This window comes from Oryzias latipes, chromosome 4, assembly GCF_002234675.1.
Source record: "Oryzias latipes chromosome 4, ASM223467v1".
Classification (NCBI taxonomy): Eukaryota; Metazoa; Chordata; class Actinopteri; order Beloniformes; family Adrianichthyidae; genus Oryzias; species Oryzias latipes.
The window spans coordinates 19,383,927-19,456,015 of record NC_019862.2 but is presented as its reverse complement, the minus strand read 5'-3'; the positions used below and the strand labels follow the sequence as shown (position 1 = coordinate 19,456,015).

Sequence of the window (72,089 nt, the reverse complement as noted above, 5' to 3'; positions counted from 1 at the left end):
ACTATGCCTGTATAAGTAATAGAAGTTAGTCAAAGCCTATTTTTAATTAAGGTACCCATTAGAGAGAGTATGGTTTTTCAATAGATTTACTGCCAATTTGCATTAATAGTTTATGCAAAATAAAATGTGTCTAATTAGTGCAATCTCTTAAGGAAATGTGGCTGGAGCAAACCTTGATGTATATCACCTTGCGAGATTTTTGTCTTTGTTCCCCCAAGGTTAACTGCTACGTTGTGCTTGAGGATCAAATGCTTCAAGAGTAAAGAAATAAAAATTAAAAAGAATAAAAAGACAGAAAATGCCATTAAGGATTCACCAAAAACAAAGGCTGTTTTGACTCACTTTTTTTTCAATGAAAAAAGGCAATCTATTAACTTGAATTTTCAAGCACAGAGGTTTTTTTTTTGCATGGTTACAGTAGTCATGACTACATTTAATGTAAGTGCTCTGAACTGCTAAAGCACTCGGTTTAGGTGATGTTTTTGTGTTGATGAACATATGAATGTAATTCTTATCAAGGGGGCACTATTTGATCAATCCATATATTTGACCTAAAATGACATTTTCCAACATTTTCATTTATTACTAAAAACATTTAGAGTTTTTTTGCTGCTTGAGATTTAAAAATTAATGTTAAGTTAAATTTCTACCATCATTGTGGGTTAAAAACCAGTGGGTGCTCAGTGACAGAGGTGTGCTAAAATGTTTAATTACCAGCTGGATATTTAGAGCTTATTTTCTGTTTATACCTTATTTCTGAGGTGAGTAAAAAATATATGCTATGTTACGTGTAGAACCATTATTGTCCTAAAATAATTAGCAGCTTTATATACCTAAGTCTACATGAGTTTTAAAATAGCAACCATGTGGCATCACAGAGGCAATCAGGAATTGAATTCTAAAAACCGCCTGTAATAGCTGATTATGGTTTGTAGTAAATAGTTAAAATGAGATGAGCAACGTTTATTTATTTATTTATTTTATTATTATTATTTTTTTGTTTTTATTTTTTTAATGTTGGGTAACTGTAGGAAGTCTTGCATGAATTATTCCCAGATCCTAGAGAGAAAAGAGAAAAAGAAGAGTCTAATCACAACGGAAAAATCTAAGGGTGTTTTTGCTCAGACATTTTCAGCATGGTGAAAAAAAGCTAAACTGAGCTACAAACTACAAAGTAGCTTGCATCAGAGCAGGCATGCTACATCAGTTCCAGCTGCTGCAAAGGAACAAAGCTTCCATTTGAGCCCAGTTACATCCACACCAAATATGTAATCATCATCAGATTGAGTAAAAGGATTTTGAAGCGGACATGTGGGCAGCATAATCCAGTATATATGTTATTTTATGACAACTGTCATCCACTAATGCATTCTTGGATTAACACTTGGATTTCTCCCTGACTTGTATCCACTTGTTTATTAACTTTACATCTGCACTTGTGTAAGCAAAACACAAGCAAACTAAAGCATTAGATAGAAATCTTTGGTCAAAGACTAAAGAAAAAGCCAGTAACACCAAAACAAAGTGGAAACAACAACAGCCTTCGTCACATGCACTTGTACATGAAGTTGACCTGTACGGGATGGATGCTGCAGGTTTTTGGATTGTCCGGGCCGGTGGAGAGTTGTGGAGGAGCAGCCGCATCTTACGGGGGAAGTTGTGTCTTGGAGTTCCCTTAAAGTCCCCCAGTTTTCATATGAAGTCATTTCATTTTTGCATTTTTGAGTATTTCTCCTTTTGAATTGCTGTCTGTCAAACTGTTGCAAAGAAACTCTGTTTGAATGAATGAGTCATTGTGATGTCACAACGGCCAAGAGCACACGCGCAAGCTTTGTTGCACCTAGGTGCATGAAATGTGTTCTCGCACCTAGGTGGCTCCCCATCCTGCAGCGGGTCTTTGTCAGCTTGCCTCCCGGGAGCTACATGGGCCCTGTGACAAATGGAAGTTCAGGAGGAGAACCGTTTTGGATGTCCATTCTACCTGGTGTCACTGAAAACGTCACCTGCCTGAAGTTGAGTCCCTGATTGGCTGACACAATGCATAGACATCGCATGAGTTCCAATTCTTTAACTCTGGCCCACTGTGGCATGCCACCCAAATCACGCTGTAGGACCTCAAATTGCGTCATTGACTTAACATCGAAACTGGCCGCCTCGCATTTTGTGTTAACCGTAATCCTAAACTTAACCCTTCCTCTGGTTCCATGAAGCCAAGAAAAGTTCAGCACCGGCCGCACGTATTTAGAAAATTATGTGCAATAGTCACTCCTTTGTGGCATTTCATTTTATTTGCTGTGCAACTTAGTTCAACAATCTGAATGTGCTAGCATCAAATCAGTTATGGACCACAGCCAGTGCTGCTTGATGGTGCAATGTAGCCTAAATTATAATGTAATTCAAAGCATTTTTCATGGGCTTATCAAAGTTCTGGTACACACATTTGTTTTGTCATTCTACACATTGTTCAAAAAGTCTCGATTTGGAAATAATGTTTCTTTATCACTAAAGATCTTTAACCTATTAACTACAGCATGTCCATAGAGAAAAATGTGTTTTATAAATTTTGCTTTTCGGGCCAAAGGCCTAACAATCTTACTATTTCATGTGATCCACCTATTTTGTAAAAGGAAAAATTAATGAAACCATCTCACAATTCCGCTCTGCCTCTTATGTGACTGATGTGTCTGTTTAGAGTGGAGCTGGGGATACAGAACTGGGTCAGCACTTTTCGGCAGCTCTATCTTCTCGCTCTTGTTGTTGACCTGTAACTCTGATCCACACATAATAGAGCACATTGCTGTCGGGAGAATTCTGGTTGTTTATTTGAAAAATATTTCATGCTATCAGGGCAGTTCAGACATGTGACACTATCAGTGTCTACTACTATGATTTATCAAAGTTGAACGCCTATCTTGTTCAGTTGTACAAATGCCTTCTGTATTCATCACGTATCGTTCCTTAATATAAAAAAGAAAAAGTGGCGCACTGGACAAATAAAACTATAAGCTATGTAGAAGGTCAAAAAAATGGACAAGGTTAAAGTTAAATGTAAGGACAGCAAAAACTTGCAGTGGAGTAGATGATGATTACAGCTTATATCTAATGGCCTTTTGTGAGGAACTCAACACTCAACACCATCTGTGGTTAGGCTGAGACAAATGCAAATCCCATTCACTGCAGTGTTTTATGAAACCTGTTCTTGTTTTCCATCACGGCTGCAGAAAGCGTTCTGTCCAGGACCTGCAAATCAAGTCAGAAACGAGAAATGGGAGGACAGGTAAGCCCGCTCTGCTGTCAGGGTTGTCCCTCTTCCCCTTCCTTCCCCCTCCTCCGTTTTCCTGCTGATCACTGCTTGGCTATTTGTTGGCCATCTGTCATTTTCATAGTCCCATTTATTTTCACGTCACTCTCCTTCTATGTTAGAGGAGGGCATTGAACTCCACCTTTGTCTCACACTCGAGCATCTTTCTATTGATTGTTTTCTCTATGGTTTAATGGTTCTATTTTGCTTTCAAATGTTCCTATGCATTGAAAGGAAAATTGGCGAATTTATTGGTTACATATGTAATTGTCCTATTCTCAAGTTTCTTATTTTTCCACTGAAAACTAAAAAATAACAATAAAAGCAAAATTCAGACTCAAACATATTGTTTTTCTTAAAACGGTAATATAATCTAGGACAGGAGTCTGCAACCTTTACCACTAAAAGAGCCATTTGGGCCAGTTTCTCACAGACAAAACCCAGCGAGAGTCACTAAGTGCCACTTTACCGTTTGGAAAAAAACACTTAGAAAAATAGAATAATAATAGCCAAGTCAAACATGCAAATTTATATCATTACCATACGCATAACTGTATAATGTAAAAATTAGAATATTGAGGTGTAATCCAATTTCTTTAAAAAATCTGCAGGTTACATGTAATTGCAATTAACTTTGCCTCTGAAAAGAATAAAAAAATAAATGCTTTAAGCTTTTTCTAATAACCAACCACCCTGACAGCAGACTAAACTTTTTACCATCATTTTGCTCAGTTATATGACAGATTAACAATCTAAACATAAATGATAAACGTATTTAAATGAAACAAATGACCCAAAACTACAACCCCATTATTTATCATTTGTATTTTTTTATAAAGCCAAAGAGCCAAAATGGAGGGATAAGGAAGCCGCACGAGGCTCCAGAGCCTCAAGTGGCCCCAAATAAGAAATAATACAATAATAATAATACAAGAAATAATACATAACATATTAAAACATATGTTATATGTATTATTTCTTATTTAAATCTAAAATAAATTGCACATTTTTACTAACATTATTTGTTCTGGTGTGAGTCAGATGTCAATTTCAATCCAATAATCAGGAAAAAAGTTCTAGAAATTTCTGATTTTTTTTGTATTGTTTTCTTTGCACCAGTGAAGAAAAGGTATAATACCCACAATTCAGATGCAAAAACACTGGAATCATGCATTTCCATGTTTACCTTCATTTTCTTATTTGTGTTTTCCCTCTCAGTTTCAAACCTCTGTTTTTCCTTGTACCTATACATTGACCATGAAGGTGAACGCAGGCGTAAACTCTCATTTGTTTTTGTGTGGGCTGTGATGAACCGGTGACCTGTTTCGGATGTACCATGCCTCCTAACCAATAAGTTGCAATACGCTCCAGCCCACCTGCTAGCCTGGCAAAAGATTACATGCCTCCATTTCAGGCTTTCGTGTGATTAATTGGTTGTGCTGGATCAAGATGGGCAGAGGGAGGTGCTTATTCTAGTGGTAAGTGTTTTCACCTCCCTGCAAGAAATCACTGGTTCAAATCCCAGCTGGGACCCTACTCTGCAGAGTATTTTACTCATACATGTTTGGGTTTTCTCTCTCCGGCAGTCCATAAACATGTGTCATAGGTTAATTGGTGTCTCGAAATGCCCCTAGGTATGCATGTGAGTGTGTGGTTCTGCAACAGACTGAAGATGGATGGAATTAATCTAATTAATTATCTAACTGTGTCCAATTATACATCATAAATGTTCAATTTAAAAACAGATATACGCTCAACCCAAGTCTTCTTTTTCAGCTGATGCTAATACTTTCCAAAATGTTTTACCAAGCTTGAAATTGAGAGGTGCAAACTTATGTCTTTGTAAACACAGCACACATATTTAATGCTGCTGAGTCTGTGTAGGCTTGTACCTGAAGGTTAGGTCAGGGGGAAAAAATACAGTAAAATGCAGGCAATTTCACAGCAACAAAACATGCTCATGGGTACTTCTGACAAAAGGTAATATGCAAGTATGACATCCTTGTTGCATTTAGTTTTTGTTGTTGCACAGCTTTCAGAAATGTGCTCCAAAAACGTACTTTCCCTGTAGACTGCTGTCTTCATCCCAAATGACTGACTTTTTTTTCTGATTGTTTACAGCCAGAAATCTCATAGAAATCTCATAGACAGATGTTTGATGTTTTTTAATGGGGCTCGTAATCTGTGCAGTTTTTACTGGAATCTCCTTTTCTGTCTTTAAGTATGCACGTGGCTGCTTTTCTATTCCGATACTATAAAAACACAAAAAAAGAAAACAAGCTGCACTTCTGTGAGCTGAAAAGAAGCTGCATTCCTTAGATGATGTAAAAAAAAACATACTAAAAAAGCAGGGGTCTATATTACACTAGCCTGCCTTTGATCATCAGCACTTTTGTGAGAGGTTCCTAACATATCACTCAAAAGCAGGGCCGGCCCTGGTCTTCCGGGGGCCCTAAGCGAAATTTAATTTGTGGGCCCTCTAACTGATCAGCAGCACCAACAAACTGTAATGAGTTTTTTTTCTTGGTAATATTAGAGAGCAGATTGTCTTGATATTTAATGCCCCAGCCGTAGAACGGCGTTGTGACGGTGCTGAGTGGGGGGTGAATTGTTACAAAGCAATGCACGGAACCCGACGGTGGTTCATTTCCATCAGCCACCTGCTTAGAACGCTGCCCTGCTGGTAGAAACGTGTGTCGCAGGCTATGAATGTTGAAATTTAATATTTATTCTACACATTCTTACAGCATTGGAAAACGTTAAGAATGTTTGTGTCTTGTTTTTCCTCCTATATAAACCATATTAAAACAAAAAATATATTACTCTGCCCCATCTTTTTACCTCCTGGCAGCCACTAGGGCAGCGCTAAAGAGCCGCATACGGCTCCTGAGCCTCAGGTTGTCGACCCCCGCACTAACCCATTAGGGGACAGCACATCATGTGTACCAGGGACGGCCATTTTCTCTTAACACAATTTTTAGAGAACATTCTAAAAATCGTTTTTGTCTTCCGGTTATTTATGACACAAGTCTCCAATTTGAACTAAAATTTAAGAGCTTCAGGGAGGGGCTGCTAGGTTGTTGTTGTTATTCTTCTGTTTTTATTTTTACTTATTGTTCAGCAAACTTTGCATATTATGTACATACATCTCAAATAAAATTGGAAAAAAAAGGAGTTGTTTGGAATGTCATTTAATGCAAATACCAGCAAGTAAAAAAACAAACTTTGAACGGAAGTAAAATTTAAATGTTTTATTTGAGAACAACTGGATACTAAAATGTTTTTAAACTGCTTTCAGTATGAAATATATACAGTTAACCTCCAAAAACTGTTTTGGAGTGTTTCATTATGATATTTGTGAGTAGAATAGTGAAAACAATTTACATTTTGACATGTAAAGCTGATGTTGCTGCCTTAAATCCGTGCATACCCTCAGAACGTTTCCAAGATTGCATATCCGTTTCCTTGGAAAGCTGCTTGTGCATCCCAAATATACCATGACAGAAGGTAAATAAATAAGTATATATCCTGAATAATAGACAAAAACAATGCATTCATCCCTTAATGTCTATAAATATGCATCAAAAATAAATGTGCATTCTTTGGCTCCAAAATTACCCACATTTAGCATCAACATGAAAGCAAAAACATAAAAGGGAGTTTTTTTTCGTGGCGTATCCTGCCTTTGCCCAAAAGCAGCTGAGATAGGCTCCAGCAACTATGTGGCCCTGAAAAGGATTCAGTTGGTTCTGAAGATGGATAGACACTAAATTGATAAAAGCTTTCGACATTTTGTCATGCCTTAAATGTTTTGAAATTTTTACAAAGTAAGTTTATAAGGGCATTTTTTACAGCTAAAGCAGAAATAAAGCATTAGAAGAATGTTCTGTGTAATAATGAAATCTCTTTGACTTTGTTTTATTTTAAGTGTGACGTTACAAACGGATAAAAGGATGTACCAGTAAGTTAAACAACTGTCATGTAGTAATAAATCCAAATTAGTTTAAAAACTGAAAAAGAACATTTTTTTTTGGACCTGTGTGGTGCTTTAAATAGTGCAGTGGGAGTGATTGGTTCAATTCCCAACTCGTTAACCCTCCTGTTAAGTTGCGGGTCAAATTGATCCGTTTTAAAGTTTGAACATCTAGGAAAAATAGTTAAAAGTATTTTTTCAGCATGAAACTTCTTCTGCTTGCCTTAATTAGCGTAATCAAAATATATTATGAAAATGGTTCATCTCACATATTTGCAACCCCCCCTGCATGTTTATATTACATAGATACTGTTCGGGTCAATTTGACCCGGCAGTCAAACTGGATGTACAAGGATGTCTTATTATTATTAGTTTTCCTTTATTTGCAGCTGTGAGACATATTTCAACCTAATCACACACATAGACACACACACACCCCCACGCACACACACGCACACACACACACCCACACAGGTGCATAGGTGTTATGACTTTTGACAGGAACCATTTATGTTCTCGCTGGAAAACTTAACCCACATTCAGTGGACACTCAACAGGGGAGGGGCAAAACATTTAAAAGATTCTCTGCATGGGCGTCCTTCCAACATTACACTCTGTCGGGCAGACCTTTACAAAATAAGCAGCAAAAGCAGAAAGATGACAGCCCAGGAGACTCTGGAAGTCATCACTGATCATGATCAGAAGAAGACTATCTTGAGCTAAATTCTGATTCTAATGATTCTGATTTTGAACCAGATGAGGGAATTGCTATTCCTGTTCCTCCAAGCAAGACATTCATGTCAAAGAATGGTGAAATACATTGGTCTTCATCCCCAAATATGCGTCAGACAAACCTGTCTGCAGAAAACATAATAAAGACAGTGCCAGGGCCCACTAGGATGGCAGTGACTCATGTGACCATGTCAATTCAATTCAATTTTATTTGTATAGCCCAAATTCACAACAACTGTTGTCTCGATGGGCTTTGTATCGGTAATTGAGAAAGTAAAACATAAAATCAAATGGATCATGAATACATAAAATTCTATAGGAAAAAACTATATTGAACTAACTAAACGGTCTTCCCTTAGACCCTCCTTCGCGGTGAGGAAAATCTCCTAATAATAAAAACGGATTCCGGAAAAAACAAAGAAACCTCAGGGGTGCCCACATGAAGGCTGGATCCTCCCCCAGGACGGACAGGCGATGTACCAAAACTCATAAAGAGGAATTAGTTTATCTATCTCTACAACTACTTATCTAAAGTCCAGCAGACGAGCTTCATCCAGATGGAGTTAGGGGGACGGCGGGGGGTGCGAGTCGAGCAGGAGATACAGGTCAAGACAGGCATGACCTGTGCGAAATGTGCAAAATTAATTTGCACAAAGCACAGTGTGATACCTGGTCACTCTTGTGCTTTGTATATGTACAGACACACACACAACTTCATATTGCAATTGCTTTTCTTTTGTATTGTGATTTTGTTTTTTCTAGTTCACAGTGCATGTATGTAAAACAAAATTTCAAGATTATGCTTCAATGTTATGTAAAACTATTGTATTTTATATGTTAGTCTTTCAAAAGTAAAACAGTAGTGAAAAATTAAAAAAAAGTTTGAACATGTATATTCTTAAGAAAAACGAGTGAATTATCTAATAATTGAACCACTTCCTGTTAGAGGTAAGGAACACCATGTCACTAAGTTTTTGAAAGAATGATTGGTAATGGAGTTAGTAATGATATATTCACACTGCTTGTTAGGATTTTCTGGGTTTCAGACATTTTTTAATTGATAAAATATGCACCGGGTCAAATTGACCCAGGAACATCATCTCTGTTCCTCACAAATGAACATAACAGGAGGGTTAACAAACCGTCGCTATAAAAGCTGACTCTGCGTGAAGATCCTTCATGGACCAGAATCCCTGTTCTGATGCAGATAGAGTAGTGTGGTGGCAGTGTCTCTGTGCTTCCAGTGAGAATGTGCTGGTTCAATTCCCAGTTAGAATAAGGGTCCTTAGGAAGTAGATGTCATAGTCTGTGTCTTTAAACCTGTTTGTTGATTTTTGAAACATGTGGAGCATGTTCAGCTCAAAGGAACAAAGCAACACAGTTCTGCTGTAGACAGATTAGCACAGTGGGAGTGTCGCTGTCCTTGAAGCAGAAGAGTCCAGGTTCAAGTCCTGGCTAGTTGCATCACAACTCATGCTTGGGGTGAGGAAGAGTCAGGGATGCTGAGAAGGGGGGTGGCTTCATCTTTAGTCTGGTAGGAGATCAACAACTTCTGTGCTATACAGATAGGTGATGAAGGTTGATATTAGAGCTACAGCTAACTGGTAGTGAGACAGGTACCTAGAAGACTAGAACCGACAGGAGGGCAAAACCAACTAGACTATTAACAGGGAGGGGGTGGATGTAGATTTTTCTAATGCATAGAAGCTGCAACTAGATCATGATAGTATCACTATATATATATTTCACTATAAATCTTGTCTTTCTAACTCTAAAAGTTGGTGCTTGTAGCATGATTAATTATTTGTAGAAATATAAAAGCTAAAAATGTTAATTAAATTAATAGTCTATAAATAAAAGCTTTACTTACCACCACCCCTCACCTGCCTGCCGCCATGTGTTGCTCTACCTGTATTGCATCTACAGTATGCAGACCCACCACACATCCAAGCTGCATTCTGCATGGATCTATCTAAATGCACATCTTCTTCTGGGATCCTCTTCTCCTGGTCCTCCTTCAGGGAGGGGGGGGGGGCAAAGATATAGCCCCCTTTTCCTGGCGTCCTGACTCCTCCTAGCCGCAGCTTGAATTGTGACACGACTGAACACCTTGATGTCTCTGACTGGGACTTGAACCTGCGCTCTCCTGCTTCAAGGACAGAAACACTCCCACTGTGCTAATCTGTCTACAGCAGAACTGTGTTGCTTTGTTCCTTTGAACTGATGACTGTCAAGGAGTGACAAAAACAACAAAACTGAGACGGGGAATTGAACCAGCGCTTCTCTGCTTTGGAGATCAAGTCAGTTCCATCGCACTATTCTGTACATCAGTCAGCACTTTGTCGATCACCATTTTTCCTCCATCTGGTGCTTTCTGGGATTTGAACCTGCACCTTCTTGCTCTACTGTCTCCTTTCATCTCCAACAGTGGAACCTCGAAGCTGAAGTTTGATTGACAGTTGACGACCTCACATCACCAGTTGCTGCTGCTTCACCGGAAGTGTTTTGTTTGTTTTTTTCCTTAAAAGAGCGTTCGTTCACATCCTGAAAGTGGATCACGGGTGGATGGAGGCTTTGGTGAAGCGTGTGATAGAAACTTGTGTGTTTACTTTGTTCTTTTTCTCCAAGCAGGAACTCTTTCTTTTGCTGATGATGCAGCCATATTACTTTTTTGATGAGAGTATAATCTTCATACGCCGTCATTAAAATCCCCGACTCCGTCTCACTAAAGTATGGCGCTCTCTATTTAATTACATTTTTTTTTCTGTTAACCAGGTACGGTGCAGTTTTCTCATTTTATCATGTTCTTTTTGTGTTACTCTACATGCTGTGGGGGGAAGGTGCTAATGGGAATGCGCACTGAGACTGCTGCGAGTTCTGGCCGAGGGGGAAAAACACAGAAGAAACTCTGGACAGCATTGTGAATTTTTGTTTTCTGTTAACCAAGGTTAAAAGAGATTGACTCAGCATCCAAGCGTGGTCTTTTATTCACTGGAACACAACGCAGAGGAGAAAAGTCCACCCAGTTACAGCAGCACCGCACCGTTACCAACCTGCTAACAGGTTATGGGCCCAGGAGACGCCTGATACTATAAAGTGTGTTTTCCACTTTTGTGAGGAAGTTGACACCATGAGCAGACGAACAGCTGATACAAGCCGCTGGTCTCGGCTTCTGTTCGACGGAGATGAGAAGAACTATGACCTATGGGAAACCAAGTTCTTGGGTCACCTTCGACTACAAGGATTGAAAGACGCCATTCTGAATGCGCCTGACCCTGATGATGACGATGAGGATCCAGCTAAAAATCCGGAGGCATGTGCTGAATTGATCCAGTTTCTGGATGAAAAGAGACTGTTGCTGGTGATGCGTGAGGCAGCAGATGATGGCCACAAGGCGCTACAGATCCTGAAAGACACCTACCAAAATAAAAGAAAGCCTTGTATCCTCAGTCTTTATACTGAACTTACTTCACTGAAAAAGCTGGCCAATGAAAGCGTGACAGAATATATAATCGGCGCTGAGACAGCGATCACGGCCTTGAGAAACGCCGATGAAACCCTGAGCGATGGTCTGCTGGTTGCCATGGTCCTGAAGAGGCTACCTGAGTCATTCCAACTATTTGCAATCCATGTGACACAACAGGATGAGACCATGTCATTTGCAAAGTTTAAAACAAAGCTACGGAGCTGTGAGGACACTGAAAAGATGTGCGCAACCGCAGCAGGTGACAACGTGATGAATGCCCGCGTGCACCAGAGGGAGACCTGCCAGCCCAGGTGAACAAGGAGCAGAGAAGGCGACAAAGGACTTTCTATGCTTCAGATAAGGCCTGTAGGGACACCTGGCCAGAACCTGCCAGCGCAAACTGTGGTGCAGTTTGGACCTCTTTGCACCAAACCATTCTTACTGGATGAGAGAGTGGTTGGCCGTTCAGCTGGACCAAACTTACCAGCAGCAGCATCAACGTTTTCCCTTTCAACAGAAGATGTGGTGACAGGAGTTTCTTCTGCAACTAAATAACAAGCATTATTATTGTACAATAATCACTGATTAAGCTAATAAAATATGAATACAAAGAATAGTTTACTGGCTCATTTAAAATCTGTGTGCAGGTTTTTCACAATTTCATGATCTTTTTATATAGTTATGAGAGATTTATTGTTTGATTGTATATTTGCATGAGGTCATATTTGTTTATTTAAATATGAACAATTTGGGACTTCATTCTCTACTGCTGCTGTTTATGAAAGATGGGGTTATGCAGACACTGTTTTTTAAAATACTTTACATGCTATTAAAGTTACCTGAGATGACATTTTCAGTGATGTCAGGAACATCTTGGGATGTGGACGCTGCACCACCTCCAATACTTTTTCAGAGCAGAAGAAACTGTGCAAAACATCCTCATTATGTAAAACCAAAACTGCAAAATACAAATAAGAAATAAATGTACCCATTTATAAATAATAAATGTGAACACTAATTTGAGTAGAAATGGAAATATACACATTTATACACTTCTTTATTATTATTTTGTATGTTCATAATTTTAAAATTAGTAAATTTATTTTGTTCGTCATTTATAAATGAGAAAATCTATTTCCTGTTTGTATTTGGCAGTTTTGATTCTCCATATTTCATGCTAATGCAAGATTTTAAGACACACTCATTGTTGTAAAAGTCAGACTACCTGACTGTCTGTAACAGATAAACAGCAGTTTTTATACTGACATAAACCGGAAAATGCAGATCGCCCTAAATATGTGTTAGCAAAAACAATTAGCCAATACGATAACATGAGTTAAAACATTTATTTATCAGCCACAGTTGTCATTATTTGCTTTTCTCTGCTCTCTGCCGTTTTGGAAGGTCATGTCTGACCTCATCTTGGAAACTTGGGTATCAGAATTATTTTCAAGTTTTCCATTGGAAATTACGACAAACGGGATAGTTTTGTGCAATCTTCACCTCGGATTGATTAGTATTTTACGTAAATCGCGCAGCTGCACAGAAAGGCAGGAGAAGAATACGGCCCCAACATCCTCCAAGATTACCTTGTGACTGATGTTTAAATTTTTCATCTTTTTCAGCTCCTGATGGATAAAGTCTCTTTGGCATAAAGTTCTCTTGTTGTCGCACTGTGCCAGGCTCAGATGAAATGATGTTGACCAATCGTTGCTAAGAGTGGCGTAACGTCATCATTTGGGTTGCCAGATTGGTTCAGGTGTGTTGAAGGGGGCGATCATTAAAGTGCAGCCAACTTTCTTTTGCACAACATTCAGAGCGCACGTTGGTACGGACGCTCTATGAAATGGGTTGCCAGATTTGGCTCTTTTTTATTTTTTTCGCCACTTCGGGGACCTGGTGGTGGCGGGGGCCCTACGCGGCTGCGTATTTCGCGTATAGGGAGGGCCAGCCATGCTCAAAAGTAACATTCAAAACAACACAGCAGAAGAAGTCTTAAGTTCGGGGCATTTTCCTCACTCTGCTATCTTTATTTATTCATTGACCAAGATATCGGTGAGTAAGCAGATACTTTCTGGGTTTTGATTCTTGTTCAAGTGACTCTAGGACTTAAACGAAAGACGAAGTAGGTCAGGTCTTTTTATTTTATTTTATTTTTATTATTCATTTATTTCTCTTGTTTGATAATATTATTTGGTTGATTATTGTTTATTACGCTTTAAATTTTCTGAAATTAAAAGTATTTAAAGATTTTATTTATCTATCTACAAGTAGCAAAGTAGTAATACATTTGTCTTTAAAATTTTAAATGTACTAAAGTCCTGGCTTCCGTCTCATTCTTTTAATGTTTTGCAAACTGTTAAAGGACTTCTTCACGTTCGCCCAACAATAGCTAAGCCCTGTGACCCCAAAAGGGACGAAAGACTTTTGAAATTTAGTTTCCATTACCATCAAAAGTGCTGAGTATGCCATCTAAACTAATGGAGAAGTTGCACCCCTTTTTTCAAATGCAATAAATTCACTCTAAACATTAAATTCACCTTAATATATATTTTAAGTAAACAGAAAAAAGTATTTTTATATATATATGTGTGTATTTGTTTTTTTTTGTGTTTTGAGGCCTTTTTTTCCTCTTTTTGAAGCATTTTGTTTTTCAAAAACAGAAGATAGATAGATAGATAGATAGATAGATAGATAGATAGATAGATAGATAGATAGATAGATAGATAGATAGATAGATAGATAGATAGATAGATAGATAGATAGATAGATAGATAGATAGATAGATAGATAGATAGATAGATAGATAGATAGATAGATAGATAGATAGATAGATAGATAGATAGATAGATAGATAAACACAATACAGACCAAAAGTTTGGACACACCTTCTCATTTAAAGAGTTTTCTTTATTTTCATGACTATGAAAATTGTAGATTCACACTGAAGGCATCAAAACTATGTATTAAGACATGGTCTTTGTGCGATGAAGAAAAGGTGAACGGATGGACTCTACATGCCTGGTTCCCACCGTGAAGCATGAAGGAGGAGGTGTGATGGTGTGGGGGTGTTTTGCTGGTGACACTGTTGGGGATTTATTCAGAATTGAAGGCATACTGAACCAGCATTGCTACCACAGCATCTTGCAGCAGCATGCTATTCCATCCGGTTTGCGTTTAGTTAGAACATCATTTATTTTTCAACAGGACAATGACCCCAAACACACCTCCAGGCTGTGTAAGGGCTATTTGACCAAGAAGGAGAGTGATGGGGTGCTGCGCCAGGTGACCTGGCCTCCACAGTCACCAGACCTGAACCCAATCGTGATGGTTTGGGGTGAGCTGGACCGCAGAGTGAAGGTAAAAGGGCCAACAAGTCCTAAGCATCTCTGGGAACTCCTTCAAGACTGTTGGAAGACCATTTCAGGTGACTACATCTTGAAGCTCATCTAGAAAATGCCAAGTGTCCAAAGCAGTGATCAGAGCAAAAGATGGCTATTTTGAAGAACCTACAATATGACATATTTTCAGTTGTTTCACACATTTTTGTTATGTATATAATTCCACATGTGTTAATTCACAGTTTTGATGCCTTCAGTGTGAAACTACAACTTTCATAGTCATGAGAATAAAGAAAACTCTTTGAATGAGAAGGTGTGTCCAAACTTTTGGTCTGTACTGTGTGTGTGTATATATATATATAAAACACGCCCCTTCACCCTCCGCGGGTGGTTTCTCCTCCAAGTTCGGGTCCTCTACCAGAGGCCTGGGAGCTTGAGGGTCCTGCGCAGTATCTTAGCTGTTCCTAGCACTGCGCTTTTCTGGACTGAGAGGTCTGAGGTCTTTCCAGGTATCTGTTGTAGCCACTCCTCCAGTTTGGGGGTTACAGCCCCGAGTGCTCCAATTACCACAGGCACCACTGTCACCTTCACTTTCCAGGCTTTCTCCAGTTCTTCTCTGAGTCCCTGGTATTTCTCCAGTTTCTCATGTTCCTTCTTCCTGATTTTCCCATCGCTTGGCACTGCCACATCCACCACAACGGCTTTTCTCTGTTCTTTATCCACCACTACAATGTCTGGTTGGTTCGCCATTACCATCCTATCAGTCTGGATCTCAAAGTCCCACAGGATCTCTGCCCTCTCATTCTCTACCACCTTCGGAGGTGTTTCCCATTTTGACCTTGGGGTTTCCAGTCCATATTCTGCACACATGTTCCTGTATATTATTCCAGCCACTTGATTGTGGCGCTCCATGTATCCTTTACCTGCCAGCATCTAGCATCTTGCAGTTATGTGCTGGATTCTTTTATGTATATATATATATATATATATATATATATATATATATATATATATATATATATATATATATATATATATATATATATATATATATATATATATATATATATATATATATATATATATATATATATATATCTTCTTCTTTCTCTTTCGGCTTTTCCCATCAGGGGTCGCCACAGCGAATCATCCTTTTCCACCTCGCTCTATCATGAACATCTTCTACCCTAACATTAGCCAACTTCATGTCCTCTGTTAAGACATCCATGTATCTCCTCTTTGGCCGTCCTCTTGCCCTCCTGCCAGGCAGCTCCATCTCCAACATCCTTCTACCAATATATCCACTATCCCTCCTCTGAACGTGTCCAAACCATCTCAGTCTGGCTTCTCTGACTTTGTCGCTAACACAGGCAACATGAGCCGTCCCTCTGATGTACTCGTTCCTTATCCTGTCTAACCTGGTCACTCCTAAGGAGAACCTCAACATCTTCATCTCTGCTACCTCCATCTCAGCCTCTTGTCTCTGTCTCACTGCTACCGTCTCTAACCCATAGAGCAGAGCTGGTCTCACCACTGTCTTGTACACCTTTCCTTTGAGTCTTGCTGACACTCTTCTGTCACACAACACTCCTGACACTTTCCTCCACCCGCTCCAACCTGCCTGCACTCGCCTCTTCACCTCTTTTCCGCACTCCCCATCACACTGAACTGTTGACCCCAAGTACTTAAACTCCTGCACCTTCTTCACCTCAGCCCCCTGTAACCTAACGCTTCTACCTTGATCCCTCTCGTTCAGACACATGTATTCTGTCTTACTACGACTGACCTTCATGCCTCTTCTTTCCAGAGCAAACCTCCACCTCTCTAGCTGTTCCTCCACCTGCTCTCTACTCTCACTGCAAATTACAATGTCATCCGCAAACATCATTGTCCAGGGAGATTCCTGTCTTACCTCGTCTGTCATCCTGTCCATCAGCATAGCAAACAAAAAAGGACTCAAAGCTGATCCTTGGTGTAGTCCCACCTCCACCTTGAACTCCTCTGTCTGACCTACAGCACATCTCACCACCGTCATACTTCTCTCATACATGTCCTGAACTACTCTGACATACTTCTCTGCCACTCCAGACGACCTCATACAGTACCACAGCTCCTCCCTCGGCACCCTGTCATACGCCTTCTCTAAATCTACGAACACACAATGCAGCTCCTTCTGACCTTCTCTGTACTTTTCCATCAACATTCTCAAAGCAAAAATGGCATCAGTGGTGCTCTTACGGGGCATGAAACCATACTGCTGCTCACAAATCTCCACCTCTTTCCTAAGCCTGGCTTCCACTACTCTTTCCCACAGCTTCATTGTGTGGCTCATCAACTTTATTCCTCTATAGTTGCTGCAGTTCTGCGTGTCACCCTTGTTCTTAAAGATCGGAACCAGAACGCTTCTCCTCCATTCCTCAGGCATCTTCTCACTCTCTAGAATCCTATTGAAAAAACTCGTTAGAAATTCCACTGCTGTCTCTCCTAAGCACTTCCATACCTCCACAGGTACATCATCAGGACCAACGGCCTTTCCGCTCTTCATCCTTTTCAGAGCCTTCCTAACCTCCTCCTTTCCAATCTCTGCTACTTCCTGCTCCACAACAACCACATCTTCCTCCCTTCTTTCCCTGTCATTTTCCACGTTCATCAGCTCCTCAAAATACTCCTTCCATCTTTTCTGTACACTCTCCTGGGTTGTTAGCACCTTTCCGTCTCTGTCCTTAATCACCCTTATCTGTTGCACGTCCTTCCCATCTCTGTCTCTCTGTCTGGCTAGCCTGTACAAGTCTTTCTCTCCTTCCTTTGTGTCTAACCTGTCATATAGCTCATCGTAAGCTTTCTGTTTGGCCTTTGCCACCTCTCTCTTCACTCTACGCTGCGCTTCCTTGTACTCCTGTCTACCTTCCTCAGTCCTTTCTACATCCCACTTCCTTTTAGCCAACCTCTTCCTCTGGACGCATTCCTGTACTTCCTCATTCCACCACCAAGTCTCTTTACCGTCTTTCCTCTTTCCAGATGACACACCTAGCACTTTCCTACCTGTTTCCCTGATAATCTCTGCTGTAGTTTCCCAGTCATCTGGAAGCTCATCCTGACCACCCAGGACCTGTCTCAACTTCTGCCTAAATTCCTCACAAGTTTCTTCATTCTGTAGCTTCCACCACTTGGTCTTCTTTTCTGTTTTCCCTCTCTTCTTCTTCCTGACCTCCAGAGTCATCTTACACACCAACATGCGGTGCTGTTTGGCTACACTCTCTCCTACCACCACTTTGCAGTCATTAACCTCTCTCAAATGACCTCGTCTACACAGGATGTAGTCCACCTGAGTACTCTTACCTCCACTTCTGTAGGTCACTCTATGTTCCTCTCTCTTCTGGAAGTAAGTGTTGACTACAGCCATTTCCATCCTCTTCGCAAAGTCCACCACCATCTGTCCCTCCAGATTCCTTTCCTTCACACCAAACCTGCCCATCACCTCCTCATCACCTCTATTGCCCTCACCAACATGGCCATTAAAGTCTGCTCCAATAACAACTCTCTCTCCTCTGGGGATACCCTCTATGACCTCATCCAACTCACTCCAGAATCTCTCCTTCACTTCTAACTCACAGCCAACCTGTGGCGCATACCCACTGACTACATTCACCATCACCCCTTCAATTTCTAACTTTAGGCTCATCATCCTGTCTGAGACTCTTTTCACCTCTAGAACACTGTTTACAAACTCCCCCTTCAGAATCACACCTACCCCGTTTCTCTTCCTATCAACACCATGATAGAACAGTTTGTATCCTCCTCCAATACTACGTGCCTTGCTGCCCTTCCACCTTGTCTCCTGCACACACAGTACATCTACCTTCCTTCTCTCCATCATGTCTGCCAGCTCTCTGCCTTTCCCTGTCATTGTGCCAACGTTAAGAGTCCCTATTCTCAAACTTATGTTCCTGCCTTTTCCATTCTCTCTCTGGCCACGGACCCTTCTGCCTCCCCTCTTTCTTCGACCAACAGTAGTCAAATTTCCACCGACACCCTGTAGGTTAACAGCATCGGTGGCGGTCGTTGTTAACCCGGGCCTCGACCGATCCGGTATGTCAAAAGTGTTGTGGATGATTCGCATGGTTATTTTGGCAATTTTTACGCCGGATGCCCTTCCTGACGCAACCCTCTCTATTTATCCGGGCTTGGGACCGGCACAGAGGCAACTGGCTTGCAACCCCTGTGGCTAGATTATATATATATATATATATATATAATATATATATATATATATATATATATATGTATTATTGTTTTTTTCCAAGTGGCAATTCATTATGTTTTTATGGAAGGAAAAAAAAGGCACCCTGTGACGGGTTGTCAAACTCTAATCTCGTGTTATTCTGTTATAAAGTTTGACTGCCATGTCAAACAAAAAGGGGCTCCTTTAATGAGATGAAAATTTCAAAGCTTTTGATTGGAAAGATCTGACACCAGAAAGACATAAGGCACTGTCCCCTTATCAGTACTCAAAATAAATTACTGGGAAACGGGAATATAGAAAAAAACAAACACACACACACACACAACATGGCTGACAGGAACAGTGATTAAAAAAACAGACAAAAAAACACATGACTTCAAACCTGATGAGACTGATAGCAACAACTGCGGCATGATGAGGATCTAGTAAACAAAAATAAAACCAAAGTATACTAAGGGACTAATTAGTAGAGGTTTGTGCAGCTGTGGTAATTACCTCAATCCAGGTGTGAACAATAAACAGAGCTGCAGCAGAAAACATGAGAAGTGGCAATCAGGATATCCAATAATTAAAGATAAATGTGAAAATGTAAGCATAAAACCTTAAGTGTCATACTTCCTCTTTGTTGCAAGGTCCCAGTTTCCCCATGGAAATCATCAACATTTCATCAAATACAGAATATATCAACAAGACAAGCAGATGCTGCATGCTTGGCACTATAGCATAAAAAAGTCTCTACAACCCAAAAAAAGAAATATTTGTAATGATGACACCTCTGAGTATAAAACACTATTTTGATATATTGTTTATAGAATAGTAATAGTTTGAAATTTGCAGCATTTTATTTCCAATAAAAATGTATTAGTATTAATAGGGTTGTGGATTTTTTCTGAGGTGGTGATTCAAAAATCAAGATTTAAACAGTGTCACATTCAAACATTTTTCATCTTTAGAGGAAATTGATCAAAGGGAGTTTTGCAATTTTCTTGAAATTATTTTCAGCATGTTTTATTCTGTTTTTTTACTCTAATCTTTTTATTCATTTTTATGTATTTGAAATATATTTATTCCTTTTTGAAGAATTATTTCAGTAAATTGAATTTCAGTTTCTTTTTTTATCTATGAAAAAGACTCGATAGCTTTATTTTGAATAAAGCTATAACAATACCTTACTGAACTATACTTTAAAGATTTATTTACGTTAGTTAAGTACTTAAAATCCCAAATTTCCTCAATTTTAGAGCAATATTTTACACTCCATTAGATTTATAAAGGTCGCGAATTAGTGATCTCTGATGTCACAAATATTCATACTTGTATTTTCAGGAACGCATAGCAAATATTCAAGTGTTCAGATACTTGCTACAGCCCTAACTCGTAGTAAATGTGGAATTGTTCTGTTAAAACAGTGTACATAACAGATCTAAACCAAAACATTCTTATTTTTATAAAGCATGTTTCAGCTTTTCTTTGGAGTATGGTCACCATTTTAAAAATAAGGACAACAATACAGCATAATAAGCTTTCAAATTATTAAGTTGGTCAATTTTTACAAAGGTTTTACAGCAAAAAAGACTTTGCCTTTGTTGGTTTAGGCTACTTTTACTGGAATGGTATTTCTGTTCTCCAGTCTACAGTAGATAATCTGATTTTTGGTATCCAATTAGGAGATGTTATCAGCAAAAATGTGAGTTCCTATGTTGGGAAAGAGACAGAAGGGGGGAAACCGTCCCTATTTCAGTAAATCAACTATAAATGATTTTTATCTCTTAAATTTGCTCATTTAAAGATAAGACTTTAATTATTATTTAATCTGATGAAATGATTAGAAAGACATTTTTGCATTCAATAGTGAGCCTAGTTTATACAAAGTATTGTACTGGTGATGTGGCATCCAGTTTTATACTCTTCCAGGACAGAGAAGCTAAGCGAAGGAACTGCTGCAAATTTGATGCATTTGCAGCCAAACACGAGGCAACGCTTTAGCCAGTCATCCAGTCTGAGGAGAATGGGATTGGCCGCAACCTCCCATCTCTCTGGGAGCTGTTCATCTCCACAACAAGGAGACATGCTCCTTCTTAAATTTTTTTAGGTCCTCCTTCCTGGAATAAGACTGTGTTTTATACATAAAGTATGAAGCATGCAAAGACTTTACAGCTCCTCGTTCAAATTTACCTTGTAGTTGTTTGTGTTTCGATGCTCTTAATTTATATTTTATTTTATTTGTTTTTGTTTGTTTGTTTCCTCTGCCTTTTGTAGGATGCTCAAGGATATATTCACATTGATCAAACCTGTTTGAAGATAAATATAAGGACAAAAGGCGTAATGTGAGCCTCTTTGTCCGGTCTGCTTTCTAACTATATTGATAGTTTTGATTTGCAAATGACAGACGAGACAAATAAGTTCCTTCTCTGGCTTGTCATGCTGCTTTTCTTCTCTCATTACTACATGGAAATGAATTCATCCAGACTGTAATTTTTTTTTTCAGCCTGTCATCCCCTGCATTTAGATTCACTGTCAGAGGGAATATGAATTTTGTCTTGTAGCTTTATTACTCCAATTACCTTTTGAGGAAATGCAAGGCTACGTTTAACAAATAAGTCAATTGCGGCCCGAAATATACAGTTTGTGTGACAGCTGTGTGGCGATGGGATCCACAAACCTGTATATCTTGTGTGATTAGAAAGATACCATTCGATAATGACCAAACGCTCAGATTTGCAATGATTTGTAGACGAGAACAAATAGCCTCGGGATGAGATTTGTCTCCTGCCAGCCACTGTCAGAGAACCGGCTGTGATTTATGCACAGCAATTTGTGCTGGTGGAGCTCACAGTTAGATGTTTGTACGTGCTCTCAATAGGCATGCTTAGTATTAACCACCTGTGCTGGAGCTCTGAATACACCCATAACAAAGGTGACAGGTGTGAGAAGCCGATAACAAGAAGTATAAGTGTGTGAAATCATATAATGCTGAGGCAGCGCTCGTTTGTATGCAGGGGTTTGCTTTTAAATGTGCAAAGTTAAATCGCCCTCCAGGCTTTCCCTCAAAGGATCTAACAGTTTTCAGCATCATCTCTTTGTTCAGCATCTTCTTCTAACTTTCTAACTCCATTGAGAGGAGCTGAGAATAGGAACTAACATATGTAGAATTTCTTAACCTTCAGTAAAGGCTCAGTGCTCTTTGATTTTTTGTTTTTTTTCAAAGCAAATCTTTTCTACATTGCCTCAAAATAGATGCCTGCTGCAACCCTTCCTGTGCAGATAAGAGTAAAGAAAAAGCTCTTATGAAAAGTGCTGATCAAAAGGTGATGCAGAAGGAGGACGCTGTAATTTCCCTCCAGTTGGAAAAAGCAGCAGAACTCAAAGAACTAAAAGTCTGTGTTAATAACAGTGACACATTTGTGTAAGGACTGTACGTGTCTGCGTTGCAACTTTGGGAGACAAATTGCAAATGGCATTTGTGAGTTTGGCTCCAAATGGCCCAACATTAGTTAGGCTTTTCAGTCCCCTTGAGTTGTCATGACATGCTGTTATTTATGATCCAACTATAAAAGACTACTGGACTGCAGCTTAAATGATTCTATAAAATGAAACATGATTCTAAATAAAATGAGAACTGAATATAAACAAGATAAAAACCTTAACCGAACCTAAAATTATGGAGGATCTAAATACCTTAATACAGAGAGGGAATCAATAAAGATCCACTCTAGGGAAAATAGTTTTTTTTTGGATTTTTTTTTTAAATTCTTGTGGCATTTTCTCCATGATAGATGACATATGTTAAGACAATTTAGTTTAAATTTGTATTTCTGAGAATTTCTTTGTTCAAATCATTGTGAATCAGGATTGGACAAAAAAGTCTAATATCATTTCTGCTCTTAAAAGACCAAACTATTTTTCTTTCTGATTAAAAAAATGAGTAATGTCTGCACTTTGTAAGGGCAGGGTGATAGTTTTTAAGGACTAGGGCTGGGCAGCCCTGACTAAAAGTTTTGTTGTTTTTGTTTCTCTTTTATCACTTGTTGGCAAAGTGAAGTTAGAATATGAATTAAAGTTATACTCAACAGGGCAAGCTATTTTCCAACCGTCATTATGGAGCACAGATCTACGCTTTTTAATGTCTTCAAAAGGGGGTGGCATCTGTCAAGTTTCCCAGGCTTTCTAATCACAGAAGAGCACATTTGAACAAGAAGCCATGCATAGTTGAATCTCCAAACTCATTGGGACTTTGGTCCAGCAACAGATTTTATTTATTAATTTTTTCACTTATAATATGAAAAGTCATTAAGAGTGGTAGCAGACTTGTTGCTTTGATTGATGCTTTGAAAAATAGAATTTGATTTTACCTCCAGTCTTGTTCCTAGTAAAGTATCATTGCACATTCAATGTAACCTTGACTAATAAAGAATTACTGATATAAAAAACCTAAACAAAATCATTAAAATGTTTAGGAAAAGATAGTTACCATATGTCTTGTAATTGAGTACAGTTCACTTGAGAAGGTACATCCCTCTGTTGTTTGAGCACCAAACCAAACTGTTGGCCGTCATTTTGGTTGAGCAAATAGACCTAAATATGTCTATTTTTAGTGAACAATGCTGCACTTTGTCTCCTGCTGTAATGCATTTTTGTCTGTGATTTAAAAAAGAATTACACATTATGTGAAAAACATGTTAAAAGAAACAAAACACTACATGTGCACAATAATTAAAAACCAAGAATGAATGGCCGGTGTTTAAAAAAGGAGAATTGTGCTGGAACAATGACTCTTGTTCAACATCACTTGTGATTTGAAAGAGTCTGTTCTCCTTGTTCAGCAGGCCACCTGGTGTTTAAGTCTTCATCAGGAACAAACACAACAAAGAAGATCTTCTCCGAAGCAAGTCTGGCAGGAAAACAGAACAGAGAAAAAAAGAAGAAGAAAAAATCCAGGGAGACACTTGTCGGCTGCTGACAAAAGGATTTACATGGTTTTTTAGAGGAGATCCACCAAGACAGGTGACTTTTGAACAGTGAATGAGAACGCACTTGCGTAACCTCCACCAGCCTGTTTTGCTATCTGACTCAGTCAATTCTCCGCAATTTCCCTCACATTTACTCTGGCAAACTTTTCTGATTGAAGGTCATCTTCGCTTCTTTATCTGTCAGTTCAACACATTTATTTTCTATTACTCCTTTGACATGCTGTTAACATTCAGAGAAAAAAATTACAGGCTGAAAAAAAGTATCCAAACAGACAGAATTCATGAGCGAAATAAAAGCTCCCGCCTTCCCAGGACTGATAAACACCGACTGTGTAACGAGAAAAGAAATCCGAGAAAATATCTGTCTGTTGAGGCCAAATTGCCTCAACAAAGCGCACAGACTGCCGCAATGGTCTGATGGAAAACGACTTTTATCTAGGATTTCTAAAATCAGAGATCTATCAAGCTCTCCTGGAACGCACCAAAGGGCAATGACAGCAGCATGAAAACATTAAAGGAAACAATCATCCAGTGGCTCTTTGAATACTTTACACTGAACTTTAGAAAATCTGTGTTTCAACACAAAGAAACTGCCCTTTAGAGGAACAAGAAATAAAAGAATATGTAAATAATATATGGATATGTATATAGGCAACTTTTTTTTGTTTGTTTTTTAGTTTGTTTACCCTAAAGATTAGGAGAACATCGTTCACATACATACATTCATAAATTTGTCAGGTCGGTAAAACATACAAAAGCGATGTTTCAAAATTTTCCCATAAAGAAACCACACATTTTATAAAGAGTTTTCTTTCTGTATGTGTGTGGAGTGCAAACTACATGACATCTACAGGATTTTGTGTATTTTTTATATGAATGACATTTTTTTTTTTTTTTTTTTTTGCCAAAATTGTATCATTTTTTGACTGAAAAGGATAATATGTTTGCCTTTTTTCCACCTGAGAATCAGTCTAACAAACACAGATGAAACACATTCGGTGTGCACGCATGATTGTTGTTTTCTTTTGCATAGAACTGCAGCTGCTATGAATGATTAGAGTGATTAGCAAAAGCTGCACGTGTGAGTATGCAATATGTGTTTCTAAGCCTAGGTGGAAGGCACATTAATGTCCAAAGCTGCAAAAGGAAAGTTTTTTTTTGTTAACATCCTGTTGGGATCGGATGGATTTTTACCAAAAAAAAAACATTACTGAAAGGTTTTAATACTATTTAGACAATCAAGTTGTGAAAAAAGTGTAGAAATAAAAGTAAAATATTTACGATTGAGTGTCTGGTATTTTTTAGATAATCTACAATATGTCGATTTATGCATTTGTTTTTGTTTTGTTTTGTTTTGTTTGTTTTTTGTCTTATTGAGAGGATTTACCTTATAACTCAAAGGGCAACTGACATGACTTCCTATGATAAATATGTTGGACAGTAACAAGCTTTACCCAATAACATGATTCCCTCACTGCCATTGATTGAAACCTGAATCAAAATCTTTGAACCATTTTAATACATTTAGACAGAGTTCCACCAGATTAAGGGTACCCTCATTCACATTTTGGGTACCGTATTTTGGAAGTATAAGTAATGTTAACTTTTTGTTGTTATTTATTTGTTTTTGTTTTTTGCATAGTACGGCTGGCGGTTTGACTTATACTCAGGAGCGACTGATTTACATAATTGGTTCCCTTTTGGCGGTTGTTTCCCACTAACAACCACTAGAGGGCACTGTTGGTGTGTGTATCAGGATTTGCCGCTGACAGCAAAAGAAAAGAGCTGTCCAAAACAAACATCTGATTCTTCTCCTAAACCTTTTGATATTTTTCTCATTTGAAAAAAAAAATGTCTTATTTTGAGACAGTATTATTCTTTTTAAAAATCTTTCCCCTCCCCAGCAAGTCATCAAACTGGGTTCCAGAGGCACGGAAGTACAGCTGACACCGATTGTCTTTCAGATGCAGATCCTGCAGTAGATGGTAAACCTTCTAAAGCTTCTGCTGATCGATTTGCTGGAGATTTAAAATTTTACAAATACAATCAAGAAAAAAACAACAAAGCAGGGTCAAAACCAATTTTGAGGATTTCAAGGATCATTATTCTGTCTTTGAAAGTCTCTAATTTTGCATTAGGAGGAGTCTGAGAAATCTGTCTTGTTTTGTTATTTTTTTATTTATTTTTTTGCCATTAGAACAGAAACAGCTTTTATTTAAAGGATGAAGTTTGTTGAAACAGGAGCTTTAAGAAAAAGACTGCAATGAGGATTTAGCAACAAAAGTTGGTGAGTTGCAAATGTGCTGGGGTATTGGAAAGGGCTTAAATATATATTGGGATGACAAGTAGAATCTAGTTTGCATTAAAAAAGTCATTTTCTAATGCACAAGATTCAAGTTTCAAAAGTGAGAAACTCTTCTTATCGTTGTACCTCAGCTTTTCATGAAAAATCGATTTGAACACTGGTTAACTTTCTCACATAACATTTGCTACTAAAAGCTGAATAATCCCAGCAGTATTTTTTTTCTTATAAAGGATTTGATGTTTAATTCAGCAAACATAAGTGATGTTATTTGCATGCATAGCTGGAAAAAGTGGTTAAGGACTTAGCTGTGACAATGTTTTTCATATAGGAATGAACAATGGAAGCAGAGCCATCTCAACACCAGTGTGGAAAATAAGGAAATGAGTCATTTCTTCTTCTTCTTTTTTTTTTTTTTACATATCAGCCAGTGCTCTTACATTAAACATATTATTTAGATGTTTAACATATAAACACATGACACTTCTTTTAGGTTAAGATGTTTAAATCAGTTTCTGTGTGAAAATGTCTGCAATGTTTTGGAAAATAAAGTGCTGGTTTTTCTTTTTAAATTGATCATCTATGCCACTATTTAATTCTAATCAACAGGTTTATAAGTATGTGGATGTGTGTAATTTTCTGCATTCTACAAAGGATGGACAAAACAGGATGCCCAGGTGCCCAAATAGCCACACCCCCAAAAGCTAGCCAGAGCACCCCAAGAGCCACAACATGCCAGCCTGCCTAAAGATGAAATTATTTACTATTTCTATTCAAATCATTCTGCTTAGAGAGTGTAATTATTACTTTAGAATAAATGAATCTGTCAAAAATGTTGAATTTATCATTTTAAGGAGAAATGAAATACTCGCATAGTCTGAACTGAGTCAGAACCTCCTTCCACATTGGAATGGGAAGGGAATGCCGAAAAATATACAACATTTTGATTTGGTTTAGTCGTTCTTCAACAAAGAAGAGCGGAAAGCATTACGATATCACAAATGCTTCTCACCAGGGGACAGTATATCTAGTAATAACCACAGAAAGACAACAGACACACAAAAAGGAAAGAAAAAAACAGCCTATACTTATATATTTGAAAGCAGGTTAGCCTGCCTATACCACAGTGCTTTGGGACAAGATGTTTTATATAGAGAGAGATAGAAATATATATATATATAGAGAGAGAGAGAGAGAGAGATAGATAGATATTTTTTTTTTATAAATCTCAATTTAGTCTTCCCGTAACCCTTGTGCTATCCTAGGCACTTTAACATTGGGATTTGGGTCATCTAGACCCACCAGACAGTGCTCTGAACCTTTTTTCTTCAATGATTTGTGAACCTCACTGGTGTCCATGGATTACATGAAATCTTTCCACCTTTATCCACCTTTGTAATGGTAGGGAGAACACGTCAATGTAAAGGTGGAGTCACAAGGGTTTTATATTATTTTATGTATTTTGCTGCAATAATCTTACAAGAATAATGAAACATTGACGTCTACGTTTAGCTTTTCCTATAACTTATTGTTTTGTGGCTACTTTTTTTTAATTAGGAATTGACATACATAATCATGAGAGCCCTTAACTTCTTAAATACTCGATAGCTTAATGAGCAGCTCTATCTGCTTGACTGGAGAGAGGAAACAGGACAAACAAAGGTCAAAGACTCAGGAAAAGTTAGATTCCCCCCACAAACACCTTAATGCTCAGGTAAGGAGGGGTAAGGACAGCTTGATCCCACTGTCTCTGTGCAGGAAAGGAAAGCCACACTGTGGATGAACGGAGCAGAGGATAAAACAGATAAATGGGCTGGCTGACTCTGCAGAATCTGAAAACATTCGGTACTTCCATTTTGGCCTCTACAGCGATGTGCAGTTTAGTGTTTTGCCCAAGGACAGTACAACATGGGTGGGTGAAGCATAAACTTGCAAACCAGTGATCTTTAAAGCAAAGGTCAAACACTCTAGCTCTTTGTTAGTCACCACGGAGGGTAAAGGTGATGAATTTAGCTCATTCCAGGTGCAGAAAGCTTATCTTTAAAATGTCTTCTAATGGAAAATGCCCTTGAGGCACAATGGAAAATGCCACAACTAATGATATAATGCCAGGTAAAGGATATTTTTAGCATTTGCCTTTTAGAAAGATTCACCACAAGATATGTGGATGGGTAATTAAAATTCATTTGTGGTTCAGGATGATGTAAAAAAAATAAATCTTGTCAGTCAAGTTCACAAATTCAGAGAACAAATGAAGATTATTTCTCATCACAGAAACATTTTCTCTCCATCACAAGTGTTTCTAATAGAAATTAAATGTTAGAAATAAACAATAAAGTCCACAAACAAGAAAACTTGAAAATGCTTCAAGGATTTTTTTAGGCTTTGAAACAAAAGAGACAGAGAATTTAGGGGCCAGCATTGGCAGCTGGATTCACACCTCAGTGAAGCAGCAGAAGGAGCTGGAAACCCCTCGATGGGGAAAACTGTGGATCCCAAAGACTTTCAGCTAGACTGAGATGTGAAAACTTCAAAGAACAGGTTCCTTGCACTTTAAGATATGACTTGGATGTTTATAAAAAGAAAGGGTCAGACTGGTTTTTCTCTCCTTCTTAGATAACTGACTACTTAGAAAATGATAAAGGCAATGCATTCCAATGACTTCAGAATTAGAGAGGAGATTCTTGAAATGTCATCTTGTGGAAAATACCCTTGAGGACTATAGTAGTTGTCACGTTAGCTGCACAGATATTAATAGACTTCTTCAGGTCAGGGTGTATTTTTAAGGTCAATTTAATGATGTATCCAAGCTCCTTTGTTCCCTAAAACTTGGGAATTGAAAAAAGCAAGTTAAAAAAATCTTGCTTTTAATTGAGAAACTTTTGGATAGTATTTTGTATGCATTCTTTTTTGTTTCTTGTTTTCTTTTATTAAATGTTTGATTCAGTTTCTTATCTGCTCTGTATGACATGAAAGCAAAAAGTTTCAAACTTGTGTAAAATAAGTGAAACAACTTTTCTGCAAAATCCTTCACACCTTTCTATTTCAGACATTTATCTGTTCAGATGATAATATTCCTGATTCTTTGGTCATTTAAATAAAAAAATAATAATTACATTTTCATTTTAAGATTGGCAACAGCCATATTACTGTTTCTGCTTTCTTTATGATTGTTTGGGAATGGGATATTATTATATGTGGATATATATTTATATGTGTGTGTGTGTGTGTGTGTGTGTGTGTACCGTATGTAAAAACACTATAATTGTGCAATTACATGTGTTTATTCATTTTTTTCAGATTTTGCATACAAGTCTTTATAAAGAAATGGTCAAATCAAACATCATTTCCCAACTTTTTACCCCAACTTTCTTAATTTATTTTGACGATCCAACAGCTGACTTGACACACACACACACAAAAAAATCTAATTAGAAATAAAAATAGGTTAAATGTCATATTTAAATATTTAGTCAGGATGTTTGTTAAGATGTGAAATCATTTTTCTTTATCTCTCCCAACAACAAAAAACAAAAGTTAGCACACATCTTTCTGTCTTTGTGGTTTAATCAAATATCAAATTGCTCTGCAAAACCCCCTTTTGGGGTCACGGGGCTGCTGGAGCCTATCCTGCCAACTCGTGGGCGAAGGCAGGGGGTATCCTGCACAGGTCGCCGTCTGTCACAGGGCGCATGCACGTTTTTGTTTTTTAGATTAGGGAATGTTTTGCACAGGGTTATAATTAGATATATTTTAATAATTAAAATATACTTTTTAACAAAATGCTTTAATTAAAGAATCAATATGAATTATTGATAAATAAGATCCTAAACCACTGCTTGTTTAGAGGAACGGGAAAATTCCAGAATAAAGGATTGAAACCAGAATTTTGAGTTTATGACGTCTTTCATTTCAAGCAAGTTATTTGTGGAACACAAGTTAAAACCAGTTTAGCTCGTGCTGGTTTGCGGCGCCTTCCGTCCGTGAAACCCGGGTTCGACTCCGGGCTGCTCCCTGTTCCCTTCTCTACCTCTGCCGGTTCCAAGCCCGGTTTGAGAAGGTTGCGTCAGGAAGGGCATCCGGCGTAAAACATTGCCAAATTCACCATGCGACTCGTTCGCTGTGGCGACCCCTGATGGGAGAAGCCGAAAGTGGAAGAAGAGGAGTCTAAAATTAGCTCTTAACTGGCAATCGTGCCACTAAAACATTTAAACAATGTTTGCATACCAGAGAAGCAGGTTTTAATAGAAGTAGATTGGGCTGCTTTTGAACTCAACTGATGGTTAAAAAAAAAGAAAAAACAAACTGTTTCATTTCTCCCTAGTCAAATCTACTCATCTTTAACAAGTTGGATTGTTACTTATGTATTATTTGAAAACTCGCTAGTTTGAAGAATTTCAGAGCCCATCTTTTCTCCATTTTCTCAACTTGTTTGCAGTACTTCCTGGGACTTTAAGATACTTCAGATACTTCATGAAACTATCTTCTCTTTGGTGTTGACTTGAATTATTTCTTCACCTTCAGCTTAACTTCAAGTTTACAAATGAAAAAAAGTAAAAACTCATAAGAAAGCTTTATTACAACGTGGATCAACACAGTGGTTTGTTGGAAAGCACTGCTGTCTGACTAATAGAAAGAACCTAATTTAAATCTTAGCTTAGGTGGTCAGATGGTGGTCCCTGTTTTCCCACAGCCTAAGCAGTATCATCTCTGGATACGTTTGCATAAAGTAGAAGTCCATGCATTGATTTCTTACAATTTAAAAAAATGGTCATTTAGACAAAGTGTGGGCTTATTATCTTGATTAGAGGTGCTCCAGAGATGACAAAAGGTTTAGACCTAACTTACTTTTTATAAATAGATTTGTTTAAAGCTTTGCTGAAGTATCTTTAAAAGCCCTGGAACTATTTAAATGAAAGTGCAATTGTGTCTAAAAATGAAAATATGACTGCTACTGACATTTTTTATGGCAATTTGTTTAAGCCAGCCAAAAAAGCTATAAGTTCTTTTCAAATGTTTGTAAGCATTGTATTCTGATCTATTTTCTTTGCTATGGGGTAATCTAAAGCCTCCAGAACCCGTTTTGACTAATATTCATTTTTTTCTTCCCTCCATTTCTGCAAAGCTTCAATGGTGTCCAAGCCTGAGTGCTATAGAGTAACTCAACTTATGAAAAATGGATGCAGAGGTTTACACCAATATACGACAAAAAGTGCCCACTTACAAAATTCGGCATTAGAAAACAAGAAAATGAAAATCCTTCTATGACTAATGGACTGAGAAACGCCTGCAAAAAAACAGTTTATACAAACATTAAAAAAAAGAACTGTTGAAGCTAAACAAAAAATATATAAACAAATTAACCAGTATTATGAGAACATGCAAAAAACACCATTACACAAAAATATTACAAAAAATAAATCAAACACTAAAGGAATATGGAAAGGATTGAACAGTGTCGTTTAAAGACACACAGAGAAAACAAATTATCCAAACTTTTTAGTCGGTAAAAATGAGATGTGCAACAATATTTTTTTGCACAATTTTTTATTTTTATTTTTTTTTTTACAGTTTACATGTTTTGCAGACCGCATGTTTTTTACACTTTTGCAGCTGTATTTATTTAATATTTATTTCTTTATTTAAAAAGAATCTCATTTTTGATAATAATTTTTCATAATAATTTTAGTAATATTTTTAATTATCTAATATAAATGTAATTTGTGATGTCCTTTATTGATGTTATATTATATAGATTATTTCTGAATGTCGTGTTGCTGCCACAGATAAATGAAATTTCCCCATTGTGGGATTAATAAAGTCATCTATCTATCTATCTATCTATCTATCTATCTATCTATCTATCTATCTATCTATCTATCTATCTATCTATCTATCTATCTATCTATCTATCTATCTATCTATCTATCTATCTATCTATCTATCTATCTATCTATCTATCTATCTATCTAATATTCAGGATATGATTAAGGAGTGTAATGAATATTTTGTAAAAATAGGGCCAAAGTTATCCGACGAAATAAACTGCGCAAATCAGTCGAACACCAGATAAAGAGAAACCCAAAGTCAATCGATTTGAAACCCGTGGAAGCAAAAGAAATTCAAAAAATCGTCAAACAATTCAAAAACAAAACAGCTACAGACTGTAACGGAATTAATATGCAGGTGGTAAAAAATGTCCTTGATTCCATAAAGTCAGGTTTATTGAAATGATGGAAACTAGTGAAACTAAAAAAGGCACTCATTGGGTTTAAAGCCAGAAATAGCTTATTTCCAGTAAACATACATCAAATGTTCAAGGTCAAAGATGGGAGTTACAATTTAAGAAATCAGCTGAACTTCAAAAAGCAGTGCATTCGTACTACACAAAAGAAAATGTGCTTATGAATTTGTGGTGTGGATTCATGGAACGGGCTGGATGAAGGTTTAAAACAAAGCAAACGTTTACATGCACTCAAAAAAACCTATGTCACTGATGGAACTTTACAAGGCTAGAAATGATTAAAAAATAAAAATAATATGCAAATGTCACTTCTGCATAGTGCTATACAGAAGGTAATTTGAATGTTTTAAGGAAAAAAAAAAACTAAATAGAAATATGCACAACATAAGGTATTTTTAAAAAGGGGTGGGATTATACAAGATTTTTTTTCTTTATCTACTCCTTTCTACTCCTCATCTATCTATTTTAAACTCTTGGGATCATTTTCATTTTGTGTTTGAAATAAAGAAAAAAATGAAATTGAAAGATACTCTGAGCAATGTCCTTACAGAACCGACACACAATTTTAGAACAGTTTTTGTCTCACAAATAGTTTGCCTAATTGTTACTTGTCAGATGAATGAGCTAACTATTAAAAAAAAAAAAAAAAAACATTTCAGTAAGAGGAAGTCAATTTGAGTGTCACGACCATACGGAAAATACAGTTGAGGGATGTTTCCATGACGTAGGGCCAAACAAATTTTTAGTCAAACTGACTTCTTCTGAAGTGCTCAATACTAAACAAAAACCCTCTGTCATCAAAAGTAGTTTTAATCTAAAGAAATAACACCTGACTTTAAATACATTATGTATTTTATTATCTTTGACATTATCAGTGTTCTTTTCATCACAACAAAAAAGAAATTGTATTGTATTACTGCACACTTATTTGCAAAACTTAACAAATCGAGCTTAAACAAACACTGCATCATAAAATGTTGTTTATTTTTTTTTATTCATTTTTTTTTCTACAAAATTAAACAGGCTTTCAAAAATGTACATCATGCTTGCACCCCCCCCTCCAAAAAAAAATAAAAAAGTCAATAACTCAATTTGCTTTAGTGGTTTATTGGAAAGGACGGTACAGAACAGACATGTTTAAGTTTCATGCAAACTCTTGCTAAGATTTCTGCCTGCTCTGTCAGACTCAAAAGTAGTCGAAGATTTAAATGTTTCGTCAAAGCCTTTTTATTACTAATAAAACTATTTCATACTGCCTAAAATGCAGTTCATCTGACATGGTCAGAGCAAAAAGGCACCTAGAAAAAGGTTCCTAGACTGACAAAACCACAGGCACGCATATGGCATCTAAAATAGAGAAGTGCTGAAAACTAACACGAGGAAATACAAACAGTAAAAGCTTGCTATTTTTCAGACTAAAAAGAAATAGTAGTAGGCCGAATAGAGCACTCTGATGTGTGAAGACAAGTGGAACCCACTTTGATTTAGTCCAGCATGTTACAATTTTTGGACAATAAAAAAAAAAAAAGCACTTGTACAAAACTTAAAATGTACTGAAACCTTTTTGATTAGACATGTTAAAGTATCTAAACTGCATCCATGCCTGTTTGGCCACCAATTTTCATTTTTTACACAGTCCGGATTATTGCCACTTATGTGACTCTCTGCTAACATTTTCACATTTATTCCATTGCTGCTAAGGATTGCTCAACAGTGATTTGCATGGAAGCAGAGTCGACATAATATATATAGTTTGAAAAAAAAATATACAGATATATAGTGTTTACCTTTTTTACCTTTACAAACAATAAATAATAGTTTATGGTTCCAGTTGTTTACGAATCCTAAAAAAAGTCAGTTTCTCTTTAGCAGCTTTTCTCATTGCAGTACTGTAATGTACCACTAGGTAGAGACAAATGTGTGGGGTTGCTTAATGTACAGTTTCATTTGAAATGTGTAGAGGGCCCTTGTTGAAGTCCCAGCTGGGTTCTCTCTGTGTAAAGTTTGATTGTCCTCCTCGTGAGTGTGGGGACTCCGGCTTCCCCCTACAGTCCAAAAACATGTTTCATAGGTTAATTGGTGACTCTAAATTGCTCCTGGGTGTGTTTGTGTGTGTAAAAATGTGTGGCCCTGCAACAGACTGGTGACCTGTCCAGGGTTTACCCTGCCTTCATCCAAAGGTAGCCGAGACAGGCGCCAGCAACCCTGTGACCATAAAAGGTCAACAGAAAGTTAAGAAGATGGATGGATGATTATCATGTGAATAGATGTCCAGCACTTTTTTTTTTTTTACGTTTATTTTGAGGCATTTTTATGTGAAGTGTCTTGGAATGTTTTCTTTAATTTCATTTATTGATTTTTTTTTGTTATTGCCTCAAGGGTATTCTTCTAAAGAACGTATCAAAATTGAAACAAACAAAACACAAAAAAGAGGGGAAAAGAAAATGTGGGTTTCTGGTTACATCTAATAAAATCCACCACACCAGGACTTATCGCGTAAAGCCTGGACGTCTGTCTGGGAAAAAAAGGACAACAAATTAGGAACCTGCTGCTCTTACTTCCCCTCTGTCTGCCTGGGCTTTACGTCCCCCAAGCTTCTTAGAGCTGTTTCAGTTCCGCACAGTTTTTTGGTGAAACATCTGCAACACAAATTCCCCCACCCTGCCGAGCTGTGGCTTTGGAGTGGCTTCTCTGCAACCACAACAAAAGTTGACCACAGTGACAGACAGCACGAAAGGATGAAAATACAGTAATGCCCACAAACAGTGATTAGAATTCTGCTTAAAGGAGTTTGACATGTTCTTCGTGAGGCCTTCAGATTTTGGGATTTCTGTACCAGCAGCTGCTTAGCAGTTTGAAAAAATGTTTAAGGTACAAACTGTACAATCTGGATGTCATACTATATGAAAGATTATGTGTTTTTAGGAGAAATACATTAACACCAGCAGTAAAACGGAATAAACTGAACAAATTTGAAAGCATATTCTCATTCATTAAAAAGCTAAAGTTCCCTAAAGAAACTTCTACTCTGTTAAAGCAATGCAAAGGTGTGGCCAACAGGTTTGTTTAACCGGAAAGGTTCATGAACATACAGTGGTGCATCATTAACAAAAAAAAACACTAAACTCATCTTCAAGTATTAACGTGTCCTTTCACAAGTCAAGCGTGGTAGTGAGAGTCATGATCTGGGCTTGCTTGTTTTGCAGTCAATGGGCTTTTGGCACATCCTGTGTATACAGGTAAGTATACAGGTGAGTTATGTTAAACAAATAGATACAATTTATGGCAAACAACAAATGCTTGGTTTACATTTAATTCTTAAATAACAACTTTAACACAAAAATATACAAAGAAAATTCATCATTCATCTTCTAAACCCGTTTCGTCCTATACGGTGTCACGAGGCTGCTGGAGCCTATCCCAGTCACTCAGATAACAAATAACGTGTCGAATCATCTTTTTTTTTCTCATATTACTAAAATTCTGGAACTGCTATGGGAGGATTTTACTGCTTTAATTTTTACACATTGGTGGTACAGTGAATGCAACATGATTTCAAGGTGTACAAAAAAAAAGATGAGACAAAGTTGGCAAGAAATTAAAAGTTCACCCCAGCTGGTACATGTGATACACGCTGTATTATTATTTAACAGGTCAGCGAAAACAAAACATTTTCATAAGGTAAGAGAATTCTTGAAGTTCTTGAGTCTCAAGTGATCTCTAAGTCCAAGTGTGAAAATGTTACTTCATTTTTTGAAATATCAGATTTTAATTACTAAGTAATAAAGCCTTAAAGAATATAGAAAAATTGTAAATTCCCATGTAGATAAAATACTACTATCACATCACAGAAAGCAATGATGCTCTAAATCATTTCTAATGACAGGAGTGTCATGATGTGTCATTTTTGTGTTTCATTCTTACTCTGTTTAGCTGATTCATACCTGCAAGTCTATGGTGCCAGCTTTAGCTGAGTCTGTTTGAAGTGATGAAAGATAAGTCTGTCATATCAGACCTGAAGCCCACTGCCCCGACAAGTAAGCACAGAACCCAAGAATTTATGAGGAGATATGTGCAGACGTGAGCTAAAAGTTCTGCAACACACACACACTCACACACACTCACAATGAGACACAGGAAGAAACACTTTTTATCAAGATGTCTTTCCATTTGATTAATATATTTGACCAATTTTAGAACTCCTTAATTTAAGTACAATAATATTTAAGAGGACTTGGAAACCAAACCCCAAATTTCTGTGAAGACATCAAAGGAGACTGGACTTAAGACTATAGTTTCTTTGATGACAGCCTTGACTACACCTATTTTTTTTGTTTTTTAGGTGAAGCTTTTTAAAGCAAAAACAACAATGTGTGTTTTCAGTTAAATTTTTTGTTAAAGTTTTGTCTTGAAAACAATTCATCGTTGTCCATGGCGAAAATGGACTCCAGTGTTACCTGCGATGTTAACGTGCTTTATCACATAAACGTGTCCCCTTAAATATAAAATAAAATGTCATAAAGTTTTGTCTTGAAAGTACAACGGACGTAATTTTGAAACCTGGACCCGGACACGAGACGCAAACATGATGGATGTGATGTTAACATTCTGATTGATTAATAAACTTTCTACTTTTTTGTGTCAATGCAACACAGCGGAGATGCACCGCAGACGGACCATGTGTAAATCAGCCCTGAGTCACACTGGTTACATTTTTGGCTAAGGATTTTCTTGAAAGATATTAGGTCAGGGAACCAGATCGAATCAGATTGTTCAAAATGAACCAATATCGACTATGAATCGGATCAGCAATCACAAATTAAGATGTGAACCGAAGTGAATTGCCTAACCCTAATTCAGAGCATTGACTGGTTTTACCATTTGCTCCTAAAGCCACATTTCAATCCTTGTGCTGTCTTAGATGACCCCACCCTTATATTGACGTGTTCTCCCTACCAAGACAAAGGTGGATAAAGGTGGAAAGATTTCATGTAATCCATGGACATCAGTGAAGATCACAAATCATTGAAGAAAAAAGGTTCAGAGCACTGTCTGGTGGGTCTATATGACCCAACTCCCAATGTTAAAGTGCCTAGGATAGGACAAGGGTTACAAAAAAAAGTGTTACATTTAACTGCTTTGTTAAGCAGGTTTCAATCCCTTTGTTAATCAATATCATAAATATTTCATGCAATCATGTCTAAACTAGTTTAAGATGAAGCTCTTCAAAATAAATTAAATTAAAAGAAAAAAAAAAGATGCAAAAAATGCAAGACTATTTTTTTGATTTGATAAGGATAGATTTTTCCATTATACAAAATAACAGTACCTGCGTAAATTCTGATTTTTATTTATTTTGTTCTTTTTACATTCCGTGACTGTACTTGACTTTCATAGTATGTAACAGGGGTTATTATCTTGTTTTTTGGCATATGTTTTATATTTATTTCACAAAACTCATTCAGGAACACTTGTGTCACACTCACAACATGATTCTTTGTTGAAGTTATACTTTATGTTCGCCACTTTAGATATTTCTCTTTTGACTATAGGTAAGAAAAAAGGAACTTTTTTTTTTTGTCTTATGAAATACCCCAATGACTCACTGTTTAATTATCCACCAGCCAACTTTCAGACAGACAGCAGTCTACCTAAGAACCACCTCTAAAAACAGGCCTTAGTAATTTTGGTCTGGGCCATGAAAGACATTTGCTCAGACATGCATAAAAACTATCAGGAAGGCTTTAAAGAAAAAAAGAGCCATTGTTCTAAAGAGAAACAAACACCTAGGCAAGCCAGGCATGCATTTGATTACATCAACTACGCCTGACAAGTTATGTTTTCTTTTTAAATGTTTGTGCATTTCTGCAAACAAAAGTGAAAGTAAAATCTGTTGACTCTAATTTGTAAAACATTGTTTTAACCCATGAAAGATGAATGCTTCAATACAGTCTATTCTGAAAATTATGAACTTCTAGGATATTACGTCGTTTTCCTTTATTTTGTAATCCTGCTATCACAATAGTTTTTTTTTTTTTTCTAAAAAAAAAAAAGAAAGTAAACGGTAGTTGAGTATATCTGATTGATCAAAGAGGGGTGTTACACACAGCAATAGGAAATCCCCACCATTTTAACCATGCTGCAAATACGCAGACGTTGATTCTTTGAAAAACACTGTTTAAGGGAAAAAGCACCACAGTGTTTTTTTTTTTCTTACTTCAAGTAAGCAGTAGGTTTACAGTCAAAGTTTGTTACCAGTAAGATGGGGATTTAAAGGCTTCTTGACACACCAGCCAGCCTGCATGTACACTACTACTTCTGTTGTAAAAAAACAAAAACAAAGGTCAGATTCACTCCGATTGGAAAATGTAAGGGTTTTTACAGGGATGTGTTTGCTTTAATATTCATTAAAGACAAGAATATGTTTAATTAGTTGTATTAATCTTTTTCTTGAAAAGACAGTTACATTTATATATATATTTTTATTTGGCCATTACATTCCTAGGAATCACAATGACATTTATAGGTAAAATGTAAGTGTCAGTTCTTTCACTTCATGCTTCTTTTTTTATATCTGTCTGTCTCAACCACAGTTTAAGGTAGTAAATCTATTCTAATGAACTGAACATCTGATACTTGACTTAATTTTAAATCTGTAGTTAACAACACATAACTCATGATCAGGTTTGTTGTAGTAACCCTGACCCTAATAAATACTTAAATGCTTCTGTCATGTTTATTTCTATGTTTGCGGAGCACTCTTTCCTCATAGCAAGAAGATCCTGGTTTCAATCCCAACTGGCTCCTCTCTGTGTTGAGTTTGCATGCTTGAGCCCTCTGACTTCTTTTTTTTTTTCTTCCAAAATGCATCAAAGTTTGATCGGTGGATCTAAAGTTTCCCTAAGTGTAAAATTGAGTGTGTGTGGTTGTGTAGTCCTGCGGTGGAGTAAAACACTGGGTGTAACTTACCTTTGCTCAGCAGTGGTGGGGAAAGTTTCCAGTGACCACATTACCTTAAAAGAGATTAGGCGGGTTTAGAGACAAGATTCTTATGTTTATTACATGTAAAAAATCTGTACCGTGCAGCACAAAGGAAAGGCTATAGCTTGCTCCTTTCTTAGGCCTCAATTGTTATTTTGTTTTTGTTGCCAGTAACATTGCAAAAAATTGAGATAATTTAGAATTTTTGTGAGTGCCGGTGAGCACACTAAATGTACATTCCACTCTTTTTACCTCCAGCATAGACTGGTGAAGTCAAGTGTTCATCCAGTCTTATTGTTTATGCTTACAGTTAAAAGAAAAAACCTAAAATACATAGAATTTTTATTTTAAATCAATATAGTCATCAACCACTAATAACCAGACTGGTTGCAGACTCTACAGTACTATTGATGTCTGCTACTTTTATTTTTCGGGTTCTAAAAGAATTTTGTGTTGACGACATGAAAAGTCAAAAATCGGAAGTCCAATTTGACTTCTAAATATTAAATTAACATGGGTCTGACAAACACAAGTTTAAACAATGTGCCGCGAGATTCTCGTGGGGCACTCAAATCCACAAATTTTGCATGAGGACGAAAATGTGGCAGTATGAAAATGCAGTGCAGTCCTCCAAAACAAGTCTTCCTTCAGTCATGTCATGTCAACCAGTGGAATCCTGGGTAATGAATCTAAAAATAGATGCAACTTTGTAAGGAATGCTAATGGCCAGTTATTTTCTGCTTCTCATATGTCTACGTCTCCTTTTGATGTAGACGCGTGTGTGAAATTCCAAGTGTTGTTAGAGTTGTAAGGTTATTTGTGTTGAATGACAAAGGCATTTACCATTTTTGTAGAGTTCTAGACTTGAACTGAGTAAAGTAAGTAGACGAAGAAGTTTGTCTTTAGTTTTTACTCGCCTGAAATGCCAAATTGATTACATGCCACTGTGAGCACATTGTTGTTGTCACTGAAAAACGTTACAATCGCATTTTTTAACTTAGCAGCTGTAGTGAGCCCCTAACCTTTGAGGTGTGAAACTAGACTGTAGTCAAGCATGCAATATTAAGGGTGTGGGGTAACTGAAGGGTTGAGTTCATGTGCATTTACCTCAGATCCTTTCTTCTAGGAGTGGAGTGGAAAGTTTAAATGTACCCCCCATGAGTATCATCCTGACCACAAACAAACCAGCATACCTGAGACAGTGAGAGCCCTGGGGCAGCCACAAGAGAAGCACACACACAAAAGCACTGACATGTGTAGCTTTGTCAATGGATTTGCAGTTGGAAAGTTTCCATGTCCATTAGGGCATCAGACATGGGGAACTGTCGTTTTTTCTTATCGTGAAAGTTGGCAGAATTAATGTGGATATTTCTCCATAATTAGTGAGTATTGCAAAAAAAATGGTTTTAAGGGTGGAGATCCTTGAAAAAGGATGTCCTCAGAGTATCCGGGGTAATTCTTTTGTTTCAATATGCATGAGTTTGTCTTGCATACTTCCTGTTTCTCTAAGTACAGCTCCAATGTGACTCAGTGCATGTTTCAGCTGCTGTGCACGTTCCTTGACCCTTTTTATTCGTTAAAGTTTTGTTCTATAACGGCATTTTTTGCAGATGTTTTTTTTTTCTGTATTCAAGAAATTTAAAAGAATTCACAGTTCTTCATCTTGTGTTAGTTCGTCAAATGAAATTTTAGCGCGTTAACCCTGACGCTCATTGATGCAAATATGAATCAAACCACTTGGGCTCCAAAATTGCCTGAAGTTAACTATTTAAAAGCAAAAACAGAAGTGAATAATGTTTTTTTTTCCATAGTTGGAAATAAATTTAGATATATGGGAATTAATAAATGCATTTATTTGGCATTTTTTCCCCTCAACAAATGCTCTTTAGCAAGACTTTGAAACCCAAGTTGCTCCAGAGGACGTCCGCAACTGACTTATTGAATATCACTCACTCAATTGAATGAGTGATATACACGACAGGCTTTTTTAGGTTCCTCTAGCTTTTTTTTTTTACCATGGAGTAAAACAAAATTGCAAGAACCTAAAACCACAGCAAGTGACTTTGTTACTATTAGCATACACCACTAATGTAGAATTCATTAATAATAATTTATTGATAATAGATTGTTGTAAATTCATCATCCAACAAAGTAGTTTGACATAATAGTCTCCTATCTATGACAACTAGTACATTTTATACAACGGTGGTGCAACCAAAGTCTATCAAAAAGTTAATGCAATAGTAGAACAGCCTGTATCACACATTTAGGGTGGAGTGTTACACCGTATAGGAAACGATAAGGTTTTTGACATGTTTGTTACTCTTTTAAAAATTATCTCAATTTTTTTTTATACATTCCAGTGATGCAAGACCTGTCATTACAGAAAAATCCTGTAATTGTTTCGAGACATTTTGAATGGTATTTGCTGTCACAGACAAAGAGGGACACGTCCTCTTTGTGCAGCCCCAAAGTCTTGATCAAAGTTTACACTTGATGTTTGAACTTGTTTAATTTATCCCTCTTATTTGCTCTTTGACACACTGGTGACCTGTCCAGGGTGTACCCCACCTTCGCCCAACAGTAGCAGAGACTGGCTCCGACAACCCTGTTAACCCGAAAGAGACATATTGGTTTGGGAAAACTGATTGATGGATGGATCCCTCTTATGGTATTTAATTTCAAATATATTACCACAATCCATTTGATATCATACATATGGCAGAGGTTTTCCCATAAATGATCAAAACATATCCATTAAAATTATCCTTTCCCAGAGGAAATTTACAGCTGAGAGTCAGTAACAGCAGCAGGGTCTGAATAGCAGTCGGCCTTATGGTTATATATCAGCTGTCCAAATACCTGCACCAGCATGCCCTCTGCGTCATGCAACTCATACCTTTCCTGCCAGGTTAAGAAAGGAGCTCAGGGGGGATTAATCCCATTCACTCACACCACAAAAGCCTCTTCTCTTTTTCTCCTTGAAGAAGAAAAATCAGGAATGGTAAAATGCCCAAAGTCTTATTTTCCAAGATGCGCTTTTATGACATGAAGGATCTGATGAAGCGGACCAGAGGGTAAGCTAGATGGATTTTTGATAGAAAGTCCTTTATGTTCCTTTATGAATTTTTCCAGTTAACATGGACTGTTTCTTAGGATTGAAAAAGGACTCATCCAAAACAGGAGAAAAAATGAGGTCCACAGCCTGAAAGCAAATAAAAACGAAGATATCTGCCTTTCAAAGTTCAGGTAGGATATTATGAAAATTGTTTTAACCCTTGTACTATCCTAGGCACTTTACAATTGGGAGTTGGGTCATCTAGAACCACTAGACAGTGTGCTGAACCTTGTTTCTTCAATGATTTGTGAACCTCACTGGTGTCCATGGATTACATGAAATCTTTCCACCTTTATCCACCTTTGTCATGGTAGGAAGAACACGTCAATGTAAGGGTGGGGTCATCTAAGATAGCACAAGGGTTAAATGTTGTGTAATTAATTAGAGTGAAAACTACCTTTTTTGTCTTCTTTAACAGTTGGAATGGAGACCATAAACGCCACTGGTCACTGGAAAAAGTGTTAAAAAATAAAAGTAAGATCTGTTTACTTGTATTTTTTTCCTTTGTTAAATGATATGTGAGCTACTTTTATTGAGTAATATTTTAATGAACGTGAATTTCCATCTATTCCCTTTTAGAGTACTTAGAAGCCTTTTGCGCCTTCCTGAAGTCTGAGTTCAGTGACGAGAACATTGAGTTCTGGCTTGCATGTGAGGACTTTAAAACAACAACTTCTCCAGATGACCTTCACCGGAAAGCCAAGGAGATCTACGAGACATTCATCCAACCTACAGCCAGCAGAGAGGTCAGTTAGGCGTAGCTCACACCATAAGTATATGCATGCATTTCTTATTTTTACTAGGGCCAAAAGCAGAAATTTGACCAGTCAATGAAGCAACTTGTGGGATTCGTCAGCCTCCTACATGCTATAGCATGTTAATCCGCATGCCAAATAAATAGGATTTCATCTTTTCCAAGATTACACCATTTGTTTTCATCTAAAGCCTAAATCACTGAAGAAAAAACCCAAGACCCACTCTGATACAAATTGCTTTGGTGTTTTTAACATGTTCTTGTGGAATTTTCTGGAGGACATTTATTAAGAAAATCTAGCTCAAAATTGCACTTCTGAGTTTTTCTTTATTCAAATCATAATGAATCAGGAGAAGATGAAAAAATGCAGTTCGAAAAATGTTCTATTTGTGACATAAAAAAAGCGCTGGGCTTATCACAAGCTCCCTGCTACATTCCATACAGCCAGTTGCATACGACTTGCTCCATATACGCCTTCATTTTCCTCATCCAAGCTTCAATATCGCTCAAAACTGTATACATTAGATAGCTCCAATATTGCTTGCCATTTTTGTTGCACTGGTAATGTTAGGCTGGGGTTGTGAGGGACTGCACACTAAAAACTCCATAGTTCAAAATAAAACAAGTTTTGTTGTATTCAACCCAACTCCAAGGTTTAAAAGTCAAATTTTTTTTTTCTTGGGTCATTTTAACAAAAACAAACATTACTTGAGTTAATATGAAACCACTATAACCCAAAAGATCAATAACTCTCCAAAAAAAGTAACCAAAAAATATATACAAACATGAAGAACCCAATAGTTGGATTGAAAAAATAACCCAAGTGTGTGTGTAAACTAGTGAGGGAGCGCATAAACAGAGATTTCTCAGGAACAGGGAAAGGAAAGGGGGTGGGGTTGATCAGCGCCAGTGCCCCTCCTACCCCTCAGAGCCGCATTTCTAATGAACTTCTGCAGAAACTAAGCCCTATAACAAACTGTTGAGGGCTATAAATTCTCTGTACCATGCTCGGGCATGATCGATGAGCCAACAGAGTATGCTTTGATGTAGATTTGTGATTGTTATACAAGTTGCAGCACGATTATCCAAAGCTTCAAACTTTTGCTCTACAGGACTTCATCTTTTTTTTTTCTTCTACACACTGGAAAGTCCTTTTTTTATGCTATTGATGGGTGTTAACCTAATGGCGATGTGTTTTAACCACTAACACAGTAAAATTAAGAACTTTACAAATTATTTGTGCAGGCCTTTACATAATGTGGATAAAGGCTCGTCTTAGAATTGTTATTCTTGACTTTCCTACTTTTTCTCCTCTAGATCAACGTAGATCATCATGTAAAGGAAAAGATCAAGAGGTCTTTGGAGAAACCGAGTCGTTCCTGCTTTGATGAGGCCCAGAAACATGTTTACCTGCTAATGCAATCAGACTCTTGTCCCAGATTCCTGAGCTCAGATGCCTTCTTAAGGTTGAACTTAAAATCCAGGACCCTATGGTATATTTAGCTCCAAAAAGCAACAGAGAGCTTTTAATTTCTATTATGCTACATACACACCAAGCATGTAATGCGCGTCCAAGAATGTGCTGATTGTGGTTTCTTGAACGCAGTTTTTGCAGAGGCTTTTAGTGTTCAGACTGGATTATTCCTACCAGATACTAGCGCATGTATTCAGAGGCTTTGTGGAAAAGGTTGAAGCGGTGCAAATCTTGTGAATCTTGCTCCAGACTTTTTCTTTTATTCTGATACATAAAAGACTTGGTGTCATATAATTCTTGCCGTGTACAAATTGTAATCATTAATTTCTCCTTCATGATGCTTTTACAAATGGTTGGTACTTCTCTAAAAAGAAAAGAAGACCATCCATACTTCACCATCAAATCCGAGTCCACAATTGGTCAAAGTTCAACTGGTTTAAATTTAAAAGCGCGTTAAATGGATACATATTTTGTATGTAGAGCCCAAGAACGGACTTAAAACATGCATAGCCCCACGTGAATGCGAGAGTTTTGAAAACGGAAGCCCAAGACGTTTACATTGACTTTTCATTGAAAGTGGATGCTTGCCATAAGAAATATTTTCAAGCAATATATTATAAACAGTGTATTATAAACAGTATTACAGTACTATCCTAGGCACTTTACCATAGGGAGTTGGGTCATCTAGACCCACTAGACAGTGCGCTGAACCTTTTTTCTTCAATGATTTGTGAACCTCACTGGTGTCCATGGTTTAAATGAAATCTTTCCACTTTTATCCACCTTTGTCATGGTAGGGAGAACACGTCAATGTAAGGGTGGGGTCATCTAAGATAGCACAAGGGTTGAAATGTGGCTTTAGGAGCAAATGGTAATCAGTCAATGCTTTCACATGCAGGTAAAATTTACAAAAAATGTACATAATAAGGATTAAGAAGGGAAGTTTTTCAAGAAAGATATTTAGGACGTAAAATGCAAGTGTTTTTTTATTTTTTTTTGTCGGAATGCAATATGTAGTTTGTTGCTTGAAGATGGTTGTTCTAGTAGAGATAAAGCTTTAATGATAAAGCTGCAAATGAATGCTTTATGGAGTAATATTATCACTCCATCTCGGAGAAGTTGGATTTTCCGTGTTTCTTGACCTTTCAATGGAAGATTTACTCAAAATAATTTCTTGTATTTGGTGATGTCACAACTTTTTAATATTTTTTTGCTATTTTCAGCACTTAACATTTGTCTGACTGGTGAACACGGGGTATGAGTCAAGATCAAATAAAGCAAAGTTTCCACTGCTCGCTCATTAAACTGATACTGTTTTTGGTCACATGTCTGATCTAATTAGGTGCACAGCTGACTTTGTGTATAATCAACAAGATTTGCCACCCTTGAAAAAAAACCAACTCGTCAGTGACCTTTGAACCCACTTTGTTCTGTAAATGCCCCTTGTTCCTAAAAACTCTGCCTTAAAAAGGAGTACTTAGGCAGCTAAAAACAGCTCCAAAACTTGACAGACAGCACAGTCATCAGACAACCTGAAGCGTAACTGCCTGAACAAGTCTCCTTGTTAGGGGAATAATCTCACCCAATGCAGACAGGGAAGGAACAGATACCTTTGCAAAGGACCATGTTTTTTTTAGTAAAACACCTCAAAATACAAACTTTTTTTCCCCTTACAAAAAAGTAATCTCTTGTGAATTGCCAATTCTGAGAATGATATTAGGTTGATTTATTAAAATAGAATAGAACAGACTTTATCATCATTGTGACATGTTACATGCACAACAAAATTCCAGAAAGTGTCATTCAGCCACATATTCAGAAAGTAAACAACACTAACAATATTATAATCAATTTAAGGCAAGTTTAGCACAGCACAAAAAAGACTACTCTACCCTCATACTAGTCCATTTATTGCACAGCTATTCCACTTAGCTGTGTAATAAATGGATTAGTTGTGCATGTGACTTGTGATGCACTAATATCAGACCAGACAATTGCACATCTCTGTGAAAGAGGATTCACTCTGGAGAGTGGTGACACTTGAAACATACATCACATTTTATAAAGCCTAGACACAGTATTGCTATTCAGCCACTCATGAGTCACTTGTATTCATGTAATTGATTCTAATTAAATCTGCCATTTGAGTTTCTTTTTTGTAGGAATTAATTAAAATCTGTTACATTTTGTGCAATTTTGCACACAATTTTGGGCAGACAATTGTTCCCCATGTCAAATTTCACTTGATTATTTTTGAGTTTGTTAGCTATAATATAACAGGGTGTGCTTTTCATAAATCAAAGTGTTTTACATTTCTGAAACAGTTTAGGACAAATCCCCCAAAAATGTTAGTCTCTTTTAACAACTGTGTGAATATTTTGAGAATGGATTATAAATATTTGAAACATAAACAATCCCATTGACTTGATAGCTAAATCCTGCAACTCATACATGTAGGGGTACAATGATCAATCAACTTAACCTAAAATCCAACCAGATTTAACAGTTTTTTTGGAGAAATTTTCTTGCGAAAGAAGTATTGTGAATGAATGAGATTATGTACAGTATATCACCTGTGGATGAGAAGCACATGAACTGCAGGATGAAACAATTTTCTTATCATCTTCTATTAAGAAAACCACAATTCATTTCAAAATAATACGTCAATAACTCTGAGTAAACTTAGGTGTCAGGGGTTGTTCTCGATAAATCAAGAAGGTCTCACATCGTCCTCATCACATGGTGTACTATACTTCACACACAATCTGTCACTGTTTCTCACTGCACAGCACTGTTACCATGGTTGCTTGAAGGAAGTGACAGTGACACAAAACAGTTAAACACTTGATGGGGAAATCTGATGCCCAATGTGTATTCAAAGATATTTAATGAAATCCCTCCTATAGATTATAACTTTTATTACGCTTCAGTTCCTTCAACCATTTTTGGGCTAAATATGGATTTCAATGATCCCAAGCTAGAGGACCAGTTTGGTCAAGAAAGCAGTATGTAAAAGCATGTTTTTTTTGTGTGTTTTTTTTCAAAAATAAAAATAAATACACATTCAACCATGTCACTTCAAAGAAATCATTAGTCTGAAGGCTGAGTGTGAAACACATTTAAATCAGACTTTTACACCTCAGACTATAAATGCTCAAATTTATTCACAACAAACTGGAACAAGCAAAGCACTGACCAAATGCTGTTTATTATCAGCTTTAAAATATTTAAATTATACACAGTAATGCACTAGTAATTTTGCCTTTAACTATGAGAAAGTCTCATCTACCTAAAGTCAAAAGGTGTTGTACTGAAGTTCAAATTATATTATTTTCATACAATATTTAGAGCAGCTTTAACTGTAATTAATGAAGGTACGTATATTCATCTGCAAAACTTATTTTAAAAATACTTGGGCAAAAAAAAATACAGCAACTTTATTTACAGATAACTAATTTGATCTTTTTTAATGCTTTTCAATTCAAGTTAGCAGTCACTCAGGACCGACTGCTTAAGCAAAACAACACAAAAAGATTCAAAGTTAAAGTTAAAGTCCCACTATCTGTCACACACACCTAGGTGTGTGAAATTTGTTCTCCTCATTAGACCCATCCCCTGGGGGAGCGGTGAGCTGCAGACACAGCCATGCTCGGGAACCATTTGGTGGTTCTCAACCCCCTTGGTTGGTTGTTGAGTGTCAAGCATTCCAACATCGATTTAAGATCAGCAGTTTTGATCTTTGTTCTTGAGATGAGGACTTAAGCGCTTGACTTGGACTCGAGTTGCAGCTGTTATGACTATACAAGGGTTTTATTTGAGAAAGACAAAGCTTTAATATGAACTGCCTCAATAAGAAATTAAGCCTAATGTGGACTTGTAAAGAGACATGCAAACTCCAAGAACTGCCATCTTCAAAACTAAAAAAACTCTTGAATTCCTGACAAACTTGAAACATTTTCATGTCTGTTTGAGCTTTGGGCAAAAACTCTGAAACACCATGAAAAATACCTGGAAGCGATTCTTAATCTGTGGTGTTCATGAAACAAAAGGAGGTCAACATTTCTTTACTGGATTCATGTCATCCAAAATTTCCTGCCAAGGCCCTGTCCAGTTTACTGCAAGTTCTCTGAGGGCTTTTCGATGTCTGGTCGACCCAAGTTGTTTGTCCTCACCCCTGTCAGTTCCCAGTCCCTTTAACAACGAACAGGCTCAGATGTAAAGAGGCTTTGCTCCAGCGAAAATGTGAGTCTGCTGACATTGGCAGCAGTGTTACTTTTAACTCTTAAAATTGATACGTATCAACCCCTTTCATTTCTAGGAAAGTCCCCATCTAAAGAAAGCATTTAGAAATCAACTTTCAGTTTCCTTTTCATTGACTTTTTTTTACTCCTTTTAATAAAAATAAAACAAAATCTCGAGTTTTGTCTCTTGAGTCTTTGAATTAATTTAGTGACATTTCTAATGAGTGATGACCATTTTTTTTAACGTTAATGAATTTCTTCTGTACACTACTTGAGTTTTGGTCAAGCCTCGGCTCACATTGAAGTTTAAACACTATTTTCACACAGGAGACGGGTCATGAAAGCCGTGTCAGTCTGCCTGACTTCCTGCCACCCCACTCACTCAGCTTTTCTGTTGCAATATTTTGCTATTTCCTCTTCCTCATATGTGGCTGTGGTTTAGTTTCGACTAATTCTCCATTTTCTTTCTTTTTGAAATAAATAGCTGGCAAAACGGCAAACATATTCAGTCTCATGCAGTGGGAGAGCTACAACGCACGTGAGAAGGTCACAATTTGCCTATCTCTGTTACTTTCATTTGCATCCAGGCAGCACGACTTAAAATAATGGGAACACAGTCCGCTTTGAGCCTGTTGTTTGTTTGGTCAGTTGAGTAAGGAGGGGGAATCAGACGCGTACAGAGAGGGAAAAGGAAAAGAAGTGAGGAGAGATAATAGGGAGAGAGGCATCAAGAGGAGGGAGCCACACATGTGTTGCTTCGAACTGTGAAGTTGGAGGAGAGGAGATTCAAGCCAAGGAGGGGGAAGGAGTGCTTCCTCTTTGGTCTGTCTTGAGCTGCTGATGCATCACAGCAGCCTCTGTAAATTGCGACAGGAAACCTCTGTATAAAACGCAACAGAGGAGGAGGAGGTGGGGGGGTCTTTCGGAGTGCTTCTTAGTCGCAGCATGTTCAAGACGGAGAAGCTGAAACTCTGGAGCTGACAAAACAATGACCAGCTTAATCGAGGAACCGCTCAAGAGACAGGACTTCATCATGGACAGAGAAAACAGTACAAGGAACAGGAACATGTGAGTGAACTTTTAACTGATGTTTCCAATTTGAATTTGTGCTTGGTGATTGTTTCTTTAGTAGATTTTTAAGAAAACTATAAACAAATCAATGAAAGGTTCATGACACCTTCCTAAAACTCAGATATTGAGCATTTCAAATGGCTTCCCTTTTTTAATTACTTACATTGCAAGGACTGACAAATGTATTATTGTGTAATTGAATCCCAGCAAACTTTTTTTTCATTCTCTCTACTTCATTTCTCCACAGGGGAAAGAACTTTATATGCCGACTCCAGTGCATGTTTTCCCAAACGTCGAGGTAAACGTGCTTATGGACTGTTTTGCATACATTTCAGTTTTAAAATAGCCAGCCGTCTCCAATCATTTCCATCTATGGCATCATGAAAAGATTCAAATCATCTAGAGACATAATGTTTGCTTTGGCAAAGTATGCACGCACAGTACCACATCTCAGGGTTGAACATTTTTGTCTGAATTTGATAAGCAATACAATCTGTGATGAGGTTCTGAACAGTTTTCATCTGCGTCCCTCTTGATTTTTCTTTTTTTTTTTTTTTTTTTTTTCACAAATTGGATTCTTGTTGACTAATCCAACTTACATTCTCTCCCAGCAGGCTAAGTTTAGACGATACCCAACAATGGTCACAGTCACTGGAAAGGCTGCTTGAGTCTAAATGTAGGTTTTTTTACTCCTGAGAATGAAAAGACTGTTCAAACATGAAATTGAGTTTGAGTTTAAACAAAATAAGTGGTTTATAAAAAGCTGAATAGGGATAAAAAAGGGTTCTGTTTTTGTTCTTTCCCCAGATGGACTGGCTACCTTTCATAACTTTCTCAAATCTGAACACAGTGATGAGAATATTGAATTCTGGCTCACCTGTGAGGACTACAAGAAAAGTAGGTCTTCATACCGAATGTCCTCAAAGGCCAAGAAGATTTATGAGCAGTTTATCAAAGCAGAGTCACCTAAAGAGGTAAGTCAAGCACAGAGAAAAAAGCCAAGATGTAAAATTTCACATCTTTTACTCTTGGCTTAAATCCCTTCATTCCTATCTGTGTGTCTCATTGCAGATCAACATTGACTATCACACTCGAGAGCAGATCAAAAGGAACGTCAAGACTCCCACTACGCAGTGCTTTGACGAAGCTCAGAAGATAGTTTATGGGCTGATGGAAAGAGACTCGTACCCACGGTTTCTCCGCTCGGACATTTATAGAGGTCTCTTGGAAAGCCTCGCTGCTGACACCACAAATGGATGAAAGTGCAGTCAGGAGGAGAGAGAAAGGACGTAAAACCTATAACTGGAATGTCTGAGCTCCTTCAAGAGGAAGAACTGACAAGAGAGAGGGAAGAGGAGGTGGGGGTGGGAGGGCAGGGAGGGTTAGCCACTGCAGCACTTGAGCACAAACATTGGCCTTGCGCCTCACTACCACCACCACCACCACCACCCCGTCCAAAAGCAAGCCACACACCTGGGGAGTGTGCAGAAGCAGGAAGCAGGAAGCAGGACGCAGTCAGCGCGTTAGCGGCCTTGTAGGCAGTGTCTGCACAGGATGAGACATTTGTGAAACGGAAGGTCTCGGACACTGAATGAATCAGCAGGATGGTGCACTTCTGCTCTGACTGTAGAGCTGTGTAAGCAAAACTTTCAATGGACCCCCCCTTTGGCCTTTTACTCAGAGGTGTTTCCTCTGCAGATAAAAAAAAAAAAAAAACAGAGGATGTAAGATGCAAAGCCAGATTTTTTTATTTTATTTTTTTCGCAGTGTGTATGTATGAATAAGTAGGACAGAGTTTTGGGCCAGTTTAAAAACAACTTTTTTTTTTTAATTAGGACTTTAAAGTTGTAAATTTACGAGAAAAAAAACATAACTGTTAAATCACAAGAAAAAGGTCATAAATTAACGAGAAAAAAGTTGTCCGTTTATCAGAGCTTTGCTTGAAGATGAAAAATGTGGAGCATTTTGTAGAACTTTATTTCAGGGATAGGTTTCAAAAACAAATAAATTCTGAACCTTTTGGCAACTCAAATCAAATTGTTGATAGTGTAGCCAGCTTTATGGGGTTTAGTGTCGGTAAAGCGGAGTTTCATTTGTGAAATAAAGAGGTCAGAAACATGTTTCGAGGACCGATAATTTAGTATGCCCTTTTCATTCACATACCCAGAAGTGCATTTGTCACCTTATGTCATGTCATGCTCACAAGAAACACCAAAGCGGAAGGAAAACAGTGTTCCTTATGTCCCCTCCTCAAGATGAAACGTTTCATTTCAACATAAAACAACAAAGATAAAGGAAAATAGTCTGTTATATTAGCATAAGAACGTTGAAATGCCAAAAAGTGATGCTTCCTCAGACAGAAGCGTCACACAGACTTCTGTCTGAGATCTTGTCTTTCCTGGAGGAAGAAAGGATTGAAGTGGACAGCTGCAGGGTATTCCGATGGCTGCATTACCGGGCTGCAGAAATCCTGCAAGCAAATAAAACATTAATAAATCGTAAATCAAACAAATGAGCTTCCAAACATTTTTAACATTATCAATAAACATTCAGCTTACCCGTTCAACTAAGTTAAGTTGGTCTGCTCTGCTGACGCACGGCGTTCACTTGCTGCTGAACTGTATATTCTCACTTCCACTTTAATCTCGTAAATTTTACTTTTTTTTTTATATCCCTAAAACTCCAGCGTAAATAAGAGACAAATTTAATGTTGGCATTCAAATATAAGCTGTTGCAAATGAGCTGGCCCAACGATAATAATGACACCACTAAGTTTAAAAGAAAATCTATAAGAAATGGAGGATGCACGTTAAAAGATACTTTTTTTTCCCTTAATCAACCTTAGGATTGTAGAATCAAATGCATGTAAATATACATTTTTGTCTAAACTGAACATGATGATGCATGTTTAACATCTAATAGTTGCAGTTGAAAATTGGAATGAGTACAACATTTTTTTTAAACTAGCTGCACTACTGAAACACTGAATTTTCCAATTAGAAGCTGCTGATGTTGAGTTGAATTTGTCAAAGAGGCTGACTACCAACTGATTTCTAAACCACAGCACTGCAGTGTGAAAGAGTTCTGCGTGATAACACATTTGGGTTGCGTAATGATAGAAATAGGATGTTTCACATAGCATGACAGGATGTTAAAATTCCTTAAGTTTCCTGAGAGTACTTTTTTCTAAAGCACATGGTTTGAATGTTTGTTCTTGTTAAGGAGTTAAGTTAAATTTGAGTTTTGTGTTATTTATTGTAAATTGTCACACAATGAGTACAGTTTGTTGTAGAAAGATGTAATAAATTTGAATGACATTAAATTATTTTAATAATCTCCTCAAAAGTAAGTAGACTTACTTTTGTTGTTGCTGTCCACAGAAGTGCGGTTGTTTGCCCTGATGGCTCCCTTCACCTTGAGTTTGGTCCCACTCGTTTGGGATCAGGATGATACTGATTAATGTTACTCCTTCATTTGGTTTGCCTTGTTTTTACTGCCTTTTCAGGAGCAAACCAAACAGTAAAAACAAAAACAGTCTAGAGAAATCCCAAAAGTTACAACAGCTACTCATTAGGGGGTAGTACCGGTATTTCAAGAAATACACACAGTACTTCCAATCAGGGAGTGGAAAAAATCAAAAAGAAACAAAAACTGATTAGCGTATTTTTCATAATATAAGTCTTTTTTTTGTGTAGATTGGCCATTTTGACTCAGGAGCAAGCAACGTCTATGTGATTTTAAAAAAAGAAATGTCTCATATATTTGTTATTTTCCCACTAACAACTGGGTGCCCTTTAGCTATTTCACTCCCACTAACAACCACTAGAGGTCACTGTAGATGTCTGTTTTCAGTATTTACTACTGACAGCAACACAAAAGAAGAAGCGCCATCAAAAACAATCAGAGGAGAACGCAATCATTCTCTTACAGATCTTTATGATATTTTTCTTATTTACATCGAGACATTATTGTTCCTGTTTTTGTTTTTCCTTCCTTACACTAATGCGGGACGGCAACTCATCAAACTGGGTTAAAGAGATACAGAAGTAGCACTAATAGCGCCGTCATCCAGACACGGCTCTTACTCTAGATGTTGAACCTCACCAAAAAAAAAAAAAGATAAAAACACACTGAATGATCTCCTGAACTCATTCTTGGAAATGTGATTACCTATGATTTTGTAGAGCTCTTCTAAACAAACGAACCTTATATCTCAGTATCATCATGTCTTCTGTGCATTGTAAATGAGATGTACAGTCAATGCGTCCTTGTAGCGATGAGGCAACAAAATTTGACGGAAGTTCCTCCCACACGCGATTGGTTCATCTAGTTCATAAACTCATTTTTGGACAAGCATTGAGCATCAAATTTTGACACGTTAAAAAGGAGGTAGTGGACGTAAATGTTAATTGCATTTAGTATGGACGCAGCATTATGCTCGGTTTGGTAGCTTTGTTCAGAAGTGTCATACTTTTCTCTCAAAAGTGAAACTACTTTCCAAAGTGACTTACACATGACTTTTTTTCCCATTTTTATTATGCGTTTTGTGGCGGCTGCGAATTATACTTCAAAGCAACTTATAGTTAAAAAAATACAGTAGTTTTGCAAAAAAATAGTATATTACCCATTTGAAAGGCCTTGCACCAAACACTTTTAGAGATTCAGTGTTAAGGGTTTCATTTATGGCTCTTCAGGACAGATTTCTACCTGTTCTTTGGTCTTTGGTGCATTCACACTGAAGTCCCCTGCACCAGAGTTCATTAGCAAGTAATTAACCTTCCCCACCTGACTATGATTTTGTGGTTTAGCTCAGTCTTAGTTCTTTAGAGTTTAGCTAAAAGCCTGAAGCTGAAAGCCACATTACTTTCAAACAAGCAATGTGGATTTTTTTAAGCAAACAAAGTGTGTTGTGGATCCAGTGTCAAACTTCAAACTAGACATTTCCTTGTCGCTAAAAAGCTCTCATTCGTTCAGGTCACTTTTCTTGAAGTAGAATCATGGCATCTGTATTTTAAGGATGTATTCAGACTGGAAAAATCATTTGGTCTGGATCGAGTCCTGAACCTTGCGTTTGGTCTCTATTCAGACTGCCGTCCAGCGGACTATCCTGTTTCGAACCAAAGCTTGTAAACAAAACCAAGTGACCAAAGATCTCTTTAGTCATCGGCCAGGAATTACGATAGCGGGGAAAGCAACTAGAGGCAGAAATTGTGGAAATCCTGTGCTTTGCAATCTTTGTTGGGAAGGTTCACGTATTCAAACTTTCTATTTCACGGACCAATCTTATACGCCTTTATCAACGTCAGCTACAACACTTTTTACTGCTACTTTTATGTTACGAGGCGGTTCACTGAAAACAACTGTTTATGACATATAGATTGTCAGGAAATGTGAGAAATAATGTAAATCACATTAAAAGTTGTATTAGCCTGCGTTCATCCAATCACATTTCAATGAGTTGCTGGGTCACAGCAATGCAGTGTTATAGCATTATTTTTGAGAATTCTGTTAAGGTACGACAAGGTAGCTTTTGGGATGGCATCACATAACGAGACACAGAAAAGCCTGTAAGAAGCATTTTCAGTGGTGTTGAGATAAAATGTTTTAACAAGTAAACAGTTGGACCCTTTTTCTGTCTGATAACACAAAAATGGTTGCTTTACATTTTTCCACGCCTTATTGGTTCCTTCATTCCAAATCTGTTTATATCACGTGACAACTGGCTACGGTGGCCATTTTGGTCCAGTTGTTCTGCTCTGAGGACGGATTGTTTTCAGACTCAGAAATCTCAGAGTTAATCGAAGCTCATTCCGATTGGAAACAAACCAAGATCACCCCGAAAGATGGGTTCGAGAGCGGTTTTGGACTGAAAATTTGTTCCGGTTTAGCAGGGGAAACAAACTCTAGTTCATTTTAAGATTACCAAATTCTTCCAGTCTGAATACACCTTTAGACTTCTTAACTAGGATTTATCTTACTTCATAAACCCAATAGATATTTAAAAAATTACGTTTTGTTTTTTTTCATGACCCATTTTTTAATGTGCCAGAACAGTAAAGAACTTCCTCCCCAACACCGCTATTTTGTCAGACTGTTGGTAGTTTTCTGTTATCTATGTCACACTCTGACATCTTTTGATACACAAGTGAAACAGGCGGTTTTGCAAACAGGAAGCCCTGAACTTCCAGTTTCTTGAGAAATCAGGCATTGAGAGAAATGAGAATTTCTTTGCTTGGCTATATAAAAGAAAAACCTTGTAAAAACAGAGTTTATGAGAATACTGCTTGTTTGTTCTCAGCCTCATACTGCTGTTTATGTTACAGTAAAACTGAACAATGTAACTGATTAGTATAGTATGCGCCAGATAAAAATTAAGTTGTAGATTTAATAGAAAAAAATTAAAAAAAAAAACAAGCTGCCTGTCCCGTATCCCCATCTCTACAGTCATTGGTTCCGGATGTTCGTTTTGTAGCCCATCCACAACTGCAAGCCTCTTATAAACAGTAAAAGAATGGCCTGGAAATCACCTTTTAAGTCTAAATAGTGGCCTCTATGAACATGATGGGTCATGACAACATTTAGATTGCTTTTCCAAGTGTTGGACTAATAATTATGTGGTGTTGTTTTTACTTTGCAACGTCAAAGTTGTTTGTCCAGTTTTTCCCTAGCAACAGTTATTTAGAGTTCAATCCTTGTAGCTAACAGAAATAAATTTAACTATGAATATGTAATACAGGGAGGCTTCAATTTTACGCAGTTTTTTTAACAACATGTGGTTATGTCTTGTGTTATTTTTGTTTGATTCTGTGTGTTTGTCATGGATTAATGTGTATTGTTCTATTTGTCTTTTTGTTTTCCTGGTTTTACTTTTGCTGGACCTTCTTGCTAGGTCATCATTGTAAATGAGAATTTGTTCTCAACTGATACTGTTACAGTGAGGAATGGGGGGAGCACCCAGGCGCAGAGAGGATGAGGAGGCAGAAGGTTCCAGGGAACAAGGGCTTTTAATAACATAAACCAAAAACTACAAAACAAAGCCACTGCAGAAAGCAGGCAAACTCGAAATATTAGACTCACTGGAAACAGGGGACATTAAGCTATGGAGCAGCACAGGAGGAAGCGAAAGACAAGACTCAAATACAAACAAATGAGACACAGGTGAACACAATCAGGACAGATGGGGACCATAGTAAAACTCGAAACCAAGATACAAAACAGGAACTTTTCAAAATAAAACAGGAAGTGAACTCAAAAACAAAAGCAAAGAAACTAAAAACGTGGCAGATACTCTTGGTAAAAAAGAAAAAAAGGTTAAATATTGTCATTTAACGTTGCAAATGCCTCTTATCTTCCCTTCAAAATCTGCTGAAATGTTAATTTTGTTGAAGATTAAAAACATTTCAAAGAATGTCAACACTGGAGCTTAAGTGCAGAAGTTAAAGGGTTAAAGTACTAACCAAATGCAAATGGGGCCCCTTAAGTGGAATTACAACTTAAGTGTACCTGGGTACACTAACTTTTTAAAAGGTAAGTGTATCCAAATAAAAAGCAACCAGAAGCTAACTTTGGAAATGCAAACAAACAGGGAAGCATGCCTGCAAAGCCAGGGCTGTAAAGCAAGAGTAGTTCTTTTCATATCCAAGGGGAAATGTGCATGCATGTTTTAACACAAAGGTGCAGGGTTTGTGTGGGATGTGCAAGACCCTGCTTGTAAGTACCGCTGTGGAGGTCTGTACTTGATCAAACTGGTCCTGTGTTAATTGTATACTTGACTTAAAAAAAAAAACATCTTTGGATAAAGTTTGATTTGGCACCGTTCCAATCTACGTCAGCCACTTATCATGAAAGCAGACAAACACAGGCTTGCTCAAGGGGGGGGACGTTTTTTGGAAGCTGGAGCAGTGCAAAGATGTGTGTATAAAGTCTTTATTTATGGCAACTGCAACAAAATCCATAAGATTCTAACTGCACCCTAATGTTTCTGTCCTATTTGTTATCTTGTGCAGGAAGGTGAGTTTTGAGGATTGCTTCTGGTAAACGTGACAGTTATTTATGTTAATTGTCATCTGGTGTACACAAAGAGATGTGCATAGTTGAAATTTATAATGTTACAGTTTTAGCTCATCATGCACGTGCGGCCCTCGTCACGAACACAACTGCAGTTCCTAGAATAAACAGCAAAACAGAAAGAATGATTAAGGGAGAAACAGAGAAAGTAAAAATGTTACAGTGCCTTGATGTCGAATGGGTCTGAGAACAGAAACAGCTTTGACAAAGCTTGCATGGAAAATCCACGTGTTTTTTCCATTGGTGTTGCCAAGTTTCCGCCCATATGTACCGCAAATTTTGCTCATTTCCTTCGACATGAAAACAAATGCAAATAAAGGTAATTTTCTATTCATAACTGCCATGCAAATATTAACTATGTTGTAGTTAAAAATGTCTCACACAGATCACAGTGTTGGCAACAAGATAAATAAACAAGGCAAATGCATTTCTCTAAAAAAAATTAATAAAAGGAGAATTAAAATCACCGACCCTAAAGCTTGCTTAGTCTTGTTCAAAAGTTATCAGCCTCTGTTTTGATCTTTGCCGGGGGGGGGGAGAATACATGGACTGTCGTACCTCTACAGAAACATACTGCATGTGCTAAATATAGACAAAAAGTCTCAAGGTTAAGGTTTCAAATATCTCCAAAAATAGAGAAAATTTGCATGATGCATGATGCAGATGCAGGAAGAGAAAATTGAAATCTTACTCTTTTTTTTTTTTTCTGCAACAAAACTGCAGCACTTGGAACACTTACCTAGAGAGAAAGGCCAAGTAAAGATGTAGAAAAAAGATGTGGAAATTAACAAAGATACTGCTCTGAGGAACAGTCTTTGGAGTTTTCATCTCTACTGTGCAGCTCTAAAGTTAGAGTTATTTTAGCTTAAACACATAATTTATGCCCTGCGATGGAATGGGAAACTGCCCTAGGTGTACTCCACCTTTGCCTGACAGTAGCTGGTCAGGATTCAGCAACTCTGTGACTAAATTAAATGAAGATGGCATAGAAAATGGATTGCAAATAATTTCTATAGTCAAGCACAATATTTCTTTCAGTCTTACTTATTGTAACAAATCATCACATGCTGCTTGAGAAGGGCAGAACGGCGTTAACATCTGTGGGACGCTTCAGTAGTAAGGGATGCTCGGATGATGCTATAAAAAGTTGCATAAACCTTCCTGATAGTTAGAGACTTGATTTTCTTTTTCATTTATTTTCATACATTCTTGTAAAGCTTCAGGAGAGCTTTTTTTTTTATTTTATTTTTTTTCATTTGGCCTTAACCATGTTGCCCTGGTATATTAAGGTCCACCTTTTGCGGACTCGCTGTTTTCTTGATTTTCTAGTTTTGCATGCTTTTCTTTTTTACAGGCTACTGTGTTCTGCACCCTGATTGGCTGTAAACCTTGTCAATCAATCCCGTCAGTGGCATTTGTTTAGCTTGCCAGAGTTACATAAAGCTTTGATCGTGATTTGATCTCTGTTTTCATTCTATGATAGAGGCCTTTTTTTCTGTCTTAGAAAAGCGTTTAATGTTTCTATTGAGGAGATGTTACAGCCTTAAAACGACTGTAATCCTAATTTATGGATTTCATCTATCGAAGGTTGTTTTAATAACGAAATCCCCTGTGATAAACAAGGGATCACTGCATATTAATTTCATAGTTAAAACTGCTCATAATTGCCTTTATATTTGAAAACAATAAACAAAAGAATTGTGCACAAGTTATTGTACCTCCAAGCTTTGGCCTAGTGTGGCGAATGATAAGGAAAATGACTCACAATGGGAAAGAACGTCCATAGTTGCCTCATCAAGCAAGTGTTCATGTCTCAGAGCACACCAAAAACTCATTCTTACCCATTTCTTGGAGCTAATCCTAACAGCATTTGGCTCAATTTTTAAAGAGCTCAACGGAAGCAACAAATTTGTCTTTGTGTCCACATGAAGTATAAACTATTACGACAAACTTAGGAAGGTGAACGATCTCATTGTCACGTGTCAATGTTTTTTTTCCTTCCCCCACATCACATGTTTCACCCATGAGTATAGTTACACCGCTTTTTTGACCTGCAGTGGTGAATAACCAGGAAAAAATGGGTTTGTATGAATAGGCAGCTATAGGGCATTAAAAAAAAAAAAGTTGAATAAAGACGTGGCTCAGATTTATCTTTGTTGCGCAATGGGAGCCCTAAAGCAAATGAGTCAACCACCAACTCCTATCTATATTAAAACAATTCAAAACTATGACCAAATACCCTCCTGTCTGAGCATCAAATCTGGTTTCTGTTGGGCTGTATACCAGAAAAATGATGCATAGTATGCATCAAGGAGGTTTAAAATGGTTCTAGTCAGAACTGAAGGAATACTGCAAAGAAGAATGAGCCAGCATTCCTCAACAGCCCTGTGAAACATTGAAATGCTATGTAAGCCAGTGATGTGTGAGGTATTATCCTCCATGTCTAAAAATGTTGAGGTACTTTTCAGTTTCTTTGTGAGTGACAACACTTCCGTCACGTTTCTGGATTTTTTTTAATTTGCTCGACTAGTTTTTTTTCTTCTAAAAATAGAAAGACTCATTGCAGGTGACTAATACTATGTTTTATGTTTTGGGAGGCTGTGGAGCAGCGATAGGGCGGTTGACCCATGATCGTAAGGTTGCAGGTTCAATTCCCGCCTTGCACGCCCATGAGTCGAAGTGTCCTTGGACAAGACACTGAACCCCACCTTGCCGCTGGTGGTAGGCGGGCGCCTGTGTTTGGCAGCGGATCGGCCACCAGTGTGTGAATGTGTGTGTGAGAATGGGTGAATGGGTCGGTGACTGTATAAGCGCTTTGTCCTTGTAGGTAGAAAAGCGCTATACAAGTATACGCCATTTACCATTTAACATGTTTAAATTTGCTTTTATGAATAAAAAAACGCAATATGAGACAAATTTGTCCCTGATTTGATAGCCTAACTATACTGGCGTTCAGGCAAGTATAGCCCTAAATATCAGCGATAGTTTATAGTAGTCTGAGACTTTTTATTTTATTTGAACACTTTGGCAACTTTGTTAGCATTCACCTGTTTGTTTTTGTATTATATGAAAGATATTTCTTTTCTACAAGCAGAAAGCTGTAGCAGCTTGTAAAGCTGCTACAGCTGTGAAGGTTGCAAAGAATCTTGGAACATTGGAAAGTTTCTGACATTTCTTGATTTATGGAATTGATGAACAGCTTGTTTAAGTCTTGAGGCCTCGGTCTGATGTTAAAATACAAAGATTTCTTCCGATAATCACAGATTTGAGTATCTTGAATGCAACACACACTGATGTAGATACAGTTTTGCAACAGATAAAATGACCACAAATGTAAACAGGGAGCCTTTTCAAAAGGAAATAAAGACAATCGTTGCATTTCTTTTTCGTATGCTTTTTGATCAAGTAACAAGGTTACAAGAGTGGAAACCTGGTTTCAACAACCACGGAAGATTAAGGAAATCTGGCCTTCCTGGTTAGATTTCCATCAGGGACATTGCCTTTCAACAAGAATATATAAGCGTGACAAAAGCTGATGTGCACATGTCTTTTATGTAAGAGCATGAAAAGCTCATTGATGTCCTCGTGAGACAGTGAAGGAGTGGAAATCTAGTTACCTAATGTCCCAATTATGGCACACCATTCATTTCATTTTGAGCTAACATTGTGAAGGCTTGTTAATTGCTCAACATCACTTAAACAAAAGCTTCTTTTAACATTCATGCTTGAATTTTGTTAAAGACCCACTCCAATGAAAGTTGTGTTTTTGGTTGTTTTTGACATGTTCTTGTGACATTTTTCTCATGAAAGAGGACAGAAAATTAAGCTTTAGACTACATTTCTGAGTATTTCTTAATTCAATTTGTTAGAACTGAGGAAAAGATGAAAATATACAGTTGGAAAAAGCTTGTAGATGTGTCAATGGCAAACTACAAGCTCCCTGCTTCTCTGCATTCTGATGCATCCACTTGCAGGAAAATAGATTTAAGTCTTATTTTTCCACCTCCGAGTTGTCATCTGGCTTAAAACTGGATATCTCCGATATTGCTAACCAATTCTGTTTTACCCATAATGGGATGATGGGAAATGAGGATAGGCTTACTCTGCACCAATGGTCCCACCCACCACACAAGAGGCCAATTTCTAATGAACTACTGGCACTCTGCAGAAACTATGACAGTTTTTTTTTTGTTTGTTTGTTTTGTTTTGTTTTGGGCTGTAAACGTCATAATAATTAAAAGACCACTGGGATCACTTTTAGAATAGATCAAAAGAGGATCGAAGAGGGACTTCAATGCCTCAGTCACATGCACCGATTTGGCTGCTGAGGGTGTCAGGTTTGGAGGGCTGGTGGGCATGAACAGAAATGCAGGCGAATGCAGAGACGGGAGGCACACGGTTCTAGGGCAAAGGGTTTATTAACTTAACAAAAAAAGCTGCAGAGCAGGGAAACAAAACTAAACTTACTGTGGCTGAAGACAGTCAGGGAAGAGATTATAAGGACCAGCACAAGAGGAAGGCAGAGACAAGACTTAAAACAGACAGGACTGACAAGACACAGGTGACAACGATCAGGAGAGATTGGAACCATGGGAAGTAAAACTCAAAACCAGGACATAAAAGTAAACCTTTCAAAATAAAACAGGAAACAGAACTCAAACATGACAGAAAAAAAACGCAAAGCAAAAGCCAATACAATGAAACCCAAACCATGACAGAGGGTTTTTGGGTTGTCCGGGTCTGTTGAGGGTTATAGAGAGGGGGTACTGCTGCTCCAGTGGATCACGGGTGTGTCTTACAGTTCCCTTAAAGCTCACGTATCCACCTCAAAGAACATCATGAAAATGGAATGTACTGTTGCTTATCATGAAGTAAATGTATCGTGAAATATTTGTAGGTATAATAAAGTTAATGTACATGCACTTAAGAGGTACAGGCGATGCCATCAGACGGTGCCCTTTATGCAGCAATATAGTCGTTAGTAGGGTGAACGCACTGGCTCCATACTGACCGTGCGCGAATGCTGCATGCACGAAGTGTGCATGTTATATGCAAGTGGCTGTAAGATGCCCACGCAAACTACTCTCTGATTGTCTAATTTCCTCATTACTGACGGTCAAACACAAAAGGCGCAAACTTGTCACTTGAACAGCATTAACAGGCTCCTTGCACAGTGTTCAGAGTTTGAGAGGTTGAAATAATGAAAAGTCTGTACTACGTGCTTGCGTCTCACCTTTTTCACCCTTACCTATTGTTAAATTGTTCAGTATGACCAGTCACCTGCTGCATGAACATAAAAAAAGCAACATTTTCGCCCTACTGTCTCACATAAAATATTCAACATTGATGTTGCCTGTGGGCCACCTGCGTGCCCCATACAGGTTTGTCCTTTTTTTGCCTGCAGACAGCCCTTCTCCCCTTAAAAGGGCAATAGTGACTAAGGCATAAAACAGACACCTGTACATTAGATAGTAGTGTCAGTCCTATCAGCTACAGGTCACAGTTTTCTATATATTTTTTTTAACATTACATTTCACTAAATTGCAGATTTTGACATTTGTTTAACTTTTTTGTACCTCTTGAATAGCAATTTGAGCATTTCTTTTATGTTGTACAAGGTTCCTATTTACATCTGTGGCCTGACAAAAGGCAAGACCTTTTAAAAAAGCAAGGAAAGTTAAAGGTTAAAAGAACAAAAAATAACCAAAATATAATCAGAAGAAAAAACAAAGTAAAAACATAAAGCCCTAAAATCATTGCACTGTATGACAGCAGCATTTATCTTTAAAATAGTCATTAAGATGGGTTTTAAAATCTACTTGTAAAATGAAAGTGTCTAATCTAAGTAAAGAGTTTTATTTCGGGACTGTTAATAAGATCAGGATAGCAGAGCGGGTATTGTACACGGGGGGATGAGGTATGCAAAAGCTGGCTCAGATAAGGAGAAAGACCAAGCAGAGTTTTGTAAAGTAACAGTAGCCAATTCATTTTTCAACAAGTGAAGAATGAAGTCCAATTTACAGATGAGTAAAGAGTATAGTGTCCCCTGCCTTCGCCCACATGTGGCCGGGATAGGCTCCGGCAGCCCCGTGACCCCTAAAGGGAAAAGCGGTTAAGAAAATGAATGAATGAAAAAAAAATAAAGAGTATAATGGTGAATTTTGATGGAGCATTTTTTATAAACTGAAAAGCAGAGGTCCTGTCTATCTGGCATGCTAGGAAACTTGTAACTTAAGAAAACAGACGGTCGGCATATTGTGAGACGGCGTTAAAACATAGATTTCCCCAAAGTCCAGACTACTTAGAGGCTTAATTACCACTCACCATCTGTGGCAAACTGTGCCAAAAATGAACTGGCTATTTGCTCAACAATTAAAATAGTTACTTTTCTATTTGTAACCCAGAACAATAACAACGTACACCAGTACAATAGACAGTGGTGTTTACTTGCATTGTAATCTCAAACAATTAGCATCACCGTGTAGTCTGGCATGTTTTGAGTTCGCAGCACAAGTATATTATTCTAAGAACCAAATAACAGTACCACGACAAACATGAGAGCGATCACTGCAACCACAATGAAGCACTGCAGGGCCAAAGGTTTTTTTTGTGTGTGTGTGTGTGTGTTTTTTTATATGAACTGAAAGCTCACCAAGAACTTAAAAAACGATGTCCATTCCAATTTAAACAAACCTCTAAAATCACAAATGCTGCACAAAAGTAACTGGAGGCCTCCCTGCCTTCCAAAGTTGAGGCATAACTTTGGACATTTTGGCAGTATTAAAAAATGTAGTAACTGGATACATGTCCCTGCTCTTGCTGTAACTTGCATTCTAAGTTCAAGTAATTGTGGAAGAAAAAATTGCCTGCAGGTAAAAGCAAGCCTCAATCTGCAACTAAAAAAGGTGTGTTGGAAAACTGGAGTAATTCCAAGTGAACTGTTGATAAATGCTTGTCACAATGGGAATGTGCAATGTTATGACTCAAAATGAACTATTACCATTACCGTAGTGGCCAAAATTTTGGGCTTACACATGGAACACTAGCTGGGCTGTGCCATGCCAACAGGGGGTTGATGGCTTGCAGTCCATGGCTCCAATCATTAACGCTTTTTATCATCACTGCGTGGACACAGCTAACAAATAGATAAAGATAAAGATACTTTATTGATCCCAGCTTGGGAAATTCAGTTGTTGCAGGGTCGGCGTTAGGCTCAAGATACAAACATACACACAATAGATGACAGAGAACCAGAACAATCAATCGGAAAGAAACATCAGTGAATTAGAACAGTCGTATTGCATGCCACATCAGGAGAGAGAAAATAGACGGACCATAAATGACTTTATCTGTTGCACATGGATGACAAGTTATAGAGTCCAATGGAGTGAGGTATGAAAGATCTCCTGAAGCGGTTGGTGTGACAGCGAAGCTGCCTTAGCCTGTTGGAGAAGGAGCTCCTCTGACCATCCAGTACAGGATGGAGAGGGTGCTCAGGATTATCCATGATGGATACGAGCTTATTTAAAGTCCTCCTCTCCATCACAGATTCAAATGTGTCCATTTTGCAACCAATTACAGAGCCAGCTCTTCGGATCAGTTTGTTCAGTCTATTGCTGTCCCTAGCAGATATGCTGCCCCCCCAGCAGACCACCGAGAAGAACAGAGTGCTGGCCACAACAGACTGGTAAAATATTTCAAGCATCTTGCTGCACACGTTGAAGGACCTCAGCCTCCTCAGGAAGTGGAGTCTGCTGCTGGCCTTCTTATACACAGCAGTGCTATTGCTCTTCCAGCTCAGTCTGTTGTCGATGAAATAACCCCATGCATTAGGGGGTATTGTCTACTTCTTCTGGTGACCTTGAGATCTATCATGGCTTTCGATGACTAAATACAATCCTGTTTATGAGTACCGGTGACACACCTCCACAAGGCGGACCAGTGGCCAGTGCACCACAGCAATCCCAATTACTAAACGAGCAGTACTTTTGGGTTGGACTCTGGCACAGCTAAACTGGTGTGCTGTGAGTTGGCAAATCATTAATTCATTAAGTTGAAGTTGAATAGGTTAGATATGTAAAAACTTAGAAACCCAATTTTACTAACCCATTTTTTCCTAAATTCTCCATATGAGTTAAATGTAAAAAATATAAATGTTGTTCCTTAAAATAAACAGTTATTTAAAAACCTTTAACACTTAAACTAAGGGTGTATTTATTACATTTGGTCCGCTTTAACTAAACCAGAGTTCATTTCCCCTGATAATCCGGAACATATTTTCAGTCTGAATACACCCAAGCAGACCCTGGTCCGGCACCAGGAACCGCTCTCGTATGCATCTTTTAAGGTGATCTCAGTTCGATTCCAGTTGGAATTCCAGTTGGAATCGAACTTCAGTTGTACTGAGCTCAGGTCTGCTTTGAGGATTTCTCAGTCTGAATAGGCTCCATGCTCAAAGCGGAACAACTGAAGCACCGTGGATGGGCATTACAGGATGTAAACACAAGAGAAAGGTAGCAACCATAACCTGCGGACAGACATGAAGCAATGATGAGACAAAGCAAATCATTGAAATTTGGTCAAGGGAATGCAGCCTGATAAAAACAATTGCCACTTTTTTCCTGACAATCTTTATGTCATAAACACATATCAGTGTTCCTTCTTAGCCGTTAGTGATGGGTCATGCTCGAAAGCAGCGATCCTAAGATTTGATACTTTATTTATGCCACAATGGGGAAATTGTTCTCCACATTTGACCCATCCCCTGGGGGATGGTGAGCTGCAGGCGACCCGCGCTCGGGAGGCAGTAGCGTTAAGGGTCTTGCTGGGTCATGTTCCCCCCATTACCATTGTTTGATTCCCCTCCGGGAAATAAACCCTGGTTTCCTGCATTGTAATCTTTTACCTCACCAGCTGAGCTACCCAGCCCCAACCAAGAAAAAAAAAGAACAGCTGCCAATCAGCTGGGAGGGTCTGCGGCATGGGGAGGCAGCCTGCTCGGGCCATCTAAATGTTATGACATTTTTCTTATTTTCCTCAAGACACTAGTAAAAAAAAATCTCAAAATGTTTCTTGTCTTTTTTCTTTTTTCCCCTCTTAGGTCAATGCTGGACAGCAACTCTTCAAACTGGTTCATTTCTTAATAAAAAAAAAAACAAACGTTTTATTATTTCTTAACTAGATCTTTATTTCAATTATTTCTATTCACTTTATTTCAATTATTTTCAACTATTTATTGTCTTGTCTCACACCAAGAAAGGCTTGGTTCAAGTCCCTGCTGGGGGACCTGAAACAGAACAGCAATGGGGGACCTTACTGTGCGGAGTTTGCAGTTTTTTTTCCCTGTGGGTGCGTGGGTTTTCTCCGGGGACTCCGGCTTCCTCCCACCGTCCACAAACATGCTTCATAGGTTGATTGGTTCCTCTAAATTGTTGATAAGTGTGAGTGTGTATGGGTGTGTGATTGTGGCCCTGCAACAGACTGGCAACCTGTCCAGGATGTCCTCTGCCTTCACCCACAGGTGGCCGGGATAGGCTCAGGCAGCCCCGTCACCCCGAAAAGGGACAAAGAGGGTTTAGAGGATGAATAAATTCATTTCATTTCTTTAGATCAAGACAATACAACAATTTTATAAATCAAGAAGAGCAGAAAAAAGAAAAAGTACTGCTATCTGCCCACATCGTTTAATTATTTAAAACAATGAATGAAAAGCTTAACCTAAATTTCCATCACTGAAGAATAAAGTAAAAACTATTCCTACGTCACACAGCTGCATTAGCAGGAATAGATATTCAAGTTTTCTTTGTATAAATGTGTGTGACAAGTCGAAGTGGATAGAATTCATTTTAGAAAATGACCTGACAAAAGTAGCAATGTGGCAGGGTGTGGCTGGTATAAAAAGCAACAGCATGAATGCCACCCTTAAAAAGGAAACCGTTTTTAGAAGTATTGTCACGGCAGAGCATGTCCCACTGAGCAGACAGACATCAATCAGTCCATGCCGATTCAGGTTTGTGTCATCCTTTGACCTTTTTCTGCTCACAGTTTATTTTTGTCCAATGCAAAGGTGAACCTATTGAAGTGGAGCTGAAAGATGGAAAGCATCAAACACCTCAATAGAGCTGTACCATCCACCTCCAGCTTTTCACAGTGATATTTTTGTGCTTGTTAAAGTGACATTTTTCCATTTTTATAATCATATGACAAGATTGACTTCAGTTTGGCGTGACCATTAATCTATGCTGTTCTTGTGTTTAATCATCAGTGCAGAAAAACAAGTTTGAGTAACTTTTAGCAAATATTTATGACCAAAACAAAAATCAAATGCTTACATCTCAGAAACCAGAATGTTGACTTTCCATTATGGTCATTTATGTTTCTCCTTTTTCACTTCTAATGAACATACTTGTCATCTTTAAAAGATTCTGGAGGACCAAGGTCATTAACTGACAATGTCTCTGTCCGCCTTAAATATTGCACGAGCACAGTGGATGAAAACATGCACTTTTTTCAATTTCCCCTTGGCAAATTCTTTTGTTTCATTGGCAAAATATTTGAAAAGTAGCTAATCTGATGGTAATGAGTAGCTGGAAAAAAACTGAAAACCAGGCAGTTGTGAGCCACACAGTTCCATCAAATGATGATTAAGGTGATTGTGTTTTCTTTCACCATAAAAGTTGTCAATTCTCAGTTTGGTTGTTGTTACAAACATTAAAGTATGATAATCTGAAAGCATTTAAGGCTAATCATAAAGTAGAATCTAGTGAAAACTTTTGAAAAAAAACGTTTAAAGTCAGTTTTCATGTTATTGTCTTTCTGTTCATCAATTGAAAAATTGCACATTATAGTAGTTCCTTTCATCTTAAAAAAAGAAGGAAAATAGTAATTGTTCATTTTGAGTCATAACATTACACATTTCCTCTGTGACAAGCTTTTATCAACAGTTTACTTGGAATTACTCTTCCAACACACCTTTCTAAACTGCAGATTGAGGTTTGCTTTTACCTGCAGAATCAGCCTCACTGCAGGCAACATTTTCTTCCTCCGTTAGTTGACCTTTGAATGGAAGTTACAGCAAGAACACATGTATGCACTTACTTCTTTTTTTTTTTTATAATATAATATTTTTTAATATTTAGGCCTCAACCTTGGAAGATGGGGAGATCTCCAGTTCCTTTTATGCAGCATGTGTGATTTTAGAGGTTTGTACAACTTAGAAGGACCTTTGGTTTTTAAGTTTTTGGTGTAATGAGCTTTCAGTCCATAAAAAAAAAACACTTGGCACAGCAGCGCTTCATTAATATCTCCAACAAACACATGAAAAAAGATAAACTTTAAAAAAAAAAAAAAAACAAGTACTGGAAATAACCCTGTGTAAGGTTCTCTGGATCAAACTTGTGTCTAAGTGGAAACTTGGCTCTGCTCTGCATCCACTTCTAAAGAGACGTCTGCTTACACACAGTCTGCACACCATAATAAACACATGAGGTGAACGCTGTGTTTTTGCTCAGAGATAGAGACAAGCGAGGCATAACCACAACACTCCAAAGCAGGTGACGCAGATGCACTGTGGTGCTGATAGTGTAGAACAAGATGTGTTCGTTCTTGGGTGTTCTGCTTCAAAGCAGAAAAGCCCTTTTACTGTTTTAGGAAGATGATGTCACTGTTACTGGACGAGGCTTCCTCCACTGTGTTTTGGAAAGCACTTTGGGAACATATTGCTTCTCCTTCAAATGGAATTCATCAACTATGGTTTTTCCACCTCAATAAGTGTAGGATCATTATTTATTTTGTTTTATTTTTTATTTTAACTTGGTACAGCTTCCAATGCAAATGATTGGATGGTGACTGTTGAGCAAGACCTCCAACTCGACCTGCAGGTTTGGCAGCATATATATGATCCCAATCACTAGTTGTGATTAAACATATGGGCGTTCAACCATCTGCAATGCCATCATGTACAGAAGCAAGTCTGTACATGACGCACAGTGTGTTCAGGAATTTGCTTATTTCATGAATGAGTCCCATCTGAAAAATTCAGCACAGAAAACAAGTCAACAAAGATGTTTGTTTTTTTCATATAATCATTATTCTTGAAATAAAGCTATTAAATATTTGGTCCATTTATTCACATTAATATGTAACTAATAAATAAAAAGAGGCTGTGGGTCTTTATTTTGCCTTCAAATATGGTCTAGAAATGAATGTTTTAGAGCAGCAAATAATTTATTGAGAATAATTTGTTTTACTTTATTAAGCACTAATTTACAACCGAAATCCCTCTTAAGTATATTTGGAAATAGACAAAAGATATGTGAAAGCAAAATAAATAAATTCAATGCAAATTTATCAAGATTTACACAAAAAAGCTAATTTATTCTAGCCTTATTTTAATAGCAGCCTTTAGTAATAAGCAAGATAATGTTTGGCATAATCCCACAGACATGCAAAAGAGCAACTATAGAGAAGGAAACTCCTCTAAATGGACAAGATCTCAGCAGAAACAGGCCTAGTTATACGGCGACCATCTGCAGTGATCCGATGGAGACAAAAAAAAAGAGCAAATGAACCCCAAAACCCACCCAATACATGTGCAATTGGACAAAGAGATTGAACAAGTTAGTAGATGATGTACTGGTTGATGGGCACCAAGAAGCAGAGGCAGAACAAAGAACAACAGTGAGGAACAATGCTTGAAGCTTTCCAGAAGAACCTTCAGGAGTCTAGATGGCAACATAACAAAAGACGCAGTTCATCCCCACCCAAGCTAACTTTAACTGCAGGCTCAATTAAAAGGAAAGGCTTCACGTCTGGAGATGTCATCTGCCTTTTTAATTGGGGAAGCGGGGGGAGTTGATTCCATTCAAAGAGGTGCCTGATAAGTAACGGCTCTATACTCCCATGGAAAATCTGAAAAGGAACAAACAGTGAAATGCTCTGAAAATTTTAGATCTAAAGGATCTATGAGGTATTATGGAGCATGTCCGTTTGAAGTTTAAATAAAACAAACTACAAAAAAAAAAAGAATCTGCTTTTAAAAATTATGGATTTTACTATTTTAACAAGGTTGCAGGATATTTTGTAGGTCATCTGTTTCCAAGTGTATGAGACTGGTCTTGCTGTTGCATTATTAGTTCTCTTTACTGTTTTTCTTTTTTCAAGTAAGTAAGGGAATTGTAATTAATGATGAAAAAAGCTAATAAACTTAATGCCAGCAAACTTTCACTCAACTGTTGCCCTTAGAAAGACTGTGATTAGCATCTGTAAAATGTTAAAGAGTCACAAAACAATGCATGATTTTTTTCCAAGATAGTGAGACACCCTTAGATTCTACAAGGTTGACTGTCACTGAAACAGTATGATAAAAATGCTACCGGCAAAGCGAAAGTTTTCCGTCATCCAAAACCCATGTCATTCAAAAAAATGCCTCCAGTAAAGTAGTTGACAGGTTGATCTTGTTGAAATTTCTTGTTGGAGTTAGATTAGCAGTTTTAGAGCTGTTGCAATCTAAAGACTGGGCGTGGAACATTAGGCTTAGCCTATCGTATTTTAAGACACACAAGATATATCCGGTTAGCATTTTTAACTGCAGATAGCATCACACCAGGATAGCTTTGAAAGTAGTCATGTTTGCATGTAGTGTTTTTGTTGTTGACTTTAGACTTATAAAAAGCTTGAGCACATATTTGCTAAAGGAGGATGGAGTCCTTGACGAACACCTTTTACCAATGTTCTGTAAGCTTCTAAAGAAGCTTAACTAAATGTTGGTCTTTGTAGGACATTTGTTTATTTCCAGGCCCTAATTTTTAAGG

At 37.7% G+C, this 72,089-nt stretch overlaps 2 protein-coding genes across 4 annotated transcripts; both read left to right on the top strand.

Annotated features, from left to right (window-relative positions):
- Positions 1-42,477: 42,477 nt before the first annotated feature.
- Positions 42,478-46,208, top strand: LOC101155676 (regulator of G-protein signaling 21). Of its 2 annotated transcripts, none has more exons than XM_020702535.2 (5): positions 42,478-42,630; positions 42,737-42,802; positions 43,090-43,145; positions 43,251-43,417; positions 44,743-46,208. In XM_020702535.2, the coding sequence occupies exons 1-5, from the start codon at positions 42,563-42,565 to the stop codon at positions 44,926-44,928; spliced, it is 543 nt and encodes a 180-aa protein (XP_020558194.1). In that variant the 5' UTR covers positions 42,478-42,562; the 3' UTR covers positions 44,929-46,208. The 2 variants fall into 2 exon arrangements, with proteins under 2 accessions (XP_020558194.1, XP_004068152.1); XM_004068104.4 differs by having other exon boundaries at positions 42,479-42,630; positions 42,710-42,802.
- A 3,237-nt stretch (positions 46,209-49,445) lies between these two features.
- Positions 49,446-53,556, top strand: LOC111947375 (regulator of G-protein signaling 21-like). 2 transcript variants are annotated; one of them, XM_023954377.1, is made up of 5 exons: positions 49,446-50,208; positions 50,459-50,509; positions 50,826-50,887; positions 51,019-51,185; positions 51,283-53,556. In XM_023954377.1, exons 1-5 carry the CDS (start codon positions 50,129-50,131, stop codon positions 51,469-51,471), a joined length of 549 nt encoding a protein of 182 aa, XP_023810145.1. In that variant the 5' UTR covers positions 49,446-50,128; the 3' UTR covers positions 51,472-53,556. The 2 variants fall into 2 exon arrangements, with proteins under 2 accessions (XP_023810145.1, XP_023810144.1); XM_023954376.1 differs by having other exon boundaries at positions 49,452-50,208; positions 50,823-50,887.
- The last annotated feature ends 18,533 nt before the right edge of the window (positions 53,557-72,089 follow it).

Coding starts and splice junctions, on each gene's coding strand:
- LOC101155676 (XM_004068104.4), top strand. CDS start 42,563: ATGCCCAAAGTCTTATTTTCCAAGATGCGCTTTTATGACATGAAGGAT. Junction 42,631..42,709: donor CTGATGAAGCGGACCAGAGG/GTAAGCTAGATG, acceptor ACTGTTTCTTAG/GATTGAAAAAGGACTCATCC. Junction 43,146..43,250: donor AAAAGTGTTAAAAAATAAAA/GTAAGATCTGTT, acceptor ATTCCCTTTTAG/AGTACTTAGAAGCCTTTTGC.
- LOC111947375 (XM_023954376.1), top strand. CDS start 50,129: ATGACCAGCTTAATCGAGGAACCGCTCAAGAGACAGGACTTCATCATG. Junction 50,209..50,458: donor AGTACAAGGAACAGGAACAT/GTGAGTGAACTT, acceptor ATTTCTCCACAG/GGGAAAGAACTTTATATGCC. Junction 50,888..51,018: donor AAGGCTGCTTGAGTCTAAAT/GTAGGTTTTTTT, acceptor TTCTTTCCCCAG/ATGGACTGGCTACCTTTCAT.